The following is a 72,089-nucleotide window of genomic DNA, read 5'->3' on the forward strand; positions in this document are numbered from 1 at the left end:
TTGAACCGTGTCTTCCTTTTGAAAACTAACTGGTCTAAGTCTTAGCTTGATTAAAGACCCGTTAGGATTCTAATAGGTTATTAAAAACCTTCATTCCAGATTAAGAGCCCAGTAAAGGCTACGTGCACTTGCTGTATTTGATTTATACTTTGCTCAGGTAAATACCCTTAACTTATTTTCCCAATACGGGCTTGGGATACAGTACTATAAAAGTACCGCTTGGTCGGGTGTGTGTAGTCATTTAAATCGAACTGTGATTAACGTATTTGCATGACCCGTTTTATATGTATTATTTGGTGTATGGCCTTTGGGGGTTAAATGACCATGTCCCGGATATCCTTGGCATCATTCAAAGAAATGGCCACGACCTAAGTACGGGGTGTAGGCGTACACCTGACAGATGCATTATGTAAAAAAAACTGGTATCCCACTTAAAGGAATCAACCTTGTGGGCATTATACATGTGGCGTGTCAGTTAACTTAAGTCTTGCCCTGTAAACGGGCCCTAATGGACGACAAATGAGTAAAACTGTATACAAGATTATTTTTAATTGTCCCAAGTTATAAAATATTTTTGCCGAAGTGCATTCAAATCAATTTTCAAACTCTTTTCAAAATGAGTCAGTTAAGTTGTATTTACCAGTGTAAACTGACGTATTTTCCAAAAAGGCTAAGTGCAGGTACTAGACGAAATAGGCTGGCTAACTCCAGGCATCATTACGCAAGTCTCGCAAGCTTTAGATGTCAAAGTCTGTTGAACAGTTTTCCTTTTTATTTGATCTGCATGTGGATCTATTTCGACTGTTTTGTGATACTTAAACATTACAATTTATTCAGTTGAAATAAATCTATCTTTTGCTTCCGCTGTGCATTTATATGTTGTGTTGTTTGACTATGATGATATCAATTACGTCACGATACTCCCCACCGGGCCCACCGGTGACACGTGGAAATTAGGGGTGTGACAATCACGGATGAGATTAGCCGCTCAACATCATGGTTGGATCTTCTAATGTTTTTGTGGATCCTAATTTCATGAAGGAATTGAGAAAATTGAGGACTGGAACTTGGAAATTCACCCTTGGAAGGCTAAAAACAACTAGGGTTGAAGGCATTTGCTTTTAGGGTTGAGTTTATCTTTATATAGGGTAAAACCCCAAAAATTCACGTGTTTATCCGTCAAACGGCGTAAGATTGCACCCCTCCCAGAGCAAGGTTACGCTAGGAGTCCAAAACCCTCTGTATTGCGCCAAAATGGCACATTCAAGTGCTTCTCTTGACACTAATAGCGCAATCTTGCACTAACATCAGCGCAATGCAAGGTTGCGTTGATGACTACTTTCTCACTCATTTTCTGCGTTTTCAATTCATGTCTTGCGTGTGTAATGTGTGTGTTTTAGTGTGTTGGTCTACTCAATTTAATAAATCTTAGCATAATTAGGTGGGTTAATATAATGACTTTTAAAATACGTTTACCTAACTTTTATTTCATAAGAAATGATTATTAATTAGAGTAAACACACACAATAAACAAGTGCACCTATCGTTTGTAGTAAAATTTATGTAAGAACCAAGTATTGAACCCAAAGGATATGACTTTTACTACCCAACTTTAAATTACCAACTAGTCGATTAAGTATCTTTTGCTTGTTTGTTAATTTGTATTTAAAAACTGAAAATAAAAGCAAGTAATAAAGAATTAGTTGAAATATAAAGATCACGAAGAGTGTTGCTTTGGGTTTTCGACTACACTTGGGATGAATTATAGTTAGGTCATTTCCAAGTGGTGTGGTTAATTAATTCAAAAGTCCGACTCCTAACTAAAGTTACCGACGGGATTTCATTATGTTACTAATTATGACTTTGAGGTTAAAATAAAATTAGAGCTCATTAAAGTTAATTCATTGCCCAACCTTAGAAGAAGACTCTTTTTAAGGAGCAATCCCCTAATTTTGGATTAAAGATATCACACTACTCTTCTTTCTTCTACAAATCACTATGGTTTGCGATCCTCTAAAGGGAAAATCTCTATCTCAATTAATGATCGCCAAGGATATATCAAAGTGCTCCCCATAGGTTGCTAATGACACTTGTGATTAGTTGAGGTGATTGATCTTTATTTAACGGGAGGCGTTATAATAACAATATATATATATATATATATATATATATATATATATATATATATATAAAGATATTATAACATGGATTCACCAACTCCTGGTTCGTGCCAAGCCTAACATATAGACTGTGTTAGATAAGTCGCATAACCAAGTTTTGGCTTATCATTGAAGCCTAGCATATAGACCAAGCAGGAAAACAATGGTATTCTTGATAAACGAGGGTTGATCACAAGATGTGTTTCCACAAATGGGTGAACCACTTCTCCAAGATTGGATTTCCCTTATTAGGATATGGGTTGTCACACACCATGAGTATACTAATAAGCTTCACCTCCAAGGTTATCAAGAACACCCATAAGATCAAAGACTAATACCGATCACAAGTCCCTTAATGAAGAAGAAAAGTAGAAAGAATTATCAAAGACATAATACACCACTTTGCCCAATATTAAATATTTAATTCATACCAAGTTTCATCTACAACCCAAGAACACAAATGGTTTAGCTAAAACGGCCATAGTAACTTGTCCACAAGAAATGATCATCATAAGGATCATAATGGATCAAGCGTAAGATTAAACAACTAAATGAAGGTTGTTGATTACTAGTCCTCTCTCTCAAACTAAGCTATTACTAGTGTTTTCTTGGAGTGACCCCAAACTCCTAAGTGACCTCTCAAGAGTAGGGACTATGTGTGTGAAATGTGGAAGAGGAGTGAGTGGATTAGGATGGTGAAAATGGGCAGCCAAGGGGTCCTATTTACAGGTTCAGCAGGTGTAGGTGAGCACATGCATGCCTGAGTGGCACGGTCGTGCCTTGTACTTGGCCCCGATAGCTGGTTGTACTTCTTGTCCTTTCCTAGTACATTCCGTTGGGATTTAGTTATAGGCACGGGCGTGCAAGGGCATGCATGACCGTGCATAGACAGGTATCCATACAGGGCTTGAACATGTGGCATTCTTATCGGTTCTCGAAGCTTCTATATTTTCTCTTTAGCTAAGCACGAGTGTGCCTAGGTGTGCACGGTCGTGCCTCCGCACACCTGCAAACTTTTATTGACCATTCTTGGGTTGACTTGTTGCTCTTAGGTGTTGTACACGGCCATGCCCATAGCCTGGCACAGCCGTGCCTATCTGGCAACTTGCTGATCTCCATGGAATCTTGGATTTTTTACTCATTTATGCTCCTTTTTTACCCCTTTTCATCCAAATACCTTAGAAACCTGCATTTGTCAAATAGGAACGATTTGGGTAGTGTTTTCAACTATAAAGTCATAAAAGTACTTAGAATTAGAGGTAATTATGCACTAAAAATATTTATAATTGATGACACATCAGTGTACACTCCCAATCCTTCACAATGCTTCTTGAAAAACCTTTGTTAAGCTCCATGAGCAATCCGTTAAGCTTCGGGTACATGCAAATCAAATACAACTCAAAGTAACCATGTTTTACGATACCGAACACTTAAATCATATAATTACACGCATTAAAACACAGTTATTTACCCTTCTATCAATGATACTGTTGATGTTTAATTTGTTTTAGTTTTGGGATTTTGTGTTGGTGGATGTGTTTGTTCGATTGGTGGGGTTGTCGTTTTTTGGGTCTCTATAAAGATGGTTACGGATTCATCAAAAAGACTCGTGTGGTTGACAAAGACGATGATATGTGGTGCGCGTGATTTAGTGGTAGTTAACTTAGTAGCTTTAGAACACGTTGTCTCATTTTAAATTGGGTAAGTTACACTTTTCGTCATTTATGTTTGTATGGGATTGTAATGGATGCCCTTTAACTTCAATAATTACAGTCACAGTCCTTTATTGGTAAAACTCATTACACCCTATGTCCTTTAGTAATAACCTGGTTCTTTTTAAACGTTAATTCATATCATATGCACCTCATGTGAGGGCATTTATGTCTTTTTACACCCTCATTCATCCCCCTTATAAACCACCTCACCCTCTGTAACAAAAAAATACTAGCACAACCTTGGCCACCACCACCACCATGTATGACCACCACCAGCGTTTGTAACCACCAACGCAACCTATATAACCTTCAAATTCGGCACCATCTTTATCTCATCTATCTCTCACGAATCTCCAAATCACATATGTCTAAATATTCATGTTGGATCATCCCTGTTTTTACAAAAACTGATAAACCTTTCTTACAACACACAATTTAAAAAATTTCCAAACATTTTACAATAATCCATAAAAGATAATCAATAAAATTCTACTAATTATCTTGTAAAAAAGAACCCTAAAACACAAAAATGATAAACCAAATCAAACGGATGTGGGTGTTGGGATTCTGATCGAACATTTGCCTTGACTGAGATTGATACCCCCCAATAGTGCTCATAACCCCCAGATCTGAATGTTTTTGGCCAAAACGACATACCTAGATTCGGATCTACGACTAGTTTATCTATTGTATGGGTAACCTCTGCACCACCGTAAAATATATCACGACCATTGCCTTCGTTCACCACCCCCAGCCGCGAACCCACGCCATAACTCTTCCATGGCTGCGTTTGGTCTTTAATTAGAGCCGCCGGCTATGGTGGCCGGTCACACACACACATGTATGTATTTGGGGCGTAGAGATAGACGGGGAGAGAGCTGTCCGGGAGAGGGGATATATATATATATATATATATATATATATATATATATATATATATATATATATATATATATATATATATATATATATATATATCCCCTCTCCCGGACAGCTCTCTCCCCGTCTATCTCTACGCCCCATTCTCCGGTTGAAATAATCCACCGACGAATCTCGATCTCGATTTCTCGTTGGTGGTGGTTGTGGGGCTTGGTGGACGGATTTGGTGGTGGCTGATGTATTGCAAAATACATCCATTTGTCATGTATAGTTTGTACAGTTTTTATTCCATCTGCGCCAATTTTAGGTGGAATATGTATATATTGATTACTTTCTGTTTTTTTGTAGGTCTCGGGTGTTGAAGAAAAGACGAAAATGAGTCACATATTGCGAAAACCGGGCACTGGAACGAGTTTGGGGGAACGTGAGCTGAAATGGAACAAATTTTGAGAAAAATAACCTGGTCACATCACGCGACCAGGAAGTAAAGGCCTCCCTGTGTGACGCGAGGAAGGTGGTTTGACCTAGTTTGACTTTAATCATAGTCGCGTCGTGCAACCATGAACCCTAATGCTCCCCGCGTGATGCGAGGAGCCATATTTCACAAAATGTTTTGTAATTCTGCTATGATGTGTTAGAAAAGTTGTATATAATGATCATTATCATAAAGGACTCATAACCTTACGAATTTAAAGAACCCATAGACGAATTTGTAGCTCAAGAACCTCAGGAAACGAAGATTTTGAAGCAAGGAATCATAAAGTTGAAGATCCAAGGCACGAGAATGAAGAATATCGGGTTCCATCTTCCCGATTTCATAGTTTTTCATACTTTTCATCTTTCACCATGAATTCTACTTTTGAACTTTGTGTTTTGATTGTTTCCATCATGATGTTAAGCTAATTTTTCATGAACTACCTAGGTTAAGATGAACTACCTAGGTTAGGAACATGTGAAGCAATAAACATTCAATAAATTAGTAAAGACTTAGTTTTGCTGATTCGATGTATATGCGTACTTTTACAAATTTATTGAATGTTTATTGCTTCACATGTTCCTAGTTGAATGTCTTTCATGTAATAGGTTCGTGTTAGATCATTGATCGTGTGTTTATGATTTTTATGGTTAATTGACCAATACACCATAGAAGTAATATCCATGATTTGAGTAGGTCTAGGTGTTCTACTAATTCTTTTTCAAGGACGAAAAAGAGGTAAGTGTGGGGATATTGGTGTATTACAAAATACACATGTTTCCATTGTATAGTTTGGATAATTTTCGTAGTGTCGAGTGTCATTCTTATTAGGTTTTTGTACATTATCGACTTGTTTATGATTTGCAGGGCTAGGGGGAAATGAAGCTAAGACGAGCTAAATTTAAGAAAACTAAGCCAATGGACGAGTCACGAGTGTTCAGAATATTAACGAACAAGTAAAGACTGGAAAAGAGCCTAGTCGTGTCGCTTGACAAGGAGAAGGCTAGCCCCTCGCATAACATGAGGGGTAAAAAGGTCATAAAGGTGTTAATTATGTCTCTCGCGCTACGCGAGAGGTGGAGGTCATGCCCGTCGTGTGGCGCAACAGGTCTCTAGTTCGTGGAAGTTGTTTTGTGTTCGAGTTTTTGACCTAATATATCACAAACATGAAATTTGGATGATGAATAACTAGCATACGGATGAACGAGAATAACATGGAGGCGATTTTTATTAGAGGAGAAAGCTAGGATTGAGGGTTTTGAAGGCTTGTGGATTGTGGATTATTCGGGTGTTCATCATTCGGTTTCTTGTTTCCTTTGTTACTTATCATGTCATATGAACTTGTTTTCATTTTAAAGATGATTGTAAGCTAAATACTTTGTTACCATTAGGTTTACAATGAACATTTGTTGATGAATGTTTTTCTTTTGGTTTTTCGTAACAAACTTTGATTGATTAATACTTTAGTACGTTATTAGCGATTAGTTTACAGTTATTTTCCGGAGAGATATCCGTAGGAACTGTGATTGAGGTTTTAGAGGTTTTAAGTGTTCTTCCTAGTCCTATAGCTGTGAGGTGAGGATTAGTTAGGCTTGTCTTCGTCTCTAGACAGTTTAGGGTTTGATTTCATGCGAGCGGGTCTTCCTTCACTATCTCTTGATTGTTGCATACCTGAATCTAATGAATTGATTGTAGATTACCCCTTTAAACTTTTAGTTCATTGAGATTGTCGCGCTGTGAGGTAGACATTCTTTAGGGTACTTTAGTATTGTTGGATTCATTGTGAGGCTATTCAACTAACCAATGAGATTAATAGCTTTTAGGGTTCTCTTAGTTGTTATCCTTAAGAAAGGTTTTCATTGCATACGATTGGTAAACATACTACATGCTCATAAAAATAACTTCAAATGCAAAACATTACATAACTGAAATCATAGTTTAAGTGTTTACAACACGAGACAACATATTGTCTTAAAAGTTTACAACTTTATTCAACGATAAACATAACGACATCCGAGAGCATGAGTAAGACTGCGCGCACATCCACTTTAATTACCTGAAATACATGTGAGTTTTGGAAAAACGTCAACATAATGTTGGTGTGAATTCATGCAGTTCTTGTATTGAACGTTTGTATACTTTGAATGAAAAACATGGTATGTATCTTGTATAAATCAAGTATTCTTGTGAAATAAAGTATTCTTGTAAAATAAAGTATTCTTGTAAAATAAAGTATTCTTGTGAAATAAAGTATTCTTGTGGTACAAATCTTGTACCGATAAAGTATTCTTGTAAAATAAAGTATTCTTGGAAAATAAAGTATTCTTGTAAAATAAAGTATTCTTGTAAAATAAAGTATTCTTGTGGTATGAATCTTGTATAAATAAGGTATTCTTGTATGTATCAAGGTTGTTAATGGGTTGCAAGCCCATTAACATGTGACACGACATAGGAAGTCACCAAACCATAGGCATTTTTCTAGTTGTCGATTCACGATGGAGACACAAAAGCACTGCTCGGTACTAGTTTTCACCAAGAGCATGGCTGCCTGGACACCCGTTAGATCTAACCTTTTGTTCTGCGGTCTTAGTATGTACACGATTAATGGTGCTTATGGTACCCTATTCGTGACACGATTTCTCGTATCATTCCTCAAAACGCATCATACTTGGTACTAGTTATCACCAAGAGTGCTTCTTGTTTTTGTATCCATCATACCATTTATAAACATTGTAATATTTGTAACATGTATTTCACCCCCGAAGTTATAAAACTAAAAACAGTTAAAAGAAAAGGGGGAGCATGAACTCACAACTTTGCGTTCCTGCGTCGTAAACTTCACCGGATTTGCTTATCTAGCGTCGTGACCTAAACGTGTTTATTAACGTTAGTCACTAGACTTGTATCGCACAAGTATAAGTCACTATTTTTTGTATATGTTTTCTTGTGTTAAATGTAATTTATATTTTTAACTATGTGTCTTACTTATATTATTTTCTCAAAAATAAATATAAGTATCTTGTATTTTTCACCCGAATTATGTATTTTGTCCAATACTTCATTTAATGTTCATAACTTGTCCAAGTTATTTATTCTATCAAGTAATATATTTTCATAAATATATTTTCTTGTATTTGTCTAAGTATGTTGTATGTGTATTTTAGTATTTTCACTCCTTAGGAGTATTTAGTGTATTTTCAAGTCCTCATACACTATCATGTATAATACATACTATTTTGGTCAAAAATTACCGAAGCAATTTAGTGATCAAATTAGTTAAGTGAGGTAGTGTGCTAAAAATTGTGTTGAAAATATGCTGATTAAGTTGTTTTTAAAAACAGTTTCAGGATACGGCTCAGGAAATTGAGAAATATCTATGATCAAACTATGAGCAAAAAGCAAAAGGGGATGACACGAGATATACGAGGAAAGCCCTTGATCAATCTAGATCGCCGGCATAAAACCTCGGGAGCTGACAATCGCAGCTGCCTTGTTCTTCTTATTGCTTTAAACGTCAGGATACAGTGCAAGATATTGATCAGATCGCTAAGTGTTACAATGTTTGTTGTGAAAGTGAAAGTTGCGAGAGAGAAAAGTGCGAGAGCAGTGAGTGTTTGTGTTGTGTCATATTCGATCTGATTTATCATATATTTATAGCTAGTAAACGAAAACAAAATCTCCTATAAGTATAGGATGCCTTCGAATATTCTTCATTAGCCGTTGGAGACTAAGTAAAGCGGGTTCAACGTCCTTCTTTGAACAACTTAGAGCGAGTCTTCCGGAGAAAAGGTCCTTATGAACGTTACAGGCTTGGACTCATATTCCTGCACATAACCCGTTAGTGATCCTCAGGATACCATTCAGGATGTTACCAATATCCTGAATGCGTAACCCGGGGTATGAACACATATCATATAATCAATATATAGCTTAAAATATTGACCAGGATATAGGCTCAAAATTTCACCGATAACAATTGTCCCCGAAAATGTTACCGTTAAGGATCCTGAGTCCCAACGGTTACATTTTTCACGATAACCAATGTAATTAAGAGATAAGACCTGATGTGACTGCTTGTAACCGTTAAGTCTACATTTACTCGTTGCTCCCTATATGTTCTCATACTCATCTTCTTTTAACCATCACCGAAGAGAAAAAGGTAAATATTTTCTCTCTCATTCTCATCTTCATCCTTGCACCTGTTTCAAATTCCGGTACCAAATGGCTAGACAAACTAGATCGAGCTCCGGTGATTCTGCTCCTACATTTATCCAGTAGAATATTCTCCAAGATCCGGAGAAGGAAATATGCACTTTTGATAGTGCCCATTTGTCAGCCCTTAAAACCTCCGGCATCTTCCCGGAAAGGACGGTGTTCCGGCCATTTGATCGGGAAATCCGATCAGATATGGTTTCTGATGAATGGCTATGCTTTAACGCTTTTCCTTTTACCTTAGGGTTACAATTTCCTTTCTCTGAGTTTATCACTGAGTTTTTTAATCTCACCAAGATCTCTTTTAGTCAAACAATACCAATGCTTTGGCGGGTCCTGTGTGTTCTTGATCAAATCAAGACGTATCATATCCCTGACCTTTCCGTCCATGACCTCCCTTTAGCATACCGGCTTAGATGTCACGGCTCTTGTCAATTCTCGTTTTACTCTACTTCCAGCGACTCATTAATCCTCCGAGCCACCAGGAACGAAGAGGAATGGAAATCTAAATTCTTTTTTGTAAAAAGAGATTCAATCCCTGGTGGAGCGGATTATCTGGTGAAATGGTTGAAAAAGGGTAGGACCTAGGGTTTTAGGATGATCCTGTCTTGTATCCTGCTACATATCTTGTACTGACTTTGTTGTTTCCTTGTATACAGCTAATTTTAGGAAACTCGCCCCACCCCTAGCTGATTCTCAAAAAAGAATTGACGCCATCAGACTCCTCCCAAAGGCTGAAAGAAGTTTCAACCCGTCTCCAGCATCTCCAAGTCCACTTTCCAGTGCAAACATATCTGGTAAGGATCCTGCACGATATCCTGCATACATGTCTTTATTTGAAGTGTTTAGGAATGAGTTTTACTCCCTGTGTGCAGATTCCAGCAAAGTTCCAATTTTCCTTGATCTTGACGAGCTTGACAGTTATCCTACTCCACCCATTGTCAAGAAAGAGGCTCCTGCTGCCACTAGCTCAAAACTGCTTCCGGCCCCTAAGCTCATTACGAGGGCTCGTGCTTCTACCGCAAAAAAGAGAAAGGGCTCTGAAGTTAGCGTCCCAGGCCCCGAAGGGTTTCTTACGATAAGCTCAGCTTTACTGATTTCTTGGAACCGATGACATCCTTCCTTAACAAGGTAATATCATGGTACTATATCCTGCATAATATCCTGATAGAATATCCTGACAGGATATTCAGGTTAGTGAATATTGACTTATATCTGAATTTTGACTTACAGGGCCTCCAGCATCTGCTCCACCTTTACAGTGATGCCTGCGGAACTGCTGCACTCCACGAGGCCAGGATCAAACAGCTCGAGACTACCATTGCTGACCAAGGTGTAATGCCGAAGCGAAGACTCGGCATTATGAGGACAAACTGAAGAAAGTCACCCAAGATGCTGAGGTCAAGCTGGCTACCGTCCAAATGGAGCATGAACAGGCCATAGTCTCTTTCCGGGAAGGGATCAAAGCTTCTGCCATTGTCTCTATGCTACAAGCTCGTATCAAGATGGCTTATGAGGCCAAGGAGACAGGGCTTGAGTATCCAGCCTGGCCGGTTGAATCCTGGGTGGCAAAGCTGAAGGAGCTTGGAGGCAAGGCTGTGTCGTATCCTGCTAAGGCTGGTGAATCTTCTAAGTCAGCAGAGGTGGCAGACAAGGCTGGAGAGGAACAGGATACTGGGACGGATGCTGGTCAGGATGCTGCGCAGGATGCTGGAGCTGAGAAGACGGAGAAAGCTGGAGAAGATGTCGCTGTGTGAGGGCATTCAAGTGGGCAATGATGGATATTGATGCCTAGGCCGGAGCCCACTTTTTAAATTTGAATGTTGGTTTGTAATCCCCAAAACAATTTACTTTTTCTGCACTTTACTTTTCCGGCACTTTGAACAATATAATGGCCAAAGGTGGAGGGATCCTGAGTTTCAGGACGAAACCCTTGGTCATTAACGTTAGTATGCTTTACTTTTGGACAATATAACAGTTGGAGGTGGATGGGTCTCGGTTTGAGACAAAACCTTCAACTGTTAAGTAAATATAGTAGGGAACTAAGTGTGCCTTCGGTGGATGGACCTTGGTTGAGGTGAAACCGAAAGCACAACTTTTGGAATGTTAATAATATGACTTTCTTCTGGTTTTATTTCTGCTGTCATACCTTTATTGTATGAATTTTATTCATAAAAACAGTTTTTGTTCGAATATTCTTGGGAACACTTTGTAGGAATATCCTGAGAGATATCCTGCTCAGGTTACTGACACATAACTTACTAAACTTAAATTATCCAAATAAAAAGGAGAGACCATACCAGAGATTCCCAAAAATTCAATTCTAACCTTCAATTATAGAAATGTCCCAAGTGCACACTTATAAGTTTGAATCCATTCTTAGTTGTATAATATATATGTCCCCTGTGTTCAATATATTAGGAATACAAACACAAGTCATACTTTAGCTTTTACTGAATGGATCTTGAATATCTCGGGACAAACCCTCAATATCCTGGGATAAGTCCTTAATATCCTGGGGATAAACCCTGATATCCTGGGGATAAACCCTGATTTTCATGCGCTACAGGCGAGAGTGTATAAACTCCAAGACTTAGAAAGGTGAAAACCTTTAAACCTTAGAGAGTATGAAAATACCCTTTCGTGAGAGAGGGTGATCAATCCTCATATACCTTTAGGATCCAGGATATAGCCAATAGTAACGAAATTGTCAGCCACTTTTACATGGACTGGTCCCGCTACCTTGAACTATCCCTAGATAACTTGCGCTCCAGGCGGGGTGTTTAAACGTTAGAGAGGGGGCCAATCCTCTAATCTTCCAGATTATCCTGAGTATATATCCTGGAGTTATATCCTGAAGCATATTCTGCAAAACAACCTTAAACTAAGGTGGGTGTTAGGCTGGCTAACACCCCTTCGATGCTTAAGTCAGTATTGGATTCAAAAGAATAAATTCAAACATATTTAAAAGAGATAGAACTCATACCATCCTGAGTCAGAAATTAGATTCTGAACTCACTTGAAATAGAGCTTTAGGTGTATAGCATTCCAGGATCTTGGTAGCATATCTCCTTCCATATTCTTGAGTCGATAGGCTCCTTTTCCTTCCTCTGATTCGATCTCATAGGGTCCTTCCCACTTTGGAGCTAATTTTCCATCAGCAGGATTAGTAGTATTCTGAAAAGTTTTTCTTAACACCCAATCCCCGACTTGAAACCTTGTTGGTCCCTCGGATAGGATCTCTACTTCGGAAACTTAGTTGAATCGGATATGATTAATGCGCGGAATTCATTGAATCACACAATAGATTTACGAGAACAAATTCAACTCTGAATTACTGTCTGATCTTCTATTGATTGAATATGAAAGTGCACAAGCTCCTTAGAAAGTTCAGACGGACATGAGTTTGCCAGAGAGTGAAAGTATCAAAAGTTACAAATGAGCTGATCGAACAGCTATTTATAGGCACAGTCAGGATAGAGTGAGTGCTGGCCGATTGGCTAGGCTAGCCGATCGGCTGACATTGCTGATCGATCGAACAGCCTGTTCGATCGGTTGGGCTGTCTGATCGGCTGGGCCAGCCAATCGGCTGGCATAGTCAACGAAAGTCAACACTTAACAAAAAGACGCGCCATATCCTGACTTGCTTTACAAACATACAAACAAACATAAACTATTCACAAACATACAAAACAGGACTACATGCTGACGGAAGCTACAAACGTTATTGTACTAACAGACTCCCCCTCGGATGTAGCTGTAGTTCCTTCCAGCATAGTCTTCAGTTCTTCCTGTTCCTCCTTCTCTCTTTGGCCTTTTGCCTCCTCTTTTCTTCTCTTTCTTCTAACATCTTTCGTCTCTTGTGTCTACCTTCTGTCATCCACCATTTCCTGTACTCTGGGTCACCGTCACGCTTTCGATCCCATTTTGGAATTTTGTTTTCTTCAGATTCAATTGGCGTCTGATCTGTTGGTGGCACATACCCCATTCTTCGTCTACCCAACTCAGCAGCTTTCTTTGCTATCTCCTTTGATCTTTGACTGCGTTTGTATCTCTTCAAGAACTCATCAATTTCAATACCTCTCCATTTAGACTTCCAGTATCTACCAGAATTGATGTCTTGAGCAAGCAATCAATGTCTTTCTTTGAGCAGTTGATAAGCCACATTGGATCCAGTATACTGATTCTTCTAGATTCTCCAGTGGACTTGTCAAAAAGAGAGATCACTGCTTCAGCCGTTGTTTCATTGTAAAACCATCCTTGAAATATATCATGAAAATCTTGCTCGATGGTTCTAAGAGGCATGTTCTTCAGACACTTTGGCAGCTTTACATCCAGAGTTATATCTTTTTCTCCGTTTTCCAAAATTCTGACAATCTGCTTTGGATACTGTGGCTTCCAATCAGGATAACCATTCTTTGCTTGCAATTTGATGTAGTTCCACAGATCTTGATCATGTTGACGAACTTCAGGACCGTAGTAGAACTGTTTGATATTCTTTGTCTTTACCAATTCATCCACATCCCACCATGGTAGAGAAGCAATATCTGATAAGAACTCGAAGTATTGAACTCCTTCTTCTTTCCTGATGGCATACACTTTCAGATATTCAAGGTATCCCCAAGATAGAATATCTCCCCATGATAGATTTTTGTTGTGATTAAAGTACTGAAGGGCTCTAAGAGTCTTTCTTTCTTTAGGCATGTTCTTAAACCATTTCTTTCTTTCTTCTGCAAGAATCTCTCTCGGAACAGTTTCAGGAACACCTTCAGTAGAGATCTTTTCAACAATTTTTCTTTTAATCTCGTCTTCATTTCTGTCTTTGAACATCTCAGCAAATGAAGGAAACATCTCATCAACCCCAGCATAATGAAAATCTATTTCATCTTCGGATGAATCTCAAGCGTCTTCAACAATCACATCATCATAATGATCTGCTTCAAATGCATATCTAGGCTCGAAGTCTTTAGCTGGTGACTGAGGAATTTCATCCTCAATATCAAACTTGAACTTTCCTTCTTCTAAACCTAATTCCTCTAGCATTTCAGCTCTGGTTCTTCTAACCTCAACCTCTCCTTCTTGTTGAACATTCAAGTAAATAATAGTTGGGTTTGAGAGAAGTACCTGATCAACATGTTGTTTTCCAGATGATGATGCTTCATTTTGTACATCATCCTCTTGCTCATTAATCTCATCATTCAATAGCTCTTCAATTCTTTCTTGAACAATTGGATCTTTGACTAACAACCCGGAAGCACCTTGATCATTGTCATCATCACCTTTATCATCTTTATCATTGTTATCATCAAGCTTATCATCCATTTGATCATCAACGTTATCTTCATCTTCCTCTGCTTCATCTTCTCCAAATAACTCTACATCGGAGTCATCCTCAACAACTTCTCCACGAGCTTTGTTTGCCTTTCTACGCCTTTCTTTAACTTTCATCTCACGAGCAACTTCTTGAACATTGTAAGGCACAGGATAGGCATTACCAACAAGAACAAATTGTTGTGTCTTCCATTCTAGTAGCAATACTTCTCTTGCCTTTCGTTTTCTTTGAATAACATCAACCCTTCGAAGAATGTTGTCTATATCAATAGGCTTAGAAGACTCACCAACAATCATGAAGTCTGGTTCCTGAACTTCTTCAGCTTCAACCATTTCTTGTTCATCTTCAGCTATTTCTTGTTCATGAATTTCTACCACTTCAACCATTTCAATATCTTGTTGTGATGATGAACCACCAATATCAGGTTGACTTGATGAACCACCAGCTTCTTGAGTATCATCAATCACACCTTTGTTCTTTTGGGTGGCTTCTTCAACTAAGCGTCTTTCACGTTCTAATCTCCTTTCTTCAGCTCGTTTCACTTCTATCTCATTGAATGCAGCATGAACATCCATCTTTAAATGATTTTCCATGACAGAGTATAGCATATGAAGTTGTTCATCTTTCACAACCTTGTCTGCTTTCATGGCTTCCATTTCCAACTTCATCGCCTTCATTTCATTTGACGAAGCTTCACTCATTTCACTGAGAAGTTGATTGAGTGTTTGATTCACATCTTCTAAGTTCTTTATCTTTACATTCAAAGAAGAGATCTATGTCGTCAACAGTTCAAACAACTTAGAATTATCATGAGCTTCATCCCTCATTTTGTTCATTGTTTCTTCTTGCTCTATCAGTGCCTCTCTAACTTGATCATGAGCTTTCCTCAATCAATCAACTTGTTTCTTCAGAATATCACGCTCCAATTCTGTTTTAGCTTTTTCTTTTTCCAGCTTGTTGACCTTTTGTACCAATTCTTTAACAGCTTGATCGTTGAACATATCGTAGTCTTCTTCAGGAATATCTTCTGTGTAAATTCCTGTTGCTTCTGGAAATCCTTCAAACATGTAATCAAACTTTTCTTTCTATTGAGATGATTCTGGTTTGTCTTGTGGAGGAGGACGTGGACTCGCAGCTTTGAACCCCGTGACTTCTACATAATCATCACCACCTGTTTCTTTTTCAGCTACTGGTTCTTTTATTGATTGCTCCTCAGGTTCTCTTGGCACCTCAACACTTTGTTCTTTTGATTTCTGAACATGCTTTTCTATCTTTCCTCCTTTTTCTTTTGATGGTTCAGCACCAGCTTTCTTTGCTCTAACATTTCTTGGAATGATTCCAGCCTGAACTGCTTTACGCTCCTTTCTTTGTTTCTTTGGCTTTTCAGGATCATAAGGTGAATCTTCTTCATCTGATCCTTTCTTTTTCTTTAAAGGCTTCTTCTTCAGCTGAGCTTTCCCCCTTCCAAGAGTTGCTGGATCTAATTCAGATTCAGATTGAGTTGCTTCAGAATCATCCTCACTTGAACTTCCCTGAGCTTCAATCTCTGGTTCGACTCTTGTAACCTTCTCAACATGAGCACTCGATCCTTGAGCTTGTTGTGCTGCTGCTTCCTCATTCTTTTTCAGATAACTTCCAAACGTTTGATTTAGAAGATCTACTCCTTGTTTAATGACCACCGATGGCTCTAAGACAGTTTCATCAATCAGTCTCTGCTGTGGCCCCCCAGAAGACCCTACAAAAACAAATATTAACAGAGACGTTAGAAACATTTAATAAACATAAATTCTAACTGTCTTAAGGCTCCCCCTTTCACTATACCCTTATCTCCATCCTTTGGAATGGTAACTGCAGGGGATGACTTAGGTGTTCTCTTTCTTTTTCCATCTCTCACACACCACCATCTAGTCTTCTTCTCAGCCATCTCGCTCATTCTTTCATTTTCATTATCTGAATCACTGTTATCATGCCTCCACTTTTCATTCTTAGGAGCAACATAATCTTTATCCTTGATTCTGCATATCATTTGCTTTGTTTTTGCATCCTTTTCCTTGGTGATTCTTCCAATTGTAATATAGTTTACACTGCTCAGCTCCATGACATCATCACTGTCTTTTGGAAGATCCTTGATCTTATCATTGATTAACATCATGATGAATCTAGGGTACATGATGTATCTGTCTGCTTCATTTTGCAATTTTCTTTCATGTAATCAAATATCACTTGAGAAATATTATACTTTCTGTTCAATACCAGGCTAGTAATGAAGTTCATGATGTAATCGGGTACTTCATCATATGCTCCTTTTCTGTGTGACATTGAATGCACCATGCAATGCATCAAGTACCGGTAAGCCTTTGAGAAATTCCTTTTAAGCATTTTTCCATTTATATGCCCAGTGAATCCCATTCTACACCACAACCCTTTGATAAGACGTTCTGACATGATTGTTGGATCATCATCAGAATCCTGTAAATCAAGAACTCTCCTAACATCTCCAACACCAAACTCAAACTCCACATCTATGTCTTTTCCAGCTTGGTCCTTCTTTCTCAACACTGCGTGTATCATATTGTCTGATTCATCAAATCTTGCTGTATCCCAGAAAGCTCTAATATGTGACTCATAAACTGCAGTTCTATTAGATAGAGCTTTTACAACTCTGCTTTCTCTCAAGAATTTTGCCATCTTTTCTACCACTGTACCATTCGTGGTGTCAGCATCAATTACGCAATGTACATTATGACCTTTGTCTGTATCCTTTCCTCTTCCATGTAAGTATATACATTATTAATCATTGGTACAGATATAAAGGCATAAGGATGAAAAATGAAATTTTTGAAAATTTTTCTAACACTGAGATTCTCTATGTGATAGTACTAGAGAATCGACTGGCCTATTCGATCGAAGAGCATTGCTGTTCGATCGGTTAGTATGTGCAGTGAGACAGTGACTGTTCGAATGGTTAGCATGTCTTCTTGAATCAAATGAGAGATGCTCTTCGATCGAGTGGCAGATGCTGTTCGATCGGCTAGCAGTTGCTATTCGATCGACTAGAAGATGTTGTTCGATCGACTAGCACTCGATGTCAATGGTGTTTTCACAAATGATGTCCGATCAGCTAGCAAATGCTTTTCGATCGGTTGGCAGTTTGCACAGAAATCAATGTAATGATGAGGATGCTGTCCGATCGGCTAGCAATGTTGTTCGATCAGCTAGCAATGTTGTTCGATCGGCTAGCAATGCTGTTCGATCGACTAGCACTTTGTTCAGAAAATAGGGTATGATAATATGTTGTTCGATCGACTAGCAATGTTGTTCGATCGGCTAGCAATGCTGTTCGATCGGCTAGCAATGCAGTTCGACCGACTAGCATACATCTGAACATTCTAACACAAAGATTTCATAGCATTTGTTGGCACAATTTTCAAGGCATGAACTACCCTATTCAACAACACAAGCAAAAAACTTTATGATTGTTGTCCGATCGGCTGGTCTAGCCGATCGGCTGGCATCTTCATTCAAGAACAGTCATGAACACAAACAGAAAATTCAAAATTTTTATGCTAATTATCACAAATTGAGCACAGATCCATGTTCTATTGTCGCGATCAAAACCCTATATTCATCTTTGTCTAACTCGTTCTATCCAGGGTTTAATTTTACAAAAACCTCTCCGACTACCGAACACCAATTCCTAGATCTATCAAGATTAAGCAAGATTTAACACAAATTGAACCGGTAAACTTGTAGATCTAGTCATTCCGAACAAAACCCTATGCTTAAAATTCATCTCAACTTCCTAAATCTTCTTAAATCTAAGATTAAAGAAAACACGAAGAACATGATGAATTTGATCAGATTTGGATGTGAAATCATACCTTTGCCATTGAGAATGATGAGCAAACCAACAATACAATGTAATAATGCAAAGAGAATCAAGAATCAAGCAAAATCAGTGAAAAAATTTGAGAGAGAATAAGTTAGTTCAATCGAACTGTGTAACCGTTTGACTGTCCCTTGACCACCTATTTATAGGTGTCTTTGAAACGGCTAGGCTGTTCGATCGGCTAGCAATGCTGGCCGATCGGCTGGCCTGTTCGAACCAAGTAACCTTTTGTCTTTCAACAGTTTGACTTTTTGACCTTTAGACTTTATCAGTGTTTAAGAAATCCACTTAAGTATCTTGGTTCAAATGAATGACCCTAGGTACTAAATTTGCCTACCAAGTTCAACCTAATGACCTTGGTTGATCCGAGACAAAGCATATTGATATTTTGTTCAATCTTTTTCTGAAAATTTACAAGTTTCAAATTAATGAACTTGCATGAACTTTTCATTTTCTCTGTTTTTATCTCCCAACTCATTTTCCAGGTTAGAACAACTTCCTGCATCTGCATCACACTGTGAATCTGAAGATCAACTCTCTGCTTTGGTTTGTCAAAAAATAAAGCAAAAAAAGAAAAATCTTTTTGGATTTTCTAAATGCACAAACTAAACTAGAAATGAATGACCAGAAACTAAAGTACAGAATATAATGAAAGTAAACTATTTACAAACATATTTTTGGTGAGCGTGTTTGGGAATCATATCAGCTGCCGACAAGTTACAATTACCGTTAAGCTTAAATTCATACTTAGAATTAAACAATTCACATAGATTGTCGATATACTGGTCCACTTTAAATTTTCACACAGATTTCAATTTATTCAGGATACGATTTAGATGTCTTAGGAACTTAACTCATTCATGTGTCCCACCTCTTGAATATACTCCCGTATCCAGATCCCAATATTCAGTGTTATAGGTGAGTATACCACAGATGATATCTGTAAGGGGTTAAATGCGAGGGCCGTGAGAGCTCAGATCGATACTTCTGTATACGCAAAGAGATGACGGCTTCAACTTTTCGGTGTGTCCCCTTTAGAGGATCTTTTTGTTTCAACAGCACACAATTAGCATTTTGCAATTTTTCATCGTTTTTTATGCTGAGGGTGGTGCTATATTTCAAGCAATGCGAAAAGTATTATTCGGGGACTAGGTCAGAACTTCCATTCAGCCGAAGTCCCGGAATAATACCCCAGATATCACTGAGTATAAAGACCTAGTATTTCAGAATAAGGGACCTTTCAAACGAGATTTCAGGGGTTACCTATATATCCAAGCAATGTTCCCCACGAAATAAGTTTCATTTTGAAATTTTAGGTTTATATCACGAACAAGTTTACTAAATGTGTAAAAACCTATCGACACATCATCAGTAAGACCGTTTAATCCTTTTAAATCTTTACAAATCTTTAGCATACCGTAATTGTCTAGCTGATGTACTATCATTTTCCCTTTTTACACAAGCTCTTTTTCAATTTTCTGCTGTTATTGGATTTTGAAATTTTCTCATGTTTTTGGGGTTTTCAATTTTTTATTGTTTTTGGATTTTCTGAAAGTATATACAAATATACCTATCTCCCCCTAAAGACCAAAACAGGTAAAAAAATCGACAAACCATTGCAGATTGTTTTTCAACATCATCTACAGTGGTATCCTCATCAACGCCAATGATTCCATCCGTCACCGATAAAAGCATCATACCATTCAGTTTTAAAAGATATTTAAAATGTGTTTTATCAAATGCTTTGGTATGTAAATCAGCCTTTTGCTCGTCAGTGTGGATTTTCTCATTTCGTATCAACTTTTTCTCGAAACAATCGCGAATAAAGTGATGACGAATTTCTATATGTTTAGTTTTACCGTGATGGACTGGATTCTTTGTTATATTAATTGTGGCCTCATTATCAACAAAAAGAGGTGTGTTAAGAAACTGCAAACCGTAGTCGCGCATCTGTTGTTGTATCCACAGGATCTGAGAGCAGCAACTGCTAGCAGACACGTACTCCGCTTCACATGTGGATAGCGCCACAGACGTTTGTTTCTTACACTGCCAGGTAACCAAGCGAGGTCCAAAGAACTGGCATCCTACAGTTGTTGATTTTGCATTGACTTTGCAGCATCCGAAATCCGAGTTAGATTGAAATATCCTTTCAGGTAGCGTAATATCCTTTTCACAATGATCATGTGCATAGCTCTAGGGTTAGATTGAAATCTTGCTGCGAGGCACGTTGGATACATAATGTCGGGTCTTGAAGCAGTTAAGTACATCAATGAACCGGTCATGGAACGATAAAGTGTTTCATCTGCCCTGTCTCCGATGAGATCTGGGTGAATCCCATGATTTGTTGCCAATGGGGTTGCAGCAGGAGTAGAACTTGACATCCCGAAATTCCCTCAGGTAGTTGTTCAACTTGTAGTCCCAAAAAGAACTTCATTTCCCCCATCGATGACATTTCGAATTTTTGCTTCATAACTTGTTCAAAATCTTTGCACAAGTTCTCATTTGTTGACCCAAAGATTATGTCATCCACATATATTTGAACTATCAAAAGATGTCCGTCGATCTCTTTGGTGAAGAGAGTGGCATCCACCTTTCCACGAATAAACCTGTTGGCTAGAAGGTGTTGAGACAAAGCCTCGTACCAAGCTCTCGGGGCCTGGTGTAAGCCATACAGTGCTTTGTCCAGCAAATAAACCTTGTTCTAGTGGAATGGGTCGGAAAAGCCCGGTGGCTGTCCAACATATACCTCCTCTTTGGCCTTCCCATAAAGAAACGCCGATTTCACATCTAGTTGATATATTTTGAAGTCTTTCCAAGATGCAAATGCCAGGAAAATTCTGATTGCTTCTAGTCGTGCCACAGGAGCGTACACTTCAGTAAACTCGATTCCCTCCTGTTGACTAAATCCCTGAACAACGAGTCGAGCTTTGTTTCGCACAACAACTCCTCTGTCGTCTCTCTTACACTTGAACATCCATTTGGTGTTGATTTTCTTGTGACCATCAGGCAAATCCACCAGTTTCCAGACACCCAATTTTTCAAACTGGTTCAACTCTTCTTGCATCGCATTGACCCAAGAATCTTCAGTAAGCGCCTCTTTGTAAGTTCGTGGTTCGGTCTGCGAAATAAAACAACTTAATGAAAATTCAGTTTGTAAAGGTGCTACTGTAGAATAAAAGCTTGTAAGCCCTTGGTCAATTTGATGTCTGGTGCGAACGCCTGATTGCAGCTCTCCAATGATCAGCTTCTCTGGATGATATGAAAGAGTTCTCGGCATTACTTCACTCGGAACATCTACTTCACCTTCCAGATTAGTAACATTTTGGTTTGCACCTTGTTCACTGATAGGATTTGCTTGATCTAGAATCTGGATCTGCTCCCCCTCAGACTCTAAATCACTATGATCAAATGTTGGACCGATATCAGGTGTTAAATCTTCATTTGTTGCCGTCTTATTATCGGGAGTTTGTTCTGAAGAAGTTTGTGGAATATCATCATTTTCTCCAGCATTACTAGGACCTGCTTCATCGTCATTTAAAGTTTGCTGTGATCGCCTAGAATACCTAGCTGGAAATCTTTCTTCTGATGAATCATAATCTCTAAGAATATCTAAATCGTCAAAGAAATCTTCTTCCTCTTCAGGTTCTTCCATCACATCAAACGAATCCCACAGAGTGTCGTAATGATAACGCCATGAATCTCCAGGGTTTTGTGGCGGCATCGTATGACCTTGACATTCAACATTTGCAGCTTCAATAATCCGCTTCTCACTTGGAACGAAGACACGTCGCATAGGACTTGCATATCCAACAAATATACCCTCAATGCACTTCGGACCAAACTTTCCAAAAGGTTCTATTACCGTACAGGGTGACCCGAACGGTTCAAGATACTTCAAATTAGGCTTGCGGTTATTGATCAACTCAAAGCACGTTTTGTTGAATTTCTTGACAGTGAGAACTCTGTTGAGCGTATAACATGCGGCGAAAACAGCTTCTGCCCAAAAATTTATCGGAAGCTTTGAATCAGTAAGCATAGTTCGTGCCGTTTCGATTAGTGTCCTATTTTTGAGTTCTGCAACTCCATTCTGCTGCGGGGTGTACGGAGCACTAAACTCATGCAATATACCTCGTTCTTCACAAAATTCTTCCATCTTGTTGTTCTTGAATTCAGTACCATTATCACTTCGAATTCTTCTGATACGCCTCTGGTACAGATTCTCAATCTTTTTGAACAACGCCATCAAACTATTAAACGTTTCATCCTTCGTCTTCAAGAAAGATACCCACGAAAATCTAGAATAATCACCAGTAACGACCAAACAGTAGTAATCTCCTGTAATGCTTTTGACATTCACAGGACCGAACAAATCCATGTGAAGTCTCTCCAAAGGTCTTGAAACTGAATTGACTTGCTTTTTAGGGTGTGACTTTTTCTTCTGCGTGCCTTTAACACAGCTAATGCACTCCCCTTAGAGATGAAAACCTTTGATGTGAACTCCTGTAACCAAATCATTGTGTACCAAGTGATTCATTTTTCTTAGATGAATATGCCCCATCTTGCGGTGCCACAATCTTGATTCTTTCTCAGTTGCTCTCGACACAAAACAATGAGCCTGACCCGTGGTTGTCGTTGCTATACTCATATCCAACACGTACAGATCATTTACTCTTGGTGCCCTCATGATGATCCATTCCTCAGGGACAACAAATCCTAGTTTCAAAATCAAGCATTCTTTGTCAGTGAAGTGAGTGGTATACATTTTGTCATAAATCTGCGAGATACTCAGCAGATTATTCTCCAGCTCAGCAATGTAGTTAACTCTTTCAAACGTCACAATCCCATTGGATAGCGTTCCTTCACCAATAATCCTACCGACTTGATTACCCGCGAATCCAACATAACCTCCGTTGATATTCTTCACATCGTACAGCAATGTTGTCTTTCCTGTCATGTGTCGAGAAGCTCCACTATCCATAATCCAACGTGAAACGGATCTCGGAAGCCCCTGCACATTTCGAAAATATTTAGTTAGATTTTGATGCTACCCAAGCCTCCTTGACTCGGGTAACTTGACATTGATGCGAGTTGTTTTTGTGTAGAGCGGTGGAAAATTTTTGTCATTAATCTTCAAACTCTCCTCAGACCCAATCTCAACCTCTTTGTATAAAGGAACATCCTTTTTCGGAGGTTGACCAGATGATTGGTCTTTCTTCACCACATACTTCTTTACAGAAGTTGATTTTTGTTTCTGAAGTTTCTCAAACAAATCCAAAGGTACATACATCTTCTTGGTTGAAGATGATGATTTTTCAGTCTCAGAAACCTTTGGTTTTTGAGAACTTGTTTTCTGCTCAACACCTTTTGGCTTCCAAGTTTGTTGAGAGGAGGCAACTCTTTTGTAAAATCTGTCGTTTTTAATTACCACATTTTTAGCAGGTTCAGTTTTGACTTTAATGTTTTCATTTTTCAAAACATTTTTCTCAACAAACATTGGTGCTTTCCCTTTCACATCATCTTTCCTTTTCTGAATCTCAACAACTTCAGTCTTAGGCTTCAAATTGGTACACTTTCATGCAATGTGTCCAACTTGGTTGCATTTGAAGCATGTTCGGATGTCAACTACCCTATTTGTGCCTTCAGACTGAGATTGTGAGACCTTCTCATCAAAGAACTCTTTGTTTGATTTTGAAAAGATTTTAGGTTCTTCATCAGAAAGTGAACTCGAACTCGAACTTTTCACAAATACTTTTTTCTCTACAAATCGTTTGTTTTGAACATTCTTTCTTGGATAATTCTTACCCCCCTGATAACCATTTGACCATCTGTTTTGATTTTTGTTATGAAAATGCGAAGGTACAACAAGCTTTGTGTAGTAAGATTTATCTTTTTCAAAGTTCATTTTCCTTTTTGTTTGGTTCAAGCTTTTCACCTCAGACAGATTAATTTCTGTCAATTTGAACACATTTGTCAATTTATCAACATTTAAATTCTCCAGTGGAAACTCGGAATCCGAATACAACTTATCCGATCCCAACATCTTGTACATGACAAGATTAGGTTCGTCATTTAAGTTGTTTTTGGTTTTGAGTTTCGGAATGTAATTATCCAAGAAACACTCATCATCTTCATTTGAATCAGACTCCAAAACACTTTCAGCCATGCTTTTAACAATATCAGTCTGAACACTATCATCAGATGATGATGACGAAAATGTGATATCAATTGACTCTGGAAGTTTTATTTCATTTAAATCTTCTTCACCATTAACCAGTCGGATTTTTTCTTTGAATAATTGTTTAAAACTGGTGGTGGAACTTGATGATATCCCACCCCTGTTCCATCCGAAAATACATCTTCGCGTGCTTTGTTTCTCCCGATGGGTTTGGGAACAATGTGCTGCAAAACAAAGCTTGCGGAGTTGTAGCTGGTTAACTTCAATTGGATTCGTTCATTTTCAATTTTTGCTTCTTGGAACTGAAGCTTCAATTTAGCAATTTCATCCAATTGTTGATTAATTAACTCTTCTTTCACACTAAGCACTCCCGACAGTTGAAGATTTTCTTTTGTTGTTTTACCATTTCGTTCATCAGAATCTTTAACCGTTCGTTTAAGCTTCTCAAAATTTTCAATGATGTGACGATTTTCATGAATTAGTTTTTCATTTTCTTTCGTAGTTCTTTCTATGTCACTTTTATCACTTTCAATTTTTTCACTTTTATCCCGGTTTAAGATCTGATCTTCAACCTCTCTGACTCTTTTTGTCAGATCTTCAACCTTTTTGTTGTTAAGGTAAGCAATAGTACTAAAATCTTTGCAGTTTTTCATGCAATTCTTGCAGTCACTTTCAGTTTTAACTTTCTTACCTGACACTTGGTTTGTATCAATCTGACTGACCTGGCTTTTTGACTCAGTTCCAGAACTAGAAACTACCTCCAGTTCCTTTGCAGCAAGAACTTTGTCAGCCATCTTCATTAGGTTCTCGGCTGTGAGCTCCTGTGATGTATCTATCAACCCATCATCAATCTTCTTTGTTTGCTGCTTCTTTTCTGCCTCTTTCTCTTTTTCTTCTTTCTCTTCCACTTTCTCTTTACCGCTTCCCCACCATTCTTTCTGTTTGGCTTCTTCTTCGTCAGCAAATTGCTGAATGAGTGCATCAACACTAATGGAATCAGGATCAACTGCGATATTTCCTTGTGGATCAAGGTAGCATTCTCTGTCTACATCCCATCTATTTGCCCTTTTGGCTTCTTTGTAAGTGTTGTAGATTTTGCTCATTCTTGTTTGGGCTTTCATTCTTCTGTTCACAAACTTTTCTTCTTCCGTTCTGTTGTCTTTAAACGGAACAATCTTTGTTGCTGCAAACGCATAACCAACTGTGTCTTCCTCAGGCAATAGCTCACTCCAGTCATATCCTTCATCGTCATGAATGACTGCAAGAGCTCTAGACTTCTCTTTGTCTTCAATCTGCTTCGACCTAGGAGGTTCCGACTTATTCTGATGATAGATTGCTTTCTTGTAGTAATCTTCTCGGAACGGATTAGCAGAATCATCAGCATAATCGTTTCTGCACTCGCGTTTAAAGTGACCTTTCTATTTACATTTAAAACATGTCACCTTGGATTTGTCAAAACCCAACTTGGTAGAAGGTCCACCAATAGACTTCCTTCCAGTTATCTCCATGAAACGTTGAGCTCTTCTTACAGCACTGGCCATACACCACCTTATATCGATCAATTCCATCTCCTCCGGATCGATTTGATCATAGTCTTCTTTCGTAAGGTTGGTGTTGCCTATCTTCCCAGCCACAAGACTCTCATAAGATTCTAGCACTGAAGCTAAGAAGACCATCTGTTGCTTTGCTGACTCCTCACTGAAATTTTGACCATTTTTCAAATCCACAACGATGATGCATTGAAATACATTCTTTGGTGCTGATTGCTGTTGACTTGAAGTACTAGAAGATGATCCTTGACTTGAAGCATTTGATGACATTCCTCCATGAAAACCACTATTTAAGCTTTCTTGATTCGTTGGTTGTGAACTTTCTGCTGTGAAGGCTGTTTTGGGAGACACGGTTTTTGGAATCATGCTCTTTGGATAATACAGTTCCATATTTTGCTGATATAAAGAGTGATTGACTTTATTTGTTTTCTTTATCTCCAGCTCATGACTTTCTAATCTTTCAATCAGAAAATCAACCGTTAGCTCTTCTAACTTGATTGTATTCTTGATCATCAGTGCAAAGTACTGCTAGTCCATATCATCTGGCAAAGAGTCAAACAGCTTGTCAACTAGCTCTTCTTGAGAATATACGACTCCATGTCTTGCCAACTCCAGCTTTAGATGTCCAAATCGCTCAATCATTTTAGAAATAGACTCATTTTTTAGACATCCGAACAAATCAAACTCTTTTCTCAGTAATTTCTTTTTGTTTTTGATTATTTCAGCAGTACCAACACATTTAGTTTTTAATTTTTCCCAAAGATCTTTTGCGTTTGTGTATTCAATCAATGAGATTATGTCTTCTCTCACTGACTGATGTATCAATGCTATGCACTTCTGCTCAGCCACAAAATTTTCTATGTCTTCACTTTCTATCAAATTTTCGCAATCTACTCTTCCATTGTTGAAGCCGTTCTTCAAACTTTTCCAGCTCGGGTATGCGAAAGCCTTTAACCATTCATCAAATCTTTTGGCCCACCTGTTATATTCTTCGATTGCCATCAGCTTTGGTGGTTTGTTATATGTTCCATACGCGCTTTCTACGCTTAAGGCATCGGACAAAGTCTTCTTTGTACTTGGAGAATTTTCATTCGTTCGGTTTGACATATCATCTCCAGAATTTCCAGCGAATGCATACATGTCACTAAAAGGATTCATGAATTCATCCATTTTTAAGTACCTGAAACAATTTATCAAACACTTAGAAAAAATTTTGTGATTTTCAAAAATCTAACACAAATGCACTTGGATTGAATGACTTGTTCGATCAAATGGTATACACTCAATCGGTTAGCTTGTTCGATCGATCGGCTTGTTCGATCGAACAACCTGTTTGATTGGATGTAACAGCTATCAATTACTGTCCGATTGGTCGGCTTGTCCGATCGGTTAGCAATATGACGTCAGCAAAAGATACCAAATATCAAAAATGTTGTCCGATCGATTAGCTTGTTCGATCGGCTAACACTGATGATCTCAGCAACACTCTCTGAATACAATCTAACTGAAATTGTCCGAACGGTTATCCGAACAAGTTAATGATGTCAGCAAGTCTAAGAACAGCTAGGTCATCCGAACGGCTGACATCAGCAACCAAGAACAGTTTTTCATAGTTTTTGATGAATTTGAACACGTTTTTGGACGAATTTTGTTATGAAAACTTGAAGGATTATACTTCTGATGATTGCGAATCGATTTATAGCAAATTTATCAAATTTTTACCGTAAAATCACTCTCAATTTTAAGTTTTTCCGATTTTATGGTGACAAAATGAAAAATAAAGCTAGATCTGAGTAGAAAGTAGAAGAATCTGTCAAATTTCTGGCGAAATTTGAGTCGAATCGGCATAAATGACAAATCTCCGGTGAAATTTGTCTTCGAATCAACAAACACAGCTCGAATTCCGGTGAATTCGTCTTCGTAGATCTCGATTCAGCTTCCCGATGCTCTGATACCACTTGTTGGTCCCTCGGATAGGATCTCTACTTCGGAAACTTAGATGAATCGGATATGATTAATGCGCGGAATTCATTGAATCACACAACAGATTTACGAGAACAAATTCAACTCTGAATTACTGTCTGATCTTCTATTGATTGAATATGAAAGTGTACAAGCTCCTTAGAAAGTTCAGACAGACATGAGTTTGCCAGAGAGTGAAAGTATCAAAAGTTACAAATGAGCTGATCGAACAGCTATTTATAGGCACAGTCAGGATAGAGTGAGTGCTGGCCGATCGGCTGGGCTAGCCGATCGGCTGACATTGCTGACCGATCGAACAGCCTGTTCGATCGGTTGGGCTGTCCGATCGGCTGGCATAGTCAACGAAAGTCAGCACTTAATAAAAAGACGTGCCATATCCTAGCTTGCTTTACAAACATACAAACAAACATAAACTGTTCACAAACATACAAAACATGACTACATGCTGACGGAAGCTACAGACGTTATTGTACTAACAAACCTCCTAGTCCTTATATTCTTATTGTATGCTCTGGATATCCTCTGTTGATATGCTACCATCCTTAGCCTTGCTGCATCTCTTGTTTCATCCACAGTATCTAATTCTTGGCACATTGCTTTAGGATTCTGCCCAGGATCCTAGAGATTGGATCTTGCCGTAGGTATCACCATTTCTGTTGGGATCACCGCTTCTGCTCCAAATACTAAGGAGAAAGGGGTTTGGCCAGTTACACTCTTTATTGTTGTTCTATCAGCCCACAAAACAAAGGGTAGTTCTTCTGCCCATCTTCCTTTTTTAGCTCCTTGTCCCTTTTTCAGGTTGTTGACTATTATCTTGTTTGAGGATTCTGCTTGCCCATTTGCTTGAGGATGTACCAGAGTGGATGTGATCATTTTGATTCCCCAACTCTTGCAAAAGTCAGTAATCCTCTTACTTATGAACTGAGAACCATTATCACAGATTATCTCGGCTGGTACTCCAAACCTGGTCAGGATATTTCTCTTTATGAAGGATACTACTTCTTGGTCTCTAACTTGGACAAATGCCTCAGCTTCAACCCATTTAGAAAAATAGTCAGTCATTGCTAGCATAAAAACTTTTCCTCCCGGAGCTTTCGCCAACTTTCCTACTATGACCATTCCCCATTTCATGAATGGCCAAGGGGAAGCTATATGATATAATGGTTCAGCCGGTTGGTGCAATATGTTGCTATGCCTCTGACATGCATCACATCTTCGAGCATATTCTGCAACATCTTTCTTCATTGTCGGCCAATAGTATCATGTTCTCAACACTTTCAAGAATAAAGATCTGCCCCCAGTATGGTTACCACAATCCCCTTCGTGTATATCCTGAAGCAGTTCCATGGCCTCAGGATACTTCTAGCATCTTAGGTATGGACCTGCAAGAGATTTCTTATACAAAATATTATTTAAAATGGTGAATCGTGATACCTTCATCCTAAATGCCTTAGGATTTTCGTTGTCAGGAATGTGTCCTTCTTTGAGATATCTTATGATTGGAGTCATCCAGGATCCAGTATCCTCTTCAGGATCATGACCAGGATCCTAAATGCTTGTTACCTCTTTATCCTGAGCTCTGAAGGGATCCATGGCAGGATACAGGATATGAAGTATTGGTATTTGGGTTCCCTCCGGTATCCTGACTGATGATCCTAAGTTTGCCAAGGCATCCGCTTCAGCATTATCCTCTCTTGGTACCTATTCAAGTGTAAAAACATCGAAATATCCTGGTAATTTTTTGAGAATATCGAGATATTCAATTAACTTCTCACCTTTAACTACATAGGATCCATTAAAATGATTAGTGATTAATAAGAGTCAACATATACTTGCAAACTTTTAATATTCATGTTTTTAGCCAATTCTAATCCTGCAATCAAAGCCTCATATTCTGCTTCATTATTAGTGGCAGGAAATTCACATCTAATAGCCTGGGGTATTATGTCCCCCTGTGGCGATTTTAGTAGTATACCCAATCCTACTCCTCTAATATTAGATGCACCATCAGTATATAATGTCCAGGATTCTAAGGTTTCTCCTAGTTGTTGTACTTCTAGGTCCACTTCATTTTGAATATCACTACTGAAATCAGCCACAAAGCAGCTAAAGCCTGAGATTTTATGGCATTTCTAGGTTCGTACACTAGATCATAGGCACTTAACTTTACTGACCATTTAGCCATTCTACCTGACATCTCAGGTTTCCTAAGCACATTCTTAACAGGATAATTGGTTTTAACATGAATCCTATGTGTCTCAAAGTAATGTCTAAGCTTTGTTTATGGCATAACTAGAGCCAATATCAACCTTTCTAAATGAGAATATCTAGTTTCAGCATCTAATAAACTTTTGCTAACATAATAAACAGGATACTGCTGACCTTCATGATCCTTTACAAGGACAGCACTTACTGCATTCCCTGATACGGCAAGATACAGGTATAATGGTTCACCACCCTCAGGCTTCATTAGTAGAGGTGCAGTTGAGAGGTATTGCTTCAAATCCTGCAAGGCTGCTTCATGCTTCTTCCCCCATTCAAACTTCTTATTTTTCTTCAGGATATCATAAAACTCCTTGCATTTTTCTGAGGATTTCGAGATAAATCTATTTAACGCTGCTACTCGTCCTGTCAGTCTTTAAACATCCTTCATGTTAGAAGGTGATTTGATATCTAGGATGGCTTTGATCTATTTTGGGCTCGCTTCTATCCCTCTTTTAGTTACCATATATCCTAGAAACTATCCTGCCCCTACTCCAAAATGGCACTTAGCAGGATTCAGCTTCATGTTGTACTGATCCAGGATATCAAATGCTGCTTCAATATCCTGAAGATGATCCTCAGCTTTCTTAGACTTCACTACCATGTCATCGATGTACACCTCCATAGTTTCCCCCAGTTTGTCTTTGAACATCATGTTTACCAATCTTTGATACGTTGCACCTGCATTTTTCAAACCAAAAGGCATAGCAGTATAACAATAAATACCTGTTGGTGTCATGAAGGCAGTATCCTCCTAGTCTGAAGGTTCCATCTGGATCTGCTGAAATCCTGAGGATGCATCCATGAAGGTTAACATTTCATGGCCGGCAGTAGCATCTACCATTGAGTCAATATGAGGAAGAGGAAATGGGTCTTTTGGACAAGCCTTGTTTATGTCTGTGTAATCTACACAAACTCTCCATTTCCCGTTTTTCTTCTGTACCACCAATACATTTGCTAGCCACCTTGGAAACTTGACCTCTCTGATCATTTTCGACTTCAACAATCTGTCTACTTCTTCCTGAATAATTGCATTTTGTTCAGGAGCAAATTTCCTTCTTTTCTGTTGGACAGGCTTGAATGACCTGTTAATACCAAGCTTGTGTGTTATAACATCCTTGGAAATACCTGCCATATCCTCGTGCTTCCACGCGAATGTTGACATCCTGCATTTCAAAAAGTTAGTCAATTGGTCCTCAATATCCTGAGGGATATTGGTTCCCACGAGCACCGAGATATCCGGGTTATCCTGATCCAGGATAATTTTCTTTACATCCTGTTTTGGTCAAAAATCACACAAGGATAATGCAACCAAATCTGATTTTGTGAGGTATGATGCTTGAGTCAATGAACAATATTAAGGATCACTCTGAAATGTAATGAACAAGTGACACAGAGATTTATACGAGGAAAAAGCCCTTGATCAAGAGTTGATCTCCGGCATAAAAAACCTCAGGTGATGGAAACTACCGATCACCAACTCAGATTAAACAAGAAAATGTATTACAACTTCGGATGATAGCGAGCTAATTACAAGGATCACTATAGTGTAATGTGCAAAAAAGTATGTAATCGCCAAGTGAATTGTCAAGAGCTCGTAAGAGCAGTTGCGAGTGTGTGTGTTAAGCTAAAAAATAGCCAATTATTTCTATTTAGCTCGCTATCCCCTTTAAAAATGGAAAATATCTAAGCTAACAAACATTCCGCATTTTGAGAAAGTCCTCCACGAACTCCATAACGTCCACTATAGTTAAGCACGTGCGGAATAAGTATGGAATATGCTCCAGGAATATCGCCAAGACCAAGTCCAAGCTCGTACTCCTGCAAAACAAGATCATATACAAAGCAGGCAATCGTTAGTGTAAGGATCACTATGATGATCCATGATCCTGATCCCACAATAACCTCTGAGGATCACTAATTCAACAGAATTGAGGATCACTAAGCCTGATAGTAGTTGAGGATCACTGATCATTGGAAAATCTTCCCCTAACAATTGCCCCCAAAATATAAGGAGTAAAATGCAAAATAACGAGTTATATTTTCTCGTTCTTATCCGTAACCAACCAACGGATATATAGCCGTTGAATCCTGACTAGCCGTTGCTAACATGACGTCATTGAGGTGACTATCCTGCAAAACCATCATTATAAATTGAAGTTAGAGATAAGGGTTGGAAGGCATTTAAATTCGTGCGTTTCATCCTTTAAATCTTCATTCGGAGACTTGATCAGGTATTTCCCTTTCCTTTCTCTCTTTATCTTCTCACTCTGTCTCTTCTTCTTCACCACCGTCATAATCAAGATGATGCTGAGATATTCACCGGCTAAGGATCATCGTAAGGATAGTCCTCAAAAAAGCCAGGAAATCATCAAAGATTCTGTGAAGGAACGGTGCTGCTTTACTGATCCACAAATAGACAGAATCCGACATTACTTTCCGGCAAACACCGATTTCAAACCATTTGATCCCACCGTTCTAAGTGATTCTGTTTCTGAAACCTGGGTAGCTTTTCCGGTCACCCCATTCACAATAGGATACATATACCCTTTTCCAGATTTCACCCAATCCTTCTTCTTTCTCACTGGCATCTCCTACATCCAAGCAATGCCTATGATCTGGAGGGTCTTGTATACCCTCGAAAGAATCATTGAGCAGCAAGGTATTGATCTGGGAATGTCAGAGCTTGCAGAGATGTACGACCTCGTAAGCCATGGGTCTCACCGGTATCTACTCAAACATAAACCTGGTGAAGAACACCCCATCTTCAAAGCCACTAAGAATGACACCAACTGGAAACGGCGATTCTTCTTTGTCAGAAGGGATTCTATCCCTGATGGAAAGGATCTGCCTAGAAAATGGACCACTCATGGTAGGATAGAGGATCCTAAAAAGGATCACAGGATAACCTTGTTTCTGTTTGAGGATCACTAACATCCTTTTGTCTCTATTTTGCAGCTATTACTGTCGCACACCTCATTACAACACCTGCAACAAAGGAAAGGCTTGCTGCTTTCCGAAGACTTGATCCTGCAATAAGATCATTTAAAGCAAACACCCAGGATTCTCAAGAAGCATCCTCAGGTTCTGTCACTATGTCGAGTATGTATCCATGTTTATATGTAATTAAATGCTTAAATTAAAATGAAATAAGGATACTTATCTGTTTTGGATGTGTAGGTGCTGGAAAATCTTCAGGGTCTGCCTCCAAATTCAGTGTCACTGACCTTGACACTGTCCGATCCTCAAAGAAGAAGCTTGCTGCCAGTCCAACTGTCATGATCCCCAAGGCAACCACTTCTAAAGGCAAGGGTGGCAAGAAAAGGAAGACCTCTTGTCACACCCCCAAAATCCACCTGCGGAATATCACCGCTTGGGAGCGTGACTGACCAGGATCAAGCCACCAATCATATTGAACATGTAATTAATATCAAGTAAAATAATTGCAACCCAATCATTCAATACGATAGGTGTTCAAAACATAAATATAGTATCAAGCGTAGTGGAAGCATAAGTATGAAAATCCAATGTATATCATAGTTCAAATGTTTAAACGTATTAACATGGCATCCACGATCCATGCTCCACAACGACCTGCTCCTCCCTGTGCAAGCTCCATATATCTAACGACCTGCAAGGCATGCAGCAGAGAGTCAACAACTAGTTGAGCGAGTTCACAGTTTATAGTTCAGTAATTGTAATAGTATAGTAAGCCTTGTATTCGTTTCATTAAGTCATGTATCGTAATAGTTCGTATCCCGGCCCTCTAGGCATGTATGCGAAGATTAAGGAAAATTCTCAAGTATTCTAGACTAGGTATATTTGTATCGCGGCCACCCGGCACCTGTGCGAAGTTTAGCGTATAGTTCGTAGCCTTCCTAGGCATGTGTGCGAAGATCAGTCATAATATCGCAGCCAACCCTGGCGTGTGTGCGAAGATCAGTTCTATAAGTATCACTAGTCTAGTCGTATCTTATCAATAACCTTCCTCCCCGAGGATCATATCACTAACTTCCATTATCTAGGTAAGTATAAGTAAATAATCAAATCCCATTCCCACCCTGGGAACCCCATGCCTTGGCTGTGTGAACTCACCTTGGTTTGCTCGGTATGCTAGGTTATGCACTCACAAGTAATCAGTCAAGTCCTATTGTATGCACGTATAATAAATCAGTTCAAGTTTGTAAAGTTTCCCGTGCAATTAATACCATAGAGCATGTTTGACAATCGATATCATGCATCAGTGTCAGTTAATCACATTCGTACAGAATCCACGTTTCACATAAGGGCTTTCTCAATTTAATCTAACAATAACATCCGCGCGTAGCTGGATTAATACACTTTGTATAGTTCACATGCGCATCAGAGTTAATCAGGATCGTATTACAGTTAATTCACGCAACGTGGTTATCATACAGAGTTAATCATATTTAACATACATAGCATATTTAACAGCGTTAGTGGCTTAGCAAAGTAACTTTCATATCTTAACAGATTCAACATGTTACAACATACATTCATAGCTTCATTTTATCATCACACAAAGTCAGACAGGACTTGCCCTATCTAAAACTCAGACAAGAAGTGAGGGGGGGGGGCTTCCCCTGTTTAAAAGTCGGACAAGGGGTAATGGCCAAAAAAAAAAACTCGGACCTTGTGTTGTTGTTAAAGGTCGGACAACACATGGGGGTTAAAACTCGGACAACATGGTGGTTATGAAACTCGGACCATTGCATCTTATAAAACTCGGATATGATATGTTATGTAAAAACTCGGACATCACAATGTGTTAAAGGTTGGACATGCTTTATCAATACAAACCTCGGACCTCAATGCTTACATAACATCATAACATCCTCGGACTCTATGTAATATAATAAAAGTTCGGATCACATAACTAGTTTAAAGATCGGACAACATGCTCTTTAATAAAGGTCGGACCCCCTTGGTTTAACACTTAAATGTCGGACATCCTTTACCTTGTACAAAGGTCGGACAAGGAATCAATGAGGATCGGACCTCCAATGCTTAACGAAAGTCGGACCACTTACTACTTCCAAAATTCGGACTATAGTGCATATGAAACTCGGATCAAGCAACAATTCATGAAACTCAGACAATTACATTCATTCACAAACCCCAGACAAACAATTAATCGTAAGTTCATTGTGATTATAACAGTTACGCTTTCTACGTTCAAGCAAACCCTAATTTCATTCATATCGACGGTAGATTCATAACAAATCGACCAATGCTTAACAACAACAATCATCACAAGAATAATCTATCAAGCATGCAACTAATCATCATCATAATCAAAATTATCCAGAAGCAAATCAAAATCACAGAATATTATATGAGGAACTAGGGTTTTCATGAACACATAATCAAGAATCAAGAATTGATAATAATCAAGCAATCAATAAACAATAATCATTTACCTTGTGTTGATTCTAGAGAAAATGTGGAATCGAAAGTGATGAATAGCTTGCCAATGATGATGGTGATGATGATTGCCAGAGAAAGTGAAAGTACGTGCTTGGATTTTTGTGAAATGATTAGTGAAAAAAGAGATTAGGGTTAAGTATGGTTTAATTTTCACTAATCACTCTTTACACCCTCTATTATTATATTTTACAATGATGCACCATCTCAAACAATTTCACAGTTTCACCACCAAGTATATATATATTTGACAAGTCTTTCATAATTAACAAACAACCATGCACAATCACACAATACGATTCATTGCATCAAAACTTATACAATTCCATAGCAACTAATTGTGCAAATAATTAACTATACAAACAATGAACGTGCAATAATGCAAAACAGAAATCTTGGAAATTCGAGTTGTCACATTATCCCCAACTTGAAAGAAATTTCGTCCCGAAATTTAGCATGCGGTTACTGAGGAAGCTAGGTAAGTTGTATCGTTTACGGGTTTTCCTGGGGTGTCACATCATCCCCACGTTGGTTTGGAATTTCGTCCCGAAATTCTGTAGTAGTAGCTTCAGCCTCAGTAGTAGTTGCATTGGTTCTGAATAACTGGGGGTACTTTTCTGTCATCTGGTCTTCGCGTTCCCAGGTGTACTCTGGGCCACGTTTGGAGTTCCAACGAACTCGGACAAGAGGGATTCTCTTGTGCTTGACGACCTTAACATCCCGGTCCGTGATTTCAACTGGTTCCTCGACGAACTGCAACCGCTTGTCGATAGTGAGTTCCTTAAAAGGAACTATGAGGGTCTCATCTGACAGGCACTTCTTCAGATTCGACACATGGAATACGTTGTGAACTGCACCGAGTTCAGCTGGTAGGTTTAGTCTGTAGGCTACCTTGCCTATTCTTTCAGTGATTTCGAACGGTCCAACATACCGTGGATTGAGCTTGCCTCGTTTACCAAATCGAACCACACCCTTCCAGGGTGAGACTTTGAGTAGCACTCGATCCCCAACTTGGAACTCGAGCGGTTTTCTGCGTTTATCAGCGTAGCTTTTCTGGTGATCACGAGCTGCCGCCATGCATTGTCGTATTTGTGCAATCCGTTCAGTAGCGTCGACTACCATTTCTGGACCTGTAATCTGACTATCCCCCACCTCTTCCCAACAGAGAGGTGACCGGCATTTACGTCCGTACAATGCCTCGAATGGAGCGGCTTGTATGCTGGTGTGGTAACTGTTATTGTACGAAAACTCCACTAACGGGAGGTGTTTTTCCCAGCTGTTGCCGAAATCAATAACACACGCCCGAAGCATGTCTTCTAGAGTTTGGATCGTGCGCTCAGACTGCCCATCCGTCTGAGGGTGATAAGCTGTGCTCATGTCTAATCGAGAGCCGAAAGCTTTGTGCATTGCTTGCCATAGTTCCGAAGTGAATCGTGCATCCCGACCCGAAATAATGGAGGTGGGCACCCCGTGCCTCGAAACAACTTCTTTAAGATAAACGTCTGCGAGGGTGGAGAACTTATCCGTTTCCTTGATAGCCAGGAAGTGTGCAGACTTGGTGAGTCGATCCACGATCACCCATATAGTATCATTCCCACGCTGAGATCTGGGTAGGCCTGTAACAAAATCCATGGAAATTTCTTCCCATTTCCACTGTGGTATCCTGGGTTGTTGCAGTACGCCTGAGGGTTTCTGGTACTCTGTCTTGACTCTCGCACAAGTCAAACATTTGTCGACGTAAGTTGCAATGTGGGCCTTCATGTTAGGCTACCAATAGGTTGTTCTGATGTCGTGGTACATTTTATCCGACCCTGGATGTACCGAGTACCGAGACTTATGAGCTTCATCCATTACAAGTTCTCGTAAACCGCCATATAATGGTACCCAAATACGTCCTGTTACATAGTAGGCGCCGTCTTCCTTCTATTCTAATCGTTGCCTTGATCCGCGTAAGGCTTCAGCCCTGACGTTTTCTGGTTTCAATGCTTCAACCTAAGCATTTCGTATCTGTGCAGGAAGATCAGACTGAATAGTGAGCTGCAAGGCTCGTACACGCCTAGGTAATGTGTCCTTTCGACTGAGAGCGTCAGCCACAACATTGGCTTTGCCAGGATGGTACTTGATGGCGCATTCATAATCATTGAGTAACTCGACCCATCGTCGTTGATGCATATTCAATTCCTTCTGCTTGAAGATATGCTCGAGACTCCTGTGATCGGTGTAAATAGTGCACTTGGTACCGTACAAGTAGTGTCGCCATATCATAAGCGCGAAAACAACAGCTCCCAGCTCTAAATCGTGCGTCGTGTAATTCCGCTCATGAATTTTGAGTTGCCGCGAAGCGTAGGCAATAACTTTATCCCGCTGCATCAATACACAACCAAACCCCTGTATCGATGCATCACAATAGACCACAAAATCGTCCGTGCCCTCTGGCAACGAGAGAATAGGTGCGCTGCATAGCCTATCCTTTAAGTGCTGAAAAGCGGTTTCCTGGGAATCTCCCCAACGGTAGGTGACACCTTTCTGTGTCAGTAGTGTAAGCGGTTGTGCGATCTTCGAAAAGTCTTTAATGAATCGTCTGTAGTACCCCGCCAAACCCAAGAATTGGCGTATCTCTGTTGGTGTACGCGGTGCAGGCCAGTTCCTGATCGAATCTACCTTGGATGGATCGACATGGATCCCATCCTTGTTCACCACATGGCCTAAGAAGTGGACTTCTCGAAGCCAGAAGTCGCATTTTGAAAACTTGGCGTACAATTGCTCCTTTCGAAGAAGTTCCAAGATAAGTCGTAAGTGCTGCTCGTGTTCCTCCTGACTCTTGGAGTAGATCAGGATGTCGTCGATGAAAACAATGACGAACTTGTCTAGATAGGGTTTGCACACCCTGTTTATAAGATCCATGAAAACTGCAGGCGCGTTCGTAAGCCCAAATGGCATGACTAGGAACTCTATTATTATATTTTACAATGATGCACCATCTCAAACAATTTCACAGTTTCACCACGAAGTATATATATATTTAACAAGTCTTTCATAATTAACAAACAACCATGCACAATCACACAATACGATTCATTGCATCAAAACGTATACAATTCCATAGCAACTAATTGTGCAAATAATTAACTACACAAACAATGAACGTGCAATAATGCGAAATAGAAATCTTGGAAATTCGAGTTGTCACACCTCTGAGGCTGACAATCTAGAAGGCTTGCCTCTGATCCGTCATCAGTTCCTTGAGTACTTTGCTGAGGTAAGGATCACTGATTTAGCTTAATTATCCTGCCCACTTGAGGATCATGTTATCCTAAGCTTTATATTGTCTTTTTGCAGAAATTTGCTGAAATCGAGGACTACGTAGGCAATGTTGAAGAAGTTGAGCTAAAGTACTCGGACCTTCAACAAGTAGCGGTGCTCAAGGATCACAAGGTTGCTTCTCTTGAAAAGGACCTCAATGATGCCAAAACCCAGACGGCTAAAGTTCTGATCAACGCTGACTATGAGAAGCACGAGCTCATGGAGGGTGCTAAAGTCTCTGCTGCCATTGCCATGTATAAGACCAAGCTGCAGATGGCCCAAGAAGCTCAGGATCCTGACTTTGACAGGAGCAACTGGGACATTGAGGGCTGGAAGGCTAGGCTGGCTGAGCTGGACGACGAAGAAGAGGCTGGTGAGGTTCTATGTGACACCTGTGTCACTTCAACCATCAAACAAATGCCAAACCAAGGAAATATTGTATTTCATACTTGGGATTTGTATAAATATGTGTATGCTTTGCACATATCAATCCTTGTTCAATTTCATACTCTACAACGCTTTCTGGAGAATTATACGCAAACTGGTGCATAAACGTACTCAGTTTAATGCGACAAATACTCCGGGAGACCATCATACACTTAACATACCTTAAATAACCTTTACATAACTTAGAAATAAGTTTTGAAGGCTTTGGTATGGCAAAAACAAGTTAATTCGCTTACAGGGACTAAACTTGACAAACTGCGAAAGTATGCCAATTTGAACTGTAACGAACATTTCGGAACATGTCCATAAGTTAAACATACCATATATATATCCTTTACATAGCTTAGAAATAGGCTTTGAGGGGTTTGGTATGCTAAAACAAACTTTTGGATCATTCAGGGACTAAAAGTGTCAAAAAGTGCATAAGTTTGCACTTTCGCGCATAACTCACGTTCTGAATACATCCAGACATCCAAAAATTTATGTAAGCATCCTTATATTATGCCTTAGTGTTTGGCATGAGAAAAATCCATTTGTCGCGTCATTTGGATCGTCTTTCGCGCTTATGCGCATTCCGTCGTAATTAAGCGAACATCGCGATCGTACGGCCAAACGAACCAACATCCGACATATTTTTGGGCATGTTTCATGTCCACAATGTTTAGGCATCATTTTAGGGCCTTAAAGATGGCTTTACAGGTCTTGAAAGGGCTGGAAATGGCTTAAAAACGCAACAGGGGCCAAATATGTAAATTCTGCAAGTGGTGCAGATCAGAGGGGCCAGGCGGCCCGCGTAAGGTTTGCCCAAATGTGTAGGCGGGCCGCGTAAGGATGTCTGACAGAAGATTTTGCATTTAATGCAGAATCTGGCCTTTCGTTCGATCAAGGGGCGATGCCTTTTCACCCAAATGAAGGGCCAAGGGCCAAGTTCAGTGTATTTAACCCCTGGACACATGTACGCACGAGATCAAGGCACGATATTCGATAAAACGATCCTACCGGTTCCACCTTTCCTATAAATACCCCCCCCCCTTTAGTGTAAAAATCACAAAATCAGATCTTAAGGCTCTAAGTTGGAACCATTGTTTCATACCTGAGCTATTTGATCTTGATTAGCACTCGGGGACCCTCCGTAAGTCTTCTTTCGTTCTTTTATTCGCTTTTCGAGTACGAAAGTCAACGTTTTGTTGACTTTCTGCATTGACCAGCTTTTGGTCAATGTGAAGTTCATGGAACTTCATAACGTGAGCGTGATCACGATGGTTATGGTCCATAGTGACCATACCTACTGATTACCACGTTATCTAGGCTCAGTGACGAGTCGTAGTTTCGGCCAAAATGCGCATTCTTGCGTATTTTGTAACCAAACTACTCGTGGGCATCAAAGCCGTTTGTTTTGATGCCAAACCTGTTTCTAAACTTAGTTAAGCATGTTCTAACATGCTTAGCTCGTCACTTTTAGTTTAGTGCTTATATAGGGTCGTAAGGTAAGCGATTTAAACCATCGCTTATACTTTCGAACCCGACCCATTTGGTCGGTCATTAGGACCTGACCAAACACATTAGGTGACCATAGCTATAACCTTCCGAGGTTATACCGTGTGGTCGCAATGTTAGGCGCTCCGAACGCGTTCTACGCGAACGACGCGTTAGGGTAGCATAAGCTACCTAAACGGGTCGTGATGGACCGTAAGCACTTAGATCAGGTTTCATTTTAGTATGTAGGCTTTGCTAAGCCATATTACACGAGTCTCCATACTCGTTTGGTTTACGAACCCGCGTACTGTCCGATCCTTCCGATTTGGTCCGGTATATTAACATAAGCTACCTATTAGGTGCCGTTGATATTCCGTGATCTTTAGCATTATCCGGTTATTATACAAGGAATCCAAAGCAATCTCAGGTGAGTACATAGTTCCCCTCTTTTACTGTTTTCTGAACTGTTTTGGGGTGAAGCATGTGTACCTATCTGTTATTTTCATGATTTCCAAAGTATAATTGATTATACATAATAGTATTTATCTTTTGACAAACTAAATGACTATCTATGGTTTAAACACTGATTTCTCAAAAATTACAAAAAGTAATTGTTGGAATAGTACTTATTTTGTTCACCAGACCGATTGGTAGTATGATATAGCGCTATAGGACTAGACACCCCATTCCTGTTGTCATGGAATGTCTGAAACCAATTTGTTTCTCCATCCAAATAGGGATTTCCTTTGTGGTATCCTTATAGTCTCAAAGGTGTAGTTTGATGCACCAGGTCTGAATGAATTCTTAAATCGCACCTTTAAAGTATATTTTGATATACTCCCAAAAAGTATAGTTTGATATACTCTCATGTGTGGTATTGTACAAAACCAACATATATTTTGTAATCATCCAAAGCATATTGTGATATGTTACTTACATAACTAAAACATAGTTTAATATGTTATTTATCACATCCAAAGCATATACTGATATGTTAGTTACAAAACTAAAACATGGTTTAATGTGTTATTTATAAATCCAAGGTATACTTGTAATATACTACTGAAAACTATTATTTTGAACAACTAAAGTATATTTAATATGCTATCTATCAAACGATTTGGTTTTGGTTAGTGTTTAGATGACGGAACGAGTGTAATGTGATGAAAACATGGTAGATACGCCGCTGGTACTTCTTATATATAAGTGTTTTCATTGCATTACATACCGTGGCGTTATTTAGTACACTTGGGTTAACAATATTGGAACTGAAATATATTTTAATATATTACTTATTCAACTTTCTTAAAACCAAGGTATATTTTATATATACCATAAACGTTTTATTAAAACATTGTTTTTCAAACAACTTAACTTATATAAACTCATTTTACATGGTTATTCAGTTAACCATACATTATTCTCTTATTTATACATATCATCTGATCCTATCGTTTTTCAAATGATTTACAAGACAAAGCAAATTTACAGAGTTCATGACTAAACATTTTCTCAAACATCAGTCATGAACTCCGTTTTCACAAAACCTATGTATCTCACAGGCATTTTTATGCTGACGTACCTATTTTTACACATGTTTCAGGTGCTGTCTTGAGATGATTGTTGATACATGCTACATTTAGGATGGACTCGTGCCTTAGCAACTTTAAAACTTGGAAGATCGTAGTTGTACTTATGTGATTGTAATAGAACAACGAGTTCATTTAATCAATAAAACAATATTCAAATTTCCATGTGTTATGAAACAATGATTCTGTTACAACACTCCCCGACGTTTCCGCCACGTTTTGTTCTTACACGTGGTTGGGGTGTGACAGAAAAGTTGGTATCAGAGCTCATGGTTATAGGGAATTAGGTTATTAGTAATGCTTTGACCTAGTCTATAACCTTCCTAGGACCCTAACGCGAGTTTACTTGCGTTTAGTCATAAAACAACACCGTCACCTATCCTTAGGCGACGACCGCAACAAGAACATAAATTTCAAAACCGCTTTGAAAACTAATCATCTGTTCTAGGATGATTGATTACTAGGTTTTGAACCCTCTGTTATAAGGTTTTGAGCCCCTTTGAATTTTCAAAACTCTCGTCAAAGTTGGTCTAAATATTGTGAACACATGCAAACTGGAAGGGTGGGTGCCTGTACCCTGAGTTTTCTGTCTAAGGCTAGAGTGTTCGTACAAATCCACATAATCGGACCAGTCACTCTTACCTGGGAACTCTTGGGGTGAGTGTCCACTTATAGGCGAGCATGTCTTCGCGATACATTATTTTTGACCTATTTGCTTTGATTAATCACCAGGTCGTTTGTTGCTTTGTAGTAACAGACAGACGGCCACTATCCTTGCTTTCATCAGATTTGTTTCATCTCATTCTTTTCGTCTAATTCTCTCACTCGTTTCCCCTCATGTTTCCTCTTTTAGAATGCCTCCTCGACGCGACAATCAGATGGCGAATGCCGAACTGGCGGAAATCATCGCGCAACAAATGGCTGCTGCCTTCCCAATTCTTTATGCTCAAATAACTCAAGCCATCAACAACAACAATGCTCCATGCAATTTCAAGATTTTTAACTCGGCTAAACCGCTCAAGTTTAATGGTTCTGAGGGAGCAACTGGTCTTCTTCAATGGTTCGAGAGCATTGAGAATACTTTCCGTCACGTTCAGTGTCCTGAAAATCGCAAGGTCGAGTTTTCTTCGAGTGTGTTTCAGAAGAGGGCTCTTACGTGGTGGAACGGGGTTATGAGAGACCGCGGTGCAGAGGTTGCATTAGCACAGACTTGGGCCGAGCTTAGGGCTCTTATGATGAAGGAGTTCTGTCCTCGTCATGAGCTTAGGGCTCTATAAAGGGAATTTGATGATTTAAAGCAAGACAGTGGGGAACATCGAGCCTATACTGATCGCTATGAGGAATTGAGCTTGTTATGCCCTACTATGGTTACGCCTCTGGATAAGGCGATTGAGAAATACATTGATGGGCTTCCTGACGTAGTTCAGGACATCGTTACCGGCAGCAACCCTACTACTGTCAGACAAGCCATTGAATTGGCTGCCACTCTAACTGAATCCCAAATCAGGAAGCGCAAGCTGTTTCGGAAGGGCGACTTAAGACCATCTGACAAGACTACTCATGTGGAACCAAAGGAAGAAAGTGCTGAGGTGTCCAAGAAGAAAAAGCGCAAAGCCTCTCAAAGCTACGCTGTAACTGTTCAAGACAAACAAGTTGCACCAAACCAACCAGCACAACCTCGTAAAAGACAAAACTATGTTGGTACCGCACCTTTGTGCAACAAGTGCAACCGTCATCATCTAGAGCAAGAGCAGTGTCACAAATGTACCCACTGTGGGCGGTTGGGACATTTGATCAATGTTTGTCGTTATGCAAATCAAGCTGCTGCAAACCCTGCTGCTGTTCAAGCACGGTTCCCTCCAGGGTCATGTTATAACTGTGGTGACCTTACCCACTACAGGAACAATTGCCCAAGGCTTGTTAACATACCTCCAGCGCGTGGACGAGTGTTCAACATCAATGAGGCAAACATGAACAATGATGCAGCAGTGAACAATTAGTGTTTTGTATTACCTTAGTTGCTATCTTTTGACACTCCAAGACAATTCCGTTGTTACATAAATAAAGATTTGTTGTTTTTATTTCTGCAAAATTTATGCGTTTGTGTGAATGCTTGATGCAACTTTATGATGTCAACCCAAAGACAAACTACTCGTATGGTTCTGTCATATTATGATCACTTGTGATCTCCCCAAGAACCTTAAACTCTCGTTTCTTTTAAGAAACAAAGTCAAACACTTATTGAGAATCCCTCTATCTTTATAGATAGATCTTCATAAATCGTTAAAGTGCCAAATGAAATCCATAGGTTGGATTCCTAGTGTGCCTTAATATCCATACCTAAAGATAACAAAATAAAGAATCAAGTTAACTAAATTTGTGCTTATGTATTTTCTTACATGTTTTGTGATTGTATGTGATCCATCCAAATCCTCATAGAATCTTTCATATCTTCATACGAGAGATTCATAATGGGATATCCAAAGATACTATCTTAAACCCTTAATGGATTTCAACAGTGTAGTTAAGTCCCTCGGGTTGTAAAGTATTATTCTATAATTGGACCTCTTGAAAGGTCTGCTTAAACAGATTGATTTTGAAAATCTGATTAGAAATATCATGTGATGATATAAAAATGATCCCTTAAGCGGTCTATTTAAAGAGATCGTACGACGGTCTAGTTAAGAAGATCATGTGTTGATCTAGTTAAAAAGATCGTTCGTTGATCGAATTAAAAGGATCCTTTGGTGGTCTAGTCAAATCGCTTCATATTTATTCAAGTAATTTTTCCTACGGATTATGAAATGGACTGTGCGGACTGTGCAAGGAATTACGTAATTATGGAGGCCTACATAATTATGGAATTCAGTGCACAGGAACCACAGGAAGTTTCATCATGTGTTAAGACCTAGTGACAAGAATAATGATACGGGAGAAGTCTCGAACCTCGACCAATGTCATTTAATCTCACACTCCCCCAATTCTGATCTCAATCACACACCAAGTTTTCCTATGATAAGCCTTCATAAGAAACGTTCGTCAATCAGTAGTTCAAAATTTCATGTTTTACTATTTCAAGGAATTCACTCTGAGGGTTAACAAATTCGCTAAGAATCCTAACATGGCCCAGGGTTTTACCTAAGGGTTCAATGGATCTATTATAAGGCGAAACCTTCACAGCTGTTCTCACGAGTTTCCTCTAGAATTAAATTTCGGGACGAAATTTCCTAAAGTAGGGGAGACTGTGACACCTGTGTCACTTCAACCATCAAACAAATGCCAAACCAAGGAAATATTGTATTTCATAGTTGGGATTTGTATAAATATGTGTATGCTTTGCACATATCAATCCTTGTTCAATTTCATACTCTACAACGCTTTCTGGAGAATTATACGCAAACTGGTGCATAAACGTACTCAGTTTAATGCGACAAATACTCCGGGAGACCATCATACACTTAACATACCTTAAATAACCTTTACATAACTTAGAAATAAGTTTTGGAGGCTTTGGTATGGCAAAAACAAGTTAATTCGCTTACAGGGACTAAACTTGACAAACTGCGAAAGTATGCCAATTTGAACTGTAACGAACATTTCGGAACATGTCCATAAGTTAAACATACCATATATATCCTTTACATAGCTTAGAAATAGGCTTTGAGGGGTTTGGTATGCTAAAACAAACTTTTGGATCATTCAGGGACTAAAAGTGTCAAAAAGTGCATAAGTTTGCACTTTCGCGCATAACTCACGTTCTGAATACATCCGAACATCCAAAAATTTATGTAAGCATCCTTATATTATGCCTTAGTGTTTGGCATGAGAAAAATCCATTTGTCGCGTCATTTGGATCGTCTTTCGCGCTTATGCGCATTCCGTCGTAATTAAGCGAACATCGCGATCGTACGGCCAAACGAACCAACATCCGACATATTTTTGGGCATGTTTCATGTCCACAATGTTTAGGCATCATTTTAGGGCCTTAAAGATGGCTTTACAGGTCTTGAAAGGGCTGGAAATGGCTTAAAAACGCAACAGGGGCCAAATATGTAAATTCTGCAAGTGGTGCAGATCAGAGGGGCCAGGCGGCCCGCGTAAGGTTTGCCCAAATGTGTAGGCGGGCCGCGTAAGGATGTCTGACAGAAGATTTTGCATTTATTGCAGAATCTGGCCTTTCGTTCGATCAAGGGGCGATGCCTTTTCACCCAAATGAAGGGCCAAGGGCCAAGTTCAGTGTATTTAACCCCTGGACACATGTACGCACGAGATCAAGGCACGATATTCGATAAAACGATCCTAACGGTTCCACCTTTCCTATAAATAACCCCCCCCCCCCCTTTAGTGTAAAAATCACAAAATCAGATCTTAAGGCTCTAAGTTGGAACCATTGTTTCATACCTGAGCTATTTGATCTTGATTAGCACTCGGGGACCCTCCGTAAGTCTTCTTTCGTTCTTTTATTCGCTTTTCGAGTCCGAAAGTCAACATTTTGTTGACTTTCTGCATTGACCAGCTTTTGGTCAATGTGAAGTTCATGGAACTTCATAACGTGAGCGTGATCACGATGGTTATGGTCCATAGTGACCATACCTACTGATTACCACGTTATCTAGGCTCAGTGACGAGTCGTAGTTTCGGCCAAAATGCGCATTCTTGCGTATTTTGTAACCAAACTACTCGTGGGCATCAAAGCCGTTTGTTTTGATGCCAAACCTGTTTCTAAACTTAGTTAAGCATGTTCTAACATGCTTAGCTCGTCACTTTTAGTTTAGTGCTTATATAGGGTCGTAAGGTAAGCGATTTAAACCATCGCTTATACTTTTGAACCCGACCCATTTGGTCGGTCATTAGGACCCGACCAAACACATTAGGTGACCATAGCTATAACCTTCCGAGGTTATACCGTGTGGTCGCAATGTTAGGCGCTCCGAACGCGTTCTACGCGAACGACGCGTTAGGGTAGCATAAGCTACCTAAACGGGTCGTGATGGACCGTAAGCACTTAGATCAGGTTTCATTTTAGTATGTAGGCTTTGCTAAGCCATATTACACGAGTCTCCATACTCGTTTGGTTTACGAACCCGCGTACTGTCCGATCCTTCCGATTTGGTCCGGTATATTAACATAAGCTACCTATTAGGTACCGTTGATATTCCGTGATCTTTAGCATTATCCGGTTATTATACAAGGAATCCAAAGCAATCTCAGGTGAGTACATAGTTCCCCTCTTTTACTGTTTTCTGAACTGTTTTGGGGTGAAGCATGTGTACCTATCTGTTATTTTCATGATTTCCAAAGTATAATTGATTATACATAATAGTATTTATCTTTTGACAAACTAAATGACTATCTATGGTTTAAACACTGATTTCTCAAAAATTACAAAAAGTAATTGTTGGAATAGTACTTATTTTGTTCACCAGACCGATTGGTAGTATGATATAGCGCTATAGGACTAGACACCCCATTCCTGTTGTCATGGAATGTCTGAAACCAATTTGTTTCTCCATCCAAATAGGGATTTCCTTTGTGGTATCCTTATAGTCTCAAAGGTGTAGTTTGATGCACCAGGTCTGAATGAATTCTTAAATCGCACCTTTAAAGTATATTTTGATATACTCCCAAAAAGTATAGTTTGATATACTCTCATGTGTGGTATTGTACAGAACCAACATATATTTTGTAATCATCCAAAGCATATTGTGATATGTTACTTACATAACTAAAACATAGTTTAATATGTTATTTATCACATCCAAAGCATATACTGATATGTTAGTTACAAAACTAAAACATGGTTTAATGTGTTATTTATAAATCCAAGGTATACTTGTAATATACTACTGAAAACTATTATTTTGAACAACTAAAGTATATTTAATATGCTATCTATCAAACGATTTGGTTTTGGTTAGTGTTTAGATAACGGAACGAGTGTAATGTGATGAAAACATGGTAGATACGCCGCTGGTACTTCTTATATATAAGTGTTTTCATTGCATTACATACCGTGGCGTTATTTAGTACACTTGGGTTAACAATATTGGAACTGAAATATATTTTAATATATTACTTATTCAACTTTCTTAAAACCAAGGTATATTTTATATATACCATAAACGTTTTATTAAAACATTGTTTTTCAAACAACTTAACTTATATAAACTCATTTTACATGGTTATTCAGTTAACCATACATTATTCTCTTATTTATACATATCATCTGATCCTATCGTTTTTCAAATGATTTACAAGACAAAGCAAATTTACAGAGTTCATGACTAAACATTTTCTCAAACATCAGTCATGAACTCCGTTTTCACAAAACCTATGTATCTCACAGGCATTTTTATGCTGACGTACCTATTTTTACACATGTTTCAGGTGCTGTCTTGAGATGATTGTTGATACATGCTACATTTAGGATGGACTCGTGCCTTAGCAACTTTAAAACTTGGAAGATCGTAGTTGTACTTATGTGATTGTAATAGAACAACGAGTTCATTTAATCAATAAAACAATATTCAAATTTCCATGTGTTATGAAACAATGATTCTGTTACAACACTCCCCGACGTTTCCGCCACGTTTTGTTGTTACACGTGGTCGGGGTGTGACATTCTAGCAATTGAGATAACCGAGAGTGGCAAGGATCGGGCCGGTGGAGAGGCAAGTGGAGCTGGTGATGGTGATGCAGCGAAGGCGTAAGCTGCAAGGATGGGCGATGATGGACACTTCTAGACATAGCCGGAGCCCATTTTTTAAGTTTGGTAGTGGTTTTTTGGTTATGATGTTTTTGTTGAATAATGGTTGGTCTGTAATAACTTTAGACAATAGTTTCTAGGGTGAAGGATCATGGATCCTTGAACAATAGGCAGGATAATGGGTGGTGGATGGATCCTCTGTTTGGGGGATGAAGCCACTCGTTATCCTTTCATCTTTTATTTCCTGCACTACAAAGACCCGTAAACAATGGACACCCTTTGCCAACCCATGTGGACGGGCCACGTTTTGATGGTAGAAACGTGGGTTGGCAATTTTGACAACCTTAAAGGGTTTAATGTTTTGTGAATAAAATAACTTTAACTTTTTGGCTATCTCCCGTGTTGATATCCTTGTTAGTACTTTACTTTTCAATTGTTGCGATATTCATTTTGTTTAAACTTATCAAGTAAAGAAAAAACTTAATAAATATCCTCAAAAAGTTTAGGATATGATCAAGGATCACATATCCTATAGTCGACAAGTTCCAAAAAGCAGTATATTTTAAGGATCATAAGTTCAGTTGTCAAAGTATAAGGGTTACTCAAATGAATAATGAATAAAATCAAAATAGTTAAGGATCATACCTGAGAATCCAAGTTAGGATCCTAACCTTTAACATTATAATCAGGATAACCAAAAGACAAACCTTGGTAGAAGGTAAGGATCAAGGATCCTTGGTCGTTTGTCTCCAAAAACCTGAAATAGGATACAACTTGGGACTAAGCCAATATAAGATAAGAGTTAGTAACTGGGGACAAGCCCAACAATTCTGGGGACAAGCCCAAAGGATAACTGGGGGCAAGCCCAAAAATTCTGGGGACAAGCCCAAAGGATAACTGGGGTCAAGCCCAAAGGATCGTGTGTAAACTGGAGTATGGCCCTCACTGGCGACTATCCAAACTTGGTGACATGAAAATGCCAAAACCTTAGCTAACGTGAAAATGTTAGAAACCTTAGAAACGGATGTATGGTACGTCTACCATTATACGTAGGATCCCGGATACAGCCAGTACAATGAAATTGTCAGCCCTAAAGCGAGTACTGGTCCCATTGCCATGAACTGTACCAGGATCATCGTGCGCTACTGGCGATACTGGCGATACTGGGGACAGGCCCAAACTAGGGACTAGCCCAAAAAACTGGGGTCAAGCACAAAAAACTGGATACTTCTGTGGAGACTTATCCTCTGCCAAGGATACTCAAACCTTCTGCAAGACTTAGAAACAAGTGAAGGGAGGATAAAGGATACAGGATCCTTATCCTTAAGTATTTGATATATAAAAAGTTAAAGAGTTTGAGGTTAGATCATTACCATTACGAGGATCCTTCGTTGGCTAAGGATCCTTCAAGGATCATCATTGGCTAAGGATCACGGATCCTTATTACATGAAGTATCTTTTCAAATGGACAGCATTCCAAGCTCTTGGTAACAAATCACCTTCCATTGTCAGCAAGCGATATGCCCCCTTTCCTGCTTCAGCTTCAATCAAATAAGGGCCTTCCCACTTTGGTGCCAACTTTCCATCAGCAGGATTGGTGGTATTCTGAAATGCTTTCCTTAATAACATATCACCAACTTGGAATTTCCTGATCCTGACATTCTTGTTGTAAGCTCCGGCCATCCTTTGTTGATAACTGGCCATCCTTATCCTTGCCCAATCCCTGAGTTCTTCTATAGTATCCAGGTCTTGAACCAAGTTTTCAGCATTTCCTTCAGGATCACGGATACTTGTTCTTGCAGTAGGAACCACCATTTCTGTAGGGATCACCGATTCTGCTCCAAATACCAAAGAGAATGGAGTTTGACCAGTAGCATTCTTGGGAGTTGTCCTATCAGCCCATAATACATAAGGTAGCTCTTCTGCCCATTTCCCTTTCTTGGATCCAAGTTTCTTTTTCAAGTTGTTGATGATGATCTTGTTGGATGATTCCGCCTGACCATTAGCTTGTGGGTGAACTGGTGTTGATGTTATCATCTTAATCCCCCAGCTGTCACAAAAGTTAGTAGTTCTACTCCCAATAAATTGGGATCAATTATCACATACAATTTCAGAAGGGATACCAAATCTAGTAATAATATTTCTTTTGATAAAGGATATCACTTCTTTCTCTCTGACTTGAGCAAAGGCTTCAGCCTCTATCCACTTGGAGAAGTAATCAGTCATAGCAAGCATGAACACTTTTCCACCTGGTGCCTTAGCAAGCTTACCAACTATATCCATTCTCCATCTCATAAATGGCCAAGAGGAGGATATAGGATGCAAAAGTTCAGCTGGTTGATGAAGGATATTACTATGTCTTTGACAAGGATCACATCTATTAGCATAATCCACAGCATCCTTCTTCATAGTAGGCCAATAGTACCCTGTCCTCAGGATCCTTGAGAATAATGCCCTGCCCCCAGTGTGATTTCCACAATCTCCTTCATGAAAATCCTTAAAGACTTCTTGGATTTCAGGATCCTCAATACATCTTAGATATGGACCTGCAAGAGATCGTTTGTATAGCATGTTATTCAATATTGTAAATTGAGATACCTTAATTTTGAAAGCTCTGGGGTTTTCTCCTGTAGGGATCTCTCCATATTGAATATATCTCATGATTGGAAGGATCCAGGATCCTGATTGCGGAACATCACTAGGTATGATCGCCGAATCCTCTCCTATTTCCATAGCCACATGATCCTCTATAGCAGGATTCAGGATGTGGATAATAGGGATTTTGATATCTTCTGGGATCTTCAAGGATGATCCTAAATTAGCCAGTGCATCAGCTTCTGCATTCTCTTCTCTTGGTACCTGTGTCAAACTAAAGGATACAAAAGAGAGTGCCAATTCTTTGACTATCTCTAAGTATTTGATTAGTTTTTCACCTTTAACAGCATAGGATCCATTAAAGTGATTAGTGATTAATAATGAATCTACATGTACCTCAAGATACCTGATCCTCATATGCTTGGCAATTTGCAAACCAGCTATCAAGGCTTCATATTCAGCCTCATTTTTAGTAGTTTGCAACTCACAAGCTATAGAGTGGGGTATTATGTCCCCCTGTGGCGATTTTAGTAGTATTCCAAGCCCTGTTCCTTTAACATTAGAGGCTACATCAGTGTAGAGTATCCAAGGATCCTTAGTTTCCTCTAGCGGTTGGACTTCTAATTCAGCCTCCCTTTGCAAGTCACTACTGAAATCTGCCACAAAGTCAGCTAAGGCTTGGGATTTAATGGCTGTTCTAGGCTCATATCTTATATCATAAGCACTGAGCTTCACTGCCCACTTAGCCATCCTTCCTGACATTTCAGGTTTCCTGAGAACATTCTTAATTGGAAAATTAGTCTTAACAATAATGGCATGAGTTTCAAAATAATGTCTTAATTTAGTGGATGCCATGATTAAAGCAAGGATAAGTTTTTCTAAATGTGAATACCTAGATTCAGCATCAAGCAAACTCTTACTTACATAATAAACAGGATGTTGTGTACCTTGGTGATCCTTAACAAGGACCGCACTTACTGCTTTTGAGGATACCGCTAAGTATAAGTGTTTTGGTCAAAAATCAAGCAATGATAGTGCAACCAAACTCTTTGCTACGGGGAATGATGCTTGAATTATTGAATGATATAAAGGATCACTCTGAAATGCAATGAACAAATGACACAGAGATTTATACGAGGAAAAAGCCCTTGATCAATGAATGATCTCCGGCATAAAAAACCTCGGGTGATGGAAACTACCGATCACCAACTCAAATTAAATAAGAAATGTGTTACAACTTCGGATGATAGCGAGCTAGTTACAAGGATCACTATAGTGCAATGTGTAAAAAAGTGTGTAATCGCCAAGTGAATGGTTACGAGCTGGTGAGAGCAGTTACTAGTGTGTGTTTAGCCAAAATTAGCCAAGTGTTCTAAATTAGCTCGCTATCCCCTTTTAAAAATGGAAAATATCTAAGCTAACTAACTATCAGCCTTTCATGCAAGTCTCCCACGAACTCCATAACGTCCATATTGGTCAAGCACGTGCGGAATAAATAAGGAATATGGTCCAGGAATTTCGTCAAGACCAGGTCCAAGCTCTTATTCCTGCAAAACAATATCATATTAAAAATAGACAATCGTTAGAATAAGGATCCTTACTATGATCCATGATCCTGATCCTGCAACACTTCTGAGGATCACTAGCTGATGCTGAAGCAAGGATCACTATACCCAACAGTACATGAGGATCACTGATCATTGGTGAATCCACCCCTAACAATTGCCCCCAAAATATAAGGAGTAATATTGTAAATAATGAGTTATATTTTGTCGTCCTTATCTGTAACGAATCATCCATTAAACTAGCCGTTATAAGCGGACTAGCCGTTGAGATCCTGACGTCACTGAGGTGACTATCCTGCAAAATCATCATTATAAATGGCAGTTAGAGATAAGGGCTAGAGGGCATTTAAATTCAAGCGTTTCTTCTTTAAATCCTCATTCGAAGACTCGAGCAGGTACTCTTCTCTCTTCCTTCTCTCTTCATCTTCTTGCTCTGTTTCTCTTTTCCCACTATTGTCAAAATGATGCTCCGATCCTCACCGGCTAAGGATCATAAGAAGGACAGCCCTCTGAAAAGCCAGGGAATCATAAAGGATTCCGCAAAAGAACGCTGCTGCTTTTCCGACCCGCAGATCGACAGAATTCGCCATTGCTTTCCGGCGAATGCCGTTTTCAAACCGTTTGATCCCACCGTTTTAAGCGACTGTGCTTCTGAAACCTGGATAGCCTTTCCAGTCACCCCATTCATCATAGGATACACCTATCCTTTTCCAGCTTTTACCCAATCCTTTTTCTCTCTTACCGGCATTTCTTTTATCCAGGCGATGCCCATGGTCTGGAGGGTTTTGATCACCCTTGAGAGGATCGTTGAGCAACATGGTATCGATCTGGGAATGTCGGAGCTTTTTGAAATGTATGACCTTGTCAGCCATGGATCTCACCGGTATCTTCTCAAACACAAGCCGGGTGAAGAGCATCCCATCTTCAAAGCCACTAAAAACGACACCAACTGGAAACGGCAATTCTTCTTCGTCAGAAGGGATTCCATCCCTGATGGAAAGGATCTGCCTAGAAAGTGGACCACTCATGGTAGGATAGAGGATCCTGTCACACCCCCAAAATCCACATGCGGAGTACCACCGCTTGGAGGCGTGACATGACCAGGATCAAGCCACCAATCATATTGAACATGTAAATAAGTAGTAATAGTTATCCATCAATACGAAAGGTGTTTATCAAAACCAACATAATCAAGTGTAGCGGAAGCATTAATGTAAAAACCCAAACATAAGTATTAAGTGTGTAATGTCATAATGTTTAACAAGCATTCATGATCCATGCCCACAACGACCTGCTCCTCCTTGTGCATGCTCTAATAGTACCTAAGGTCCTGCAAGGCATGCAGCAGAGAGTCAACAACTAGTTGAGCGAGTTCACAGTTAACCGTTCAGTAATAGTATAATATGAGCAGTAGTATGTTCGTTCGTTACGTCATATATCGTATCAGTTTCCATCGCGGCCTCCCAGGCAGGTATGCGAAGACATTAGGGGATGTTTTTCCCAAAGTATTCTAGACTAGGTTTATTTGTATCGCGGCCCCAGGCAGGTGTGCGAAGATTAGTAAATTTAGTTCGCGGCCTTCCTAAGGCAGGTATGCGAAGTCAGTCATAATATCGCGGCCAACCCTTGGCAGGTGTGCGAAGATCAGTTCAATAAGTGTTACTAGTCTAGTCGTATCTTATCGTTAGGTTCTACCATCTGAGTATGCACAATAATTCGCCAAATCCCATTCCCACCCGGGAACCCCATGCCTTGGTTGTGTGAACTCACCTTGGTTCGAGTAAGCTATAGGGGAATCAACCACGTTCGATTAAGAGTAGGAGAGGGTGATCCGAATAAAGATCTTCGATAGCACGGGTGTGCTTGCCGTCGGGTATGTGAGGGAGAGAAAAAGCTCCTAGGGTTTTGTGTGTGTGCTAATCTTTTGCAAGTTGTGAGAATGTTACTAACATTCTAAGTGTAAATCGGATAAGGGAGGGATGGGCCGAACCCAACTTGGGCAACCCATTCGGTTCAAGCTTAAGGAATGCGGCCCAACCGGGCTTGTGTGCATTGTGCGGTCGAGTGAGTCTTGTGCGGTTCGGTTCATGTAAACACATACACATTCACATAACATATCATGCATTAAATCAATTAATGTAGTTCACATAAGCACGTAACGTTACACAAAAGTAGGTTCGAAATACGAGTTGTCACATTATCCCCAATTTAAAAGAAATTTCGTCCCGAAATTTGGTACGCACTCACTGAGGAAGCTAGGTAAGTTGTATCGTTCACTGATTTTCCTGGGGTGTCACATCCTCCCCCCGTTGATCTGGAATTTCGTCCCGAAATTCCGCAGTAGTAGCTTCAGCCTCAGTAGTGGTTGCATTGGTTTCGAATAACTGGGGGTACTTTTCTGTCATCTGGTCTTCGCGTTCCTAGGTGTACTCTGGGCCACGTCGGGAGTTCCAACGAACTCGAACAAGAGGGATTCTCTTGTGTTTGAGGACCTTAACATCCCGGTCCGTGATTTCGACTGGTTCCTCGACGAAGTGCAACTGTTCGTCGATAGTGAGCTCTTTAAAGGGAATTATGAGGGTCTCATCTGACAGGCATTTCTTCAGATTCGACACGTGGAAAACATTGTGAACTGCCCCGAGTTCTGCTGGTAGGTTTAGTCTGTAGGCTACTTTGCCTATTCTTTCTATGATCTCGAACGGTCTGACATACCGCGGATTGAGCTTGCCTCGTTTGCCAAAACGGACCACACCCTTCCAGGGTGAGACTTTAAGTAAAACCCGGTCCCCAACCTGAAATTCCAATGGCTTCCTACGCTTATCCGCGTAGGCTTTCTGACGGTTGCGTGCTGCCGCCATGCGTTGTCTTACCTGTGCAATCTTTTCCGTGGTGTCCACTATAAGTTCTGGACCCGTGATCTGACTATCCCCCACCTCTGCCCAACAGAGAGGTGACCGGCATTTATGCCCGTACAATGCCTTGAATGGAGCGGCTTGGATGCTGGTGTGGTAAATGTTATTATACGAAAACTCCACTAATGGGAGATGCTTTTCCCAGCTGTTGCCGAAATCGATGACACATGCCCGAAGCATGTCTTCTAGAGTTTGTATCGTGCGTTCTGACTGTCCATCCGTCTGAGGGTGATATGCTGTGCTCATGTCTAACTGTGAGCCAAAAGCTTTGTGCATTGCTTGCCATAGTTCTGAAGTGAATCATGCATCGCGATCCGAAATAATAGAGGTGGGCACCCCGTGCCTCGAGACTACTTCTTTCAAGTATATGTCTGCTAGTGTGGAAAACTTGTCTGTTTCTTTGATTGCCAGGAAATGAGCAGACTTGGTGAGTCGATCCACGATCACCCAAATAGTATCGTTCCCACGCTGAGATCTAGGCAGGCCTGTAACAAAATCCATGGAAATTTCCTCCCATTTCCACTGTGGTATCTTTGGTTGCTGAAGTAAGCCTGCTGGTTTCTGATATTCTGCCTTGACTCTTGCACAGGTCAAACATTTGCCGACATAAGTGGCAATGTGGGCCTTCATGCTAGGCCACCAATACGTCGTCCTGATGTCGTGGTACATCTTATCCGAACCTGGATGTATCGAGTAGCGAGACTTGTGTGCTTCATCCATCACGAGTTCTCGTAAACCGCCACATAGTGGGACCCAAATACGCCCCGTTACGTAGTAGGCGCCGTCTTCCTTCTGTTCTAATCGTTGCCTTGAGCCGCGTAAGGCTTCAGCCTTGACGTTTTCGGGCTTTAGTTCTTCCATCTGAGCAGTTCGTATCTGTGCAGGAAGACTGGACTGAATAGTGAGCTGCAAGGCTCGTACGCGTCTGAGAGCGTCAGCCACAACATTGGCCTTGCCTGGATGGTACTTGATGGCGCATTCATAATCGTTGAGTAACTCGACCCATCGACGTTGACGCATGTTCAATTCCTTCTGCTTGAAGATATGCTCGAGACTCCTGTGATCGGTGTAGATAATGCACTTGGTACCGTACAGGTAGTGTCGCCATATCTTAAGCGCAAAAACAACAGCTCCCAGCTCTAAATCGTGTGTCGTGTAGTTTCGTTCGTGAACCTTGAGTTGGCGCGAAGCGTAAGCAATGACCTTGTCGCGCTGCATTAATACACATCCAAGACCCTGAATGGATGCATCACGGTAAACCACGAAGTCGTCTGTGCCCTCTGGCAATGAGAGGATAGGTGCACTGCAAAGTCTATCCCTTAAGTGCTGAAAAGCAGTTTCCTGAGCATTACCCCAACGGTAGGTGACACCCTTCTGTGTCAGTAGTGTAAGCGGCTGAGCAATCTTTGAGAAGTCCTTGATAAACCGTCTGTAGTATCCCGCCAAACCCAAGAATTGGCGGATTTCAGTTGGTGTACGCGGTGCAGGCCAGTTCCTGATCGAATCTACCTTGGATGGATCGACATGAATCCCATCCCTGTTCACCACATGGCCTAAGAAGTGGACTTCACGAAGCCAGAAGTCGCATTTGGAAAACTTGGCGTACAATTGCTCCTTTCGAAGAAGTTCCATAATCAATCGTAGGTGCTGTTCGTGCTCCTCTTGACTCTTGGAGTAAATCAGAATGTCGTCGATGAAGACAATCACAAACCTGTCTAAGTACGGCTTGCACACCCTGTTCATCAAATCCATAAATACGGCAGGCGCATTCGTTAACCCAAATGGCATGACTAGAAACTCGTAGTGAACGTAGCGAGTTCTGAATGCGGTTTTGGAGACGTCCGCATCCCGGACTCTCAGTTGATGATACCCTGACCTCAAGTCTATCTTGGAGTAGTAACTCGACCCCTGCAACTGGTCGAATAAGTCGTCTATACGCGGAAGAGGATAACGGTTCTTTACCGTCACCTTGTTGAGTTCACGGTAGTCGATGCACATCCTGAAAGTGCCATCCTTCTTTTTCACGAAAAGTACTGGAGCTCCCCAAGGCGATGAGCTTGGACGAATACAACCCTTTTCCAAGAGCTCTTGTAGCTGCTTCGACAGTTCTTCCAGTTCGGTTAGAGCTAAACGATACGGTGCTCGAGCTATGGGTGCTGCTCCTGAAGCGAGCTCGATTTGAAATTCGACCTGACGATGAGGCGGTAGACCAGGTAAATCTTCAGGAAACACCTGAGTGAAGTCGCATACAACTGGAATGTCCTCTAACTTCTTTTCCTTCGCAGATGCATCAGTAACGAGTGCCAAAATAGCGGTGTGACCCTTCCGTAAACACTTCTGAGCCTTCAAGAAGGAGATGATGCCAACCACAGCACCACTCTTGTCGCCTTGAACTTCGAGAGGTTCCTGACCAGAACGAGGGATGCGAACAATCTTCTCTTTGCACAAGATCTCTGCGTGATGTTAGGATAACCAGTCCATCCCTATAACGATATCGAAGCTTCCCAAGACTATGGGAATAAGGTCGATGGAGAAAGCTTGACCGGCTAAGACAATATTGCAACCCCTGACTACCTGCGTGGCTTCTAGACTCTTACCATTTGCTAATTCTACTACATGTTTGGTGGTTAAGAGTGTTGGTGCACGTTTTAGCAATTTACTGACTTTTAGTGATATGTAACTTGTATCAGCACCCGAATCAAACAAAACAGTAACATAAATATCGTCGAGAAGAAACTTACCCATAACCACATTGGGATCATTCCTTGCATCGCCCTGACCTAGCACGAAAGCACGACCTCGAGCTTCATTGCCGTTGTTGTTGTTTCCTCCATTGTTGTTGTTCCCATTGCCCTGGTTATTGTTGTTGTTGCGATTCTGGTTCTGGTTCAACTGAGGGCAATCACGTTTGAAGTGGCCTTCAGCCCCACACTGGAAACATACCCGGTTTCCACGCTGTGGCTGCTGCTGCTGGTTCTGTGGAGCTGGCGGTGGGAGTTGCTGGTTCTGATTTGCTGGTCGTGAGCTTCTACAATCCTTAGCCTCGTGACCCATCTTGAGGCATCTTTGACAACGTTCCCTGCGACATCTTCCACTGTGGTGTTTGTTGCACCTACTACACCATGGGTGAATTCCCCGATATCCACCCTGACCCTGACTGCATGATGATTGCTGATTCGGACTCTGGTAGTCATTTGTCTTGCGCTGCTGTGCTTGAGACTGAACAGAAACTGATCCCTTGCTGGAATCCCCCTCCCATTTTCTCTTGTTGTCACTGGGAGTAGCAGAAGTAGTGACAGCAGTAGTGGTAGCACTGATGCGTTTGGGCAGCTTGTTCTGTTCCACCGCCTGATCCGTAAGGCGATGAGCAAGACGCTGAATGTCTTGGATGTTGTCGAGGTTTGCCGATGTAACATGGCTCTGAATCTCTGAGGCTAGACCCTTGAGGTACAATTCAATACGCTTGATTGGAGGGTCCACCATGGTTGGACACAAGATGGCCAGTTCGTTCGATCGTTTCGTGTAGGCTTCAATCTCTGACCCCGTCATTTTCAGATGGTAAAACTCATCTTCCAACTTGTGGATGTCATCCCGCGTGCATTATTCACGTTTGATGAGTTCCTTTAAATCGTTCCAAGGTGTGGCGTTAGCAGCTGCCAACCCTAGAATCTGAACTTGCGCGTTCCACCTGGTTAGCGCGATTCCTTCCAACGTACCAGTGGCGTACTTGACCCTGCGAGCCTCAGGGCATTCACACATCTCGAACACTGACTCGAGCTTCTCAAACCAATGGAGTAGTCCTACTGCTCCTTCCGTGCCACTAAAGGTGCTTGGACAACAGTCCATGAAGTTCTTGAAAGTGCAAACTGGTTGCGGTGCGTGTTGACCTATTGTGTACGAATAGGGCAAAGTTAAACACAAGAGCTGGTTTAGGAGGGTAGGATCTAAAGATCCTAGTGTGAGTTATGACTACAGGATATACCTCCTGCTTGTGCGGCTGCAAATGCCACAGCAACTTGTTCGTTAATGAGAGTCGTCAACTGGGCTTGTGTCATGTTGATTCGTCCAGACATGATCTTCATTGTAAAAGTAGCATAAGTGAGAATGGTTCGCGAGTAGTGCGATGACAGAAGAGTGTAAGCACATAAGTATTCTCATGTAATAGGGTCATGTGTATCTAAGCATACTACGAGCAAAGTTCTATGCAATCTAGCAAGTAGGCAATAAACATAAACCATATTACCTAGGATGTCGAGTCTTGCACGTGGAGCGAAGCGTCGTTGTGGATCGTTGAGAGCACTGTTCTGGTTATAGTCTGGTTTTAATAAAAACGTTTTCCCATATTAAAACCTAGTTCTCTATAACCTGGCTCTGATACCAATCTGTCACACCCCCAAAATCCACATGCGGAGTACCACCGCTTGGAGGCGTGACATGACCAGGATCAAGCCACCAATCATATTGAACATGTAAATAAGTAGTAATAGTTATCCATCAATACGAAAGGTGTTTATCAAAACCAACATAATCAAGTGTAGCGGAAGCATTAATGTAAAAACCCAAACATAAGTATTAAGTGTGTAATGTCATAATGTTTAACAAGCATTCATGATCCATGCCCACAACGACCTGCTCCTCCTTGTGCAAGCTCCAATAGTACCTAAGGTCCTGCAAGGCATGCAGCAGAGAGTCAACAACTAGTTGAGCGAGTTCACAGTTAACAGTTCAGTAATAGTATAATATGAGCAGTAGTTTGTTCGTTCGTTATGTCATATATCGTATCAGTTTCCATCGCGGCCTCCCAGGCAGGTATGCGAAGACATTAGGGGATGTTTTTCCCAAAGTATTCTAGACTAGGTTTATTTGTATCGCGGCCCCCAGGCAGGTGTGCGAAGATTAGTAAATTTAGTTCGCGGCCTTCCTAAGGCAGGTATGCGAAGTCAGTCATAATATCGCGGCCAACCCTTGGCAGGTGTGCGAAGATCAGTTCAATAAGTGTTACTAGTCTAGTCGTATCTTATCGTTAGGTTCTACCATCTGAGTATGCACAATAATTCACCAAATCCCATTCCCACCTGGGAACCCCATGCCTTGGCTGTGTGAACTCACCTTGGTTTGCTCGGCAGATACACAGAAAGTTCGAGTAAGCTATAGGGGAATCAACCACGTCCGATTAAGAGTAGGAGAGGGTGATCCGAATAAAGATCTTCGATAGCACGGGTGTGCTTGCCGTCGGGTATGTGAGGGAGAGAAAAAGCTCCTAGGGTTTTGTGTGTGTGCTAATCTTTTGCAAGTTGTGAGAATGTTACTAACATTCTAAGTGTAAATCGGATAAGGGAGGGATGGGCCGAACCCAACTTGGGCTGCCCATTCGGTTCAAGCTTAAGGAATGCGGCCCAACCGGGCTTGTGTGCATTGTGTGGTCGAGTGAGTCTTGTGCGGTTCGGTTCATGTAAACACATACACATTCACATAACATATCATGCATTAAATCAATTAATGTAGTTCACATAAGCACGTAACGTTACACAAAAGTAGGTTCGAAATACGAGTTGTCACAGATCCTTAGAAGGATCACCAGATAAGCATGTTTCTAACCTGGATCACTAATGTTTTTCCATTTCTTTTGTGCAGCTATTTCTGTCTCACATCTGTTCAAAACACCTGCAACAAGAGAAAGGCTTCTTGCTTTCCGAAGACTTGACCCTGCAGTAAGATCATTCAAAGCAAACACCCAGGATTCACAAGAGGTATCCTCAGGCTCAGTTACCATGTCAAGTAAGTATCCGTGTTTATGTGTGATTAAATGATAAAAATAAGAAACAATAAGGATACTTATCTGTTTTGAATGTGTAGGTGCCGGAAAATCTTCAAAATCTGCCTCCAAATTCAATGTCACCGATCTTGACACTGTACGATCCTCCAAGAAGAAGCCCACTACAAGCCCCACTGTCTCGATCCCCAAGGCACCCACTAAAGGAAGGGGTGGCAAGAAAAGAAAAACCTCTGGGGCTGAGGATTTGCAAGGCTTGCCTCTGATCCGTCACCAGTTCCTTGAATACTTCAACGATGTAAGGATCACTGACTCGGCCTATATATCCTGCTTACTTGAGGATCACATGATCTTGAACTGTACTCTATCTTTTTTGCAGAAATTTGCTGAGATCGAAGACTATGTTGGGAGTGTTGAAGAGCTGGACAAGAAGTATGCAGACCTTCAACAAGTTGCGGTGCTCAAGGATCACAAGATTGCTGATCTCGAAAAAGCCCTCCAAGACGCTAAGATCCAGACAGCTAAAGTCCTGATCAACACTAACTATGAGAAGCATGAGCTCATGGAAGGTGCCAAGGTCTCTGCTGCCATTGCTATGTACAAGACTAAGCTGAAGATGGCCCAAGAAGCCCAGGATCCTGACTTCAACAAAAGCAACTGGGATGTTGAGGGCTGGAAGGCGAGGCTGGCTGAGCTGGAGGATGAAGAAGAGGCTGAGGAGGTTTTAGCAATCGAAGCTGGAGGCAGTGGCAAGGATCATGGTGGAGAAGCTAGTGGAGCGGCTGAAGATGATGCAGCGAAGGTGTGAGCTGCAAGGATGGGCGATGATGGATATTTCTAGACGTGGCCGGAGCCCATTTTTTAGGTTGGATAGTGGTTTTTTGGTTATGGTGTTTTGATTTCAAACAATGATGGCTTGTAATAACTTTAGACAATAGCTATTAGGGTTGAGGATCATGGATCCTTTGAACAATAGGCAGGATAATGGGTGGTGGATGGATCCTCTGTTTGGGGGATGAAGCCACTTGTTATCCTGCCGTCTTTACTTTCCTGCACTGCTAAGACCGCATGAACAATGGACACCCTTTGCCAACCCATGTGGACGGGCCACATTTTGCTGGTAGAAATGTGGGTTGGCAATTTTGACAACCTTAAAATGGTTAAATATTTTGTGAATAAATAAAACTTTAACTTTTTGACTTATCCTGTTATGTTATTCTTGTATATCCTTTAAATATTTAATTGTTTCGATATACACTTGTCTGAATAAGAAAAGTTAAACAAATTAGGTTTAAAATTTTAGGATATGATCCAGGATCAAATATCCTATAGTTGAGAGCTTCCAAAAAGTAGTATATCTTAAGGATCATAAGTTCAGTTGCCAAAATATAAGGGTTATTCAAATGAATAAAGGATAAAATCAAAATAGTTAAGGATCATACCTGAGAATCCAAGTTAGGATCCTAATCTTTAACATTATAATCAGGATAACCATAAAACAAACCTTAGTAGGAGGTAAGGACCAAGGATCCTTAGTTGTTTAACTTCGAAAACCTAAAATAGAACATAACTTGGGACTAAGCCAACATATAGGACAAGTTAGTAACTGGGGACAAGCCCAAGGATAACTGGGGACAAGCCCAAGGATAACTGGGGACAAGCCCAAGGATAACTGGGGACAAGCCCAAGGATCGTGTGTAAACTGGAGTTTGGCCCTTACTGGCGACTATCCAAACTTAGTGACATGAAAATGCCAAAACCTTAGCTAATGTGAAAACGTTAGAAACCTTAGGAACGGATGTATGGTACGTCTACCATTATACATAGGATCCCGGATACAGCTAGTACAATGAAATTGTCAGCCCCTAAAGCGAGTACTGGTCCCATTGCCATGAACTGTACCAGGATCATCGTGCGCTACTGGCGATACTGGGGTCAAGCCCAAATAACTGGATACTTCTGTGGATAATCAATCCTTTGCTAAGGATACCTGAACCTTCAAAACTTAGAACCAGGTAAAAGGAGGATAAAGGATGCAGGATCCCTATCCTCATATAAGAGAATAAAATAATGAAATAGTTTGAGATTAGGGTATACCAAGATGAGGATCATCTGTTCTGTAAGGATCCTTCAAGGATACTCATCACGTGAGGATCACGGATCCTTGTCACATGAAGTATTTCTTCGAATGGACAGCATTCCAGGCTCTAGGTAGCAAATCATGTTACGCCCAAATTACACATTCCAAAATGTAATATTATCATACTATTATTTAACAAAATTCGGGCATGACCCGTTCGTAATAAGAACAATTCCCTGTAAGACTAACGCGTAATAACTTAAAATACGACGCAGCGGAAAACAAGAGCCCAAAAATTTCGTTCTTTAATAGACATATCAAACACATGAAAGTTCAAATGCGAAATGCCATATATTCATTAAAACGGATTTATAACGTTTTATAACATTAATACTTCAAAACCTATATGAGTTACACTATGTGACCATTCTACCCCGTACAATCCTTGCTCTCAACTCGAACTAAGTCCGCTTCACTTCAATAAAAGTAGAGAAAACCCAAGCGATACCTGTGGACACCACGTACAACCAAACCATTAGTTATTAACATACCATTCAACATTAAACTATATAATAAAATTTCGTAGAGCATTCTATAAAGTAGTCGTGGAATTGTCCAAGCGCTTTCTTAAATACTCTTATCCAAATCCAGCTCCATTTCTTCATGAAGCCAACGACCCCATACCTACATTACATTCTAACTCAACGCACATCATTAGTATCCATAAATACTCGAACCCTTTGATACGTTCATGCATATGTCTTAAGCATTGAACATTCATTCACACATACATTCACACCTACGTACTTATTATCATACATACATACATATATATATATATACACTTATATATATATGTGCGTACTTTCATTCATGCCAATGTTCCTTCCTTCGCACAATCAATTAATCATGAATATATACACAAGCTTCTTTTACATGTAGGTTTATGCCGGAATGTCACATTCAAAACTTTACATAGTATAGACAATCTACGATTCAACCCACGTGGCCTTTGAATTCCTATACACATATACTTATAAAATTTCCTACACTAAAACGAAACAATCCGTTCATTCATTGACCGACAACCGAATCATATAAAACTTGTACCTAATGGTCCGGGAAATGTTCCCCTTACATAATGACTAAAATTCTTACCCAAGGTCTTAACCATAACGAATTTCATTTCATTACGCAACATATGCACATAAAATTCGACCCGTTTAAACCCACCAATTTACTTTCGGCTTAAATACAACCTTCTTCAATAATGAGGCATTATTGGCTTTGTACTTCTGATTATTACATGTTCTTTCATGATGTTTCGTAAACATAAGTATTAAAATCTATTAAACCTACTAAAAAGTGAATCGAAATTCACTTACCTCGAGTACTCCAATAAGTGTATTTGTCATCTTGCCTTATCTTGACCCGTTATCCTCCTATGCTTGACCTCTCCTTGACACGTTCCTATTATCTCATTCCATTACATCCATTCAATAGTTAGTATACATAATCATACGCATCACTAATCACACTTCTATTCACGTGTCAATCGCTTAACGAGTTCAACATGTATCATAATACTACAATGCTAATCAATCTAACAATTTATCATTCCATCATCACAACAGTCATACATGAGCTTCTAGCATGCATAATTATGTATTTACATCATGTTCGTTATTCTTTCAAAATTCCATACTTAGAATGATAACCTTTTCTAAGTTAGGCAACTTGCTTCATATGTTAAACATTTCATACCATTCTACTATTTTCTATCAACAACCCGTTTCGACCCGTTGGTGCAATTATATGCATAAACTAGTTGGTAAGTGTTTTAGACACTTAAAACAATCAAATAACTTACTAATAATTTATTAAAATCAGTAGTTCATGATTCATACAAGTGTGCATAACAATACAACTATTTTTACTAAATGTTTATACTAAAATTTGTGCAGCAACTTTCTGCGCAGCAGCTGTTCACGGCACATTTTAACCCATTTATCTTCTGATTCAGTTCTTCATGTTCAAATATGATATGATCTACACTCAGAGATCTTTCTAAGCATATAAAGATCGTAACAATCGGACATTCCTATGATTTTATATGATTTTTACAAAATCAGCACAGAAGCTGAAATGCTTCCAAACAGCTTGCTGTCAAAACGAATTTACTAACTTTTCATGCTGTTTTGACCCACTAAATCTCATAACCAGCCTCTTATGACCAAATATGAAATGTAATATGCGAAACAACCTTTTCAACGATATATCATATGCCTTAAACCGAGCTACGGTTGATTTTATACGAATTTTTCAAAACAGGTGCGCAACAATAATTACTTCTAATCAGCTTTGTAAATCTTTGGAATTATGAACTAAATCTCGACTTTAAATCATCAATTCATGTTCACAATTTATGCTAAGCATCATAAACTTGTTAAAGACCATATGATACAATAATTCTCACAAATTCTTACATAGAACATGAACCACATTGAAACTACACATGCGTGAATGTATGTGTGCATTAGCTAATGATTCAAGCATTTCATCAAACGCTTGGTGTGCATACAACATTATAAACACATTGTACAAGCTCTTAATACATGAATTCAACCAATTCACATAATCATCTTCAACCAACATACATTCATACTTCAACTTCACATAAATTTCACTAACATAAAATTATTAGATTCCACCATACAACTAGCACAAATGGGTTTCACTATAATTCTTCATTATTACATTCTATATTTTTTCCCATCCATCATTATACATAATTCATCTAAAATCGTCACTTAGGCATTTCATCATACACTTGGTGGGCGTACCGTTAATTAAGCATAGTGTACAAGTATTTATAGCATAACTCTTCTTATTCACCTTCTAATCTAACAAGAATCAATCAAGTTCATAGCTTTCTTCCATCCTACACCATCTTAACTAATTTTTCTATCTCTATTCAAGATCATAGCATACATGCAAAACATTGGGTTTATGATTTCTTCACAACAATTGGGTAATATACTTAAATCATTCAATCAATCAGAAATCAAGCAAAGATTTCGAACCATTATGAAACCCTAACCCTCTATTACATATAATTTCCACATAATTTCATGATTGGGTGTAAACCCACTTCCTACAATTCATTCAAAACAGAAAATTCGACTTACCGCTTGTTGTACAAGCTTAGATGATTGAGGTTTCGAGTTCATGCATTAGTTTGGGCTCCTAATCTCTTTCAATTCTTGAGAATTTCATGAAGTTAGGGTTTGTCTTCTCCCCCCTTTGCTCTGATCGATCCACGCCATCACACCAGGGTGTGTGTTTTTTTTTATTTTTTTCTTTTATTTATTAAACTTTCAACCTTTTAACAAGTTTAGTCCTCCTATTTACTTAGATATTTTATTTGTCATATAACCTTCCTTCTAATCAAGTTACTAACATATACATACTTAACTAGGTAAAATAATACATGACTAGACATCTTAAGTAACATAATTAATTTGCATAATTTTGGGGCGTTACAAGTCTACCCCCCTTAAAAGAGGTTTCGTCCCCGAAACCTTTCTCATTCAAACTAGACCAGTCTACTCTTACCTCTTTCAAGTTGTTCATCCACTATACTTACTACAACCTAAACGCATTTGGGATCTTGGCAAATGTTTAATTCATGTATGTACGTAATCGTACACATCGTTTCTATGCCCTTATAATAAGTAAGTTACTTTCATAACTATACTTATGTTAGATTCTGCTCCAGAGCTCTTATTAGTGTCCTTCATTTCATATTGCTAGTTTCTAGCACATATCATCCCTTGCATTTCATTCATTGAATCTATTCCAATTGTATACAATTATTATTCATACAAACTTAAGTCTACGGCTTGTTTCTAATTTCCTATTTAAGCATATTACATTCATACATTTACTAATCGAAATAAATCGATTTATTTCATTCTACTCATACATCATATATGTACTTACATACTCATATATTTATACATCTACAAACGTACACACATTTCCTATATTTTTCGCATACATGCATACGCTCATACATATCATCATGCATACATACGTACACATTTTCATATTCATTCGCATGATGCTTGTGCTCTTATATAAATACTTGCATACCTACATAAACCGATATCTATACATACACATTTATACATACATAACTAGTACTTGTTCCCACACTATAAACTTACATACTTTCGCGCATACCTACTTGCATAAGTTCTACGTACATATACGGTTACATATAAACATACTTACACGCTTATTTACTTATGTACATCCCTATATGCTCATAAGAAACTTTACGAATCATCGGAATGCGTTACGGATCATTTGGAAATGCAAAATTAAGCAAAACGGAGAAGTGGGCTAGACAGCCCGTCGGCGACGGGGTGGGCACCCGTCGGCGACGGCCTCTTAAAATGCCCGTCGTCCAATTTAACCCGTAACCAGTCGGTTAGGCCGTCGGCCTCTTTCACACTTTTGGGAGCCCGTCGGCGACGGGGTGGGAACCCGTCGGCGACGGCCTCTAGAAAAGTCCCTTTACTGCAGATCCGTTTCGTCGTCCGAACGCACTAAAACGCGCGTGTCTTTTGAACCGTTTACCCGTTTAACCTCCCGTTTCTTCCTACACGCTTGTAAATTCACATTCTATCATATGAACTTAAAATCCCACATCCGCCTTAAGGAAAAATCTTAACTTACACACTATCGGCTTCAAACATATCATTCGTACCTTTTCTTTCTTACATGTGCTCTAGCAAAAACTTAAAGTTTTACCTACCTTCGGCAACAAGATTTTAAAGTTAGTCATCTCAGTTGTCGAATCATAATCACTTCATTTTAGTTCCATCCACATATGAGCTTTCTTCTTTCTTACACATTCGACTACCCAAGTATTTGGGTTTGGCATAAACACTCTCAAAGAGAGTTAAGCATACGCATTCGACTACCCAAATAATTGGGTTTCGGCATAAACACTCTCAAGGAGAGTTAAGCATACACATTCCACTACCCAAATAATTGGGTTTGGCATAAACACTCTCAACGAGAGTTAAGCATACACATTCCACTACCCAAATAATTGGGTTTGGCATAAACACTCTCAACGAGAGTTAAGCATACACATTTTCCACTACCCAAATAATTGGGTTTTTCACATTTAATCATAACTTCTTCTTTCAATCCGTATAACGGATTAAGCTTCTAGCATTCATTAGAGCATTCAAAATCACCCGTTCAAAACGGATGGTAGCTTATTCTTATTCGACTTGTTCGCTAGAACCGGTCGACTCGCATAACTTTTCATAACCTTCGTTAGCATAACCAAATCCGCAATGGATTTGCTATTTCGGATTCGCTACAACATAGCGCCCACCTGCTACCCAGTTCTACCGGACATACCTGCAATAATTGCCACGGTCTCACGAACGTCATATGCTTCTTGCGTACTGGCCAGGTGCTGTAACACCCCGTGTTTTCCAAAAGTCAAGTCAAAGTCAAGAGTTGACTGTTATTAGAATTAAAGATTAATAAAGATTAATTTCATTTTAGTTTCATTTTGATTTTCTTATTATTTGGAGTAAGTGTTGTATAATCAAACTAATCGACCGATAATCAATGACCGACTGTGAATGATAGGAAGTAACAATGCAATAAAGCTAGTCAATCAATAATCAAGCTAATCAGATCAATCATCGAACTCAAGTGTGGATAATTTTAATGCTTTTATACGTGTGTGTGTGCCTTACGTGTTACTTGTGCATGTTTACTTTTTATGTTAAAGTGTGTGGTGAAACAATCAAATCAATCAAGACTCAAAGGTGAATCAAACTCAATGGAAATCGAACCCGAAATGGTTGTAAGGATGCTTGTATGTTAGATATAGTAGTTGAGACTAAAAGTAATTTGATTAGGAATTCTATCATTCTTAAATCATCGTTCATCGAACTCGAAATATCACAAATCGTCGCGAAACACTCAAAACTAGGCAAGCCGTTCGAACAGGGCAACCTGATCGAGCAGGCTAGCCGATCGAACAGGGCAACCTGATCGAACAGGCTAGCCGATCGAACAGGACTGTTCGATCGGACAGCTGCTCGATCAGGGATGCTGTTCGATCAGCTGAACCTTTCCTCTTTTGGAAGCCTATAAATAGGGCTGTCCTTGTCAAACTTTCCACTTTTGGAAAAGCTCTGACCGACCAGCCTCTTCTTCTCACTAAATCTCAGATTTCTCTCAAACCGGTAAGTATTTCGCTCTAATCCTTGTACGTTTTTGCTCATTAATCGATTCTCCATCTTTCTATCTTTCAAAATCTGAATTTCATCCATGAAATCACCAAGATCTAGGTGTTCTTGAGTGATGACATCATGGTGTTCTTGGTGTTCATCAAGAACTTCATGTTCTTGACTTCATTCAACCATGAATAAGCTAGATCTAACCGATTTTCCACATAAATAACCTAAAATCTTCCAAAGATCTTAACATTTCACGGTGGAAAAGGATTGGAAGATTGGTTTTCATCTATCTTTCAACTCTTTTACACTCAAAAAGGTGAAAACGAGACTTGAACCGATTTACAAATCAATCTAAACAAACACATGGTTCAAGATTCGGGTTCTACCGAGAGATATACCGATTTCGGGTTAAACGTTAAACTTGGGTTCCAAACCGTCTCTGACCGAGTTTGGGTGATTCCTGCTCGAGTCAGTAGACTAAGTAGGGACTTCAGCTTTGTGGTTCAACTCGTAGTCAAAATATCTCTAAAACATCAACAATTAACGAGAATAACCAAGTGTTAAGTGAAAGGTTAACTGAATCGAGAAGCTGGCCGAACGGCTAGGCTGTTCGATCGAACAGCCCAACCGAACGACTATGCCAGCCGATCGACTAGGCTAACCGATCGACTAGCACTTAGTCCCACAAACTCATGAAGTGTAGTATTGACGAGGTACTGTTCGATCGACTACGCCACTCGATTGTAATCATTACTGCTCGAATCATGAGATACTAGACTTCAAAACACTTAGACTCTTCGAAACATTGGAATGTCACCCGATCGAACATGCCAACCGATCGAGTGACATATTTGAAAAACAATGAAGTGCTAGCCGATCGGTTGGGCTAACCGATCGAACAGCCGTTCGATCGACCAACTTGAAAGGTAGTACAAACCATCACACACAAACACATCCTTCACATCAAGGAAGAAACAATCCACTTGAAGAAACCAGCCGATCGAGCCAGCCGGCCGATCGAATGGATGTTCGAACGGACTTTCAAACCAATCGAACAGCCCACTCGATCGAACTGCTGTCCGATCGAATGGCCTACTCGATCCAAGTACATTGTTTACTTTTTCCGCGTTACTCATCGTTGTGTTATCGAACTATTCAGGCTAACCTATTCTCAGTGCTCCCTTCAATCCACAATCAATCACTGTGAGTATACTCGATCCCTTTTTGCTTTCAGCACTTTTGGGTGTTACATACGTAATCTATCAAATTCACAAACAACACAAACTATT

At 39.8% G+C, this 72,089-nt stretch overlaps 1 protein-coding gene and 1 long non-coding RNA gene across 2 annotated transcripts; both read right to left on the reverse strand.

Annotated features, from left to right (window-relative positions):
- Positions 1–14,339: 14,339 nt before the first annotated feature.
- On the reverse strand, positions 14,340–15,839 carry LOC110924547 (trichohyalin-like). Its single transcript, XM_022168546.1, has 2 exons — positions 15,672–15,839; positions 14,340–15,545 (listed from the first exon to the last, which is right to left on the reverse strand). Exons 1-2 carry the CDS (start codon positions 15,837–15,839, stop codon positions 14,340–14,342), a joined length of 1,374 nt encoding a protein of 457 aa, XP_022024238.1.
- A 49,015-nt stretch (positions 15,840–64,854) lies between these two features.
- Positions 64,855–67,875, reverse strand: LOC110923184. Its single transcript, XR_002583808.2, has 2 exons — positions 67,711–67,875; positions 64,855–65,992 (listed from the first exon to the last, which is right to left on the reverse strand). It is a non-coding gene; the product is annotated as an uncharacterized LOC110923184 (long non-coding RNA).
- Between the last annotated feature and the right edge of the window lie 4,214 nt (positions 67,876–72,089).

This window comes from Helianthus annuus, chromosome 17, assembly GCF_002127325.2.
Source record: "Helianthus annuus cultivar XRQ/B chromosome 17, HanXRQr2.0-SUNRISE, whole genome shotgun sequence".
In the NCBI taxonomy this organism is placed as follows: Eukaryota; Viridiplantae; Streptophyta; class Magnoliopsida; order Asterales; family Asteraceae; genus Helianthus; species Helianthus annuus.

Bases quoted from the DNA above. Each gene is read 5' to 3' on its own strand.
- LOC110924547 (XM_022168546.1), bottom strand. From the start codon at position 15,839: ATGTTTGAAGGATTTCCAGAAGCAACAGGAATTTACACAGAAGATATT. The intron at 15,546-15,671 runs GTTGATTGATTG...TTGACGACATAG, and splicing joins GTGATATTCTGAAGAAACAA to ATCTCTTCTTTGAATGTAAA.